The sequence below is a fragment of the Neofelis nebulosa genome, chromosome 9, assembly GCF_028018385.1.
Source record: "Neofelis nebulosa isolate mNeoNeb1 chromosome 9, mNeoNeb1.pri, whole genome shotgun sequence".
NCBI lineage: Eukaryota > Metazoa > Chordata > Mammalia > Carnivora > Felidae > Neofelis > Neofelis nebulosa.
The window spans coordinates 126477272-126530583 of record NC_080790.1 but is presented as its reverse complement, the minus strand read 5'-3'; the positions used below and the strand labels follow the sequence as shown (position 1 = coordinate 126530583).

At 42.5% G+C, this 53312-nt stretch overlaps 3 protein-coding genes across 3 annotated transcripts; 2 read left to right on the top strand and 1 right to left on the bottom strand.

Annotated features, from left to right (window-relative positions):
* Positions 1 to 5222: 5222 nt before the first annotated feature.
* Positions 5223 to 6235, bottom strand: SPINT4 (serine peptidase inhibitor, Kunitz type 4). The gene is made up of 2 exons (XM_058686412.1): positions 6121 to 6235; positions 5223 to 5404 (listed from the first exon to the last, which is right to left on the bottom strand). Exons 1-2 carry the CDS (start codon positions 6233 to 6235, stop codon positions 5223 to 5225), a joined length of 297 nt encoding a protein of 98 aa, XP_058542395.1.
* Positions 6236 to 32741: 26506 nt separating this feature from the next.
* On the top strand, positions 32742 to 34387 carry WFDC10B (WAP four-disulfide core domain 10B). The gene is made up of 2 exons (XM_058685782.1): positions 32742 to 33160; positions 34093 to 34387. Exons 1-2 carry the CDS (start codon positions 33070 to 33072, stop codon positions 34224 to 34226), a joined length of 225 nt encoding a protein of 74 aa, XP_058541765.1. The 5' UTR covers positions 32742 to 33069; the 3' UTR covers positions 34227 to 34387.
* A 7634-nt stretch (positions 34388 to 42021) lies between these two features.
* WFDC11 (WAP four-disulfide core domain 11) lies at positions 42022 to 51977 on the top strand. Its single transcript, XM_058685781.1, has 4 exons — positions 42022 to 43004; positions 48669 to 48815; positions 49772 to 49914; positions 50418 to 51977. Exons 1-4 carry the CDS (start codon positions 42695 to 42697, stop codon positions 50445 to 50447), a joined length of 630 nt encoding a protein of 209 aa, XP_058541764.1. The 5' UTR covers positions 42022 to 42694; the 3' UTR covers positions 50448 to 51977.
* The last annotated feature ends 1335 nt before the right edge of the window (positions 51978 to 53312 follow it).

Below are 53312 nucleotides of genomic sequence, written 5' to 3'. Positions count from 1 at the left end.
TTGGCTCAGGTCATGATCTCACAGTTCATGGGTTCAAGCCTCACATTGCGCTCTGTGCTGACAGCTCGAGTCTGGAGCCTGCTTCAGAGTCTGTGTCTCCCTCTCTCTCTGCCCCTCCCCTGCTTGTGCCTCTCTCTCTCAAAAATAAATAAACAGTTTAAAAAAAGATTAAAAAAACCTCCTTATTAATATTTCTGTTTTGTTTATACATTATTTTCTTGATTTTCTCCATGTTATTTCTTTGAGCATTTTTAAGACAGTTGTTTTAAAATATTTGTCTAGCAGATCTGCCATCAGATCTTTTTCGGGGGGGCGGAGGCAGTTTCTGTTTGTTTGTTTGTTTGTTTATTTATTTACTTAAAGTTTACTTATTTTGAGATGGGGAGGGGCAGAGAGAGAGAGGGAGAGAGAAGAGTCCCAGTCAGTGCAGAGCCTGGCGTGGGACTCAATCCCAGGAAGTATGAGGTTATGACCCGAGCTGAAATCTAGAGTCGGACGATTAACTGACTGAGCCACCCAGGTGCCCCTGATTTATTTATTTTGACTTGAATGGGCCATACTTTTGTGTTTCTTTGCATGCTTTGTGATTTCTTTTTGGTGGAGACTGGACATTTGAACCTAATAATGTGGTTAACTCTGGAAATCAGATTCTCTTGCTTTCCCAGGGTATGTTGTTTTATTTTGCTCTTGTTTTTGTGAGGTTTTATTTGCTTTTTGGATTGGTTAGGTTGTCTCTGTGCTGAGGAACAGTCTTAAATGTACACTTAAGGTGTTCTCATATCTTTTCCTAGGTGTGTATGGTCACTTTCTAATTTTCCCTATACATACAGTTGTTTTGAATGTCCTAGTCTTTAATGTCTGGCTCCCAAAAGGAAAAAGAGGACAATAAAGGGAGGGAAAAAAGGCACTGGCCCTTTAAACACCTGGAAGTCACTTTAGCATGAGAGGGAGGGGCTTGCAACAATGAGGGGAGGTGCTTCTTTGTGTGCACTCTGATCAGAGGCAGCAATCAGTGATCAGAGCATGGATCCCTGACATTTGGAAGAGGGGATCTTTTTTTGCCTCCCCTGGCTGCTGTAAGCTGTGTTTAAGTTGCTCCAGGAACATGTGCACAGCTGCCTGCCATAAGGCAGGATGAGGGTGGAGAATGTGTAGCTACTAGTATGCTAAGAACTGAAATTGATTAAAATTAATTGCAATTACCATCTAAGCCTTCCTGTGGAAGTTGCAAACCTCAGTAGACTCCAGTTCTGAATATAGTTCCATCAGACATATTTTGTAAGTGCCATTGCTGTCTAGGCAGGGAGACAGATTCCTAGCGTTTCCTGTTCGGCCATATCGCTCTACCTTAATTTTCATATTTTAAAATTTCTTTATTCTTTTCTGGTATTTCAGAGGGCTCCTTGACCTAATCTTCTACCATCACTAATTCGTACTTTGGCTGTATCCTTTATTTTTATCTCGAGTTACTGTGTCATTTAGGTCACCTTTTCTATTTTCCAAATCCTATTATTTTTTATTGGTTCTTCTTTGATAATATATGTTCCTGCTTTAACCTACCCATTTCAACTCTTACTTAGTTGAGAATATTAATTATGTCTATTTCATTTATCCCTTCAATTAATTCTGGGTTCTTTAATATTGGTTATTTGGCTTGTTGTTTCTCTTTGTTTACATGTTTGTGACAAATTTTGTTTGTGATCATTTGTGGAAATATGAGCCGGTTTTGCTTTTATTGTGTGTGTTAACCTTAAAACTAAAAACTACCAATTATTTTACCAGCAAAATATGGGTTTATTGGGGGGAACAAAAGAGAATTGTAATCTGGACAAACAAGCTGTGGCCAAACTGTAGGCAAGTTTGGGGAACAAAGGAGAGGTACGCTTTTTTAATGAGAAAAGGAGTAGGTTTGGAGGGCTGTTATAAACTAAAAGTGCATTGGAGTATAGTGGGAGTTCAAAGTATGGTGGCTTCTCATTGGCTGAGCTCTTGCCCAAAGGGATGAGGGAAGTATTTCTTCCTGAGGCAGGAATAGTAGAGTAGTATCCACATGCAAGGTCAAGTCTGTCTCTTCCTGCTTGGTCTACAATTGACTAGGAGAGGTAGAGCTCCCCCTGCTGACACCTCCCAACTCCATTTTAGTGAGGCTTCCTGTTATAATTTTCATATGTATGTGGTGGATGGGTGGTTGGTGGGGTAACTTGCACTTCTCTTGGTTGATTCAAAGTAGGTGGTGGAGAATTCCAGTCAAAACTCCACAATAATACAATCTGGTCTTACACTCATTTGCTACTTCCTAAATAACACTTTCCCTCTGTCTCCCTCCCTGCTTAGGGAACATTTCTATGTTTCTGCCCTAGATGTGTTTTCTATGGCAATTTTTTTTTTCTCTTTGGTTTAGCCGTTATCCCTCAGTGTGTATAGGAAGAAGGATAAACAATAAACTCTGTGTCTGCCTCGTCCAATTGCACCTGTTTTTATATACTTCTTACTATAGCCGTGCTCTGGAACCGCCACTTTGTTATATCCGTTGCACTTGTGGTATCTTGTGGATGTGGATGGTGATAGATCCAGATTTTTGTGGTGGGGAGAATAATTTAACTCAAAAGCTTTCATCCAACTCCTTCTTTTACCATTGGTGCCCAGCAATCTGTCTTGGGCATCTATTTCTTTTCTCACCAAGATAACACTGCCCTCTTTCCTCAAAAAATTCTTAGTCTTGGGGCACCTGACTGCATACCCAGTGGCTCAGTTACTTAAGCAACCAACTCTTGTTTTAGGCTCAGGTCATGAACATGCAGTTTGTAGATCTGGGCCCCATGCCAGGCTCCACACTGACAATGCGGGGTTTGCTTGGGATTCTCTCTCTCTTGGTCTATCTCTCTGTCTCTCTCTCAAAACAAATAAATAAACTTAAAAAATTCTTAGTCTTGACTTGAGTTATTCATATCCATATACCTTCTTTTTACTTGTCCAGCATTTCCAGGATTTGGTTAGCAGAAGAAGCAAACAGGCTGGGGGAATATGTTATTTTGTCTGAAAGACTGTCTATTTCTGGGACACCCAGCTTCGTGACTTGCAAAAGGAAAATCTCAGAACTTCCACTTATGTGAACCAGTCAGGTTAGCCTAGTTCCTATTATTTCAGAGTGCACAGCATGTCTCCAACAGCTTATTTGGCTTAAGAATAATTTGTAATTCCCAGGTCTTCACCAAAATTGAAACATGCCAGAATTTGGGCTTCACCTGTTCAGAGTAAACTCTCTTTGGATGAAGGCCTAATTTTGAAGTAATCAGAGCTCTTGCAGAAAATGGTCTCAATTTGGGGGATTAATTTTCTTATTTTTAAGACTGAGAAAAGACCAGGCTTGCATGTCTGGTTACAGGATCTCACTGGTTTATAATGTCTCTGATGTTGGCCCTAGCTACTAATAGTCCAGGATGCATTCTCAGGTAAGGGATTGGACTTGGTCAATAAGATGGACAGGGAAGGTATGCAGGACAGGGATGTTTGGATAAATTCAGAGATAAGATGGTCAAGCTGAGTGTCCTACAGCTGGGAAGATCATGGCCATGTCGAACCTTGTAGCATTATATTCAGACACTTGGCAGCTAGTGTCTGGGTGATTATTTTCTTGGTAGTAAAACACAGTCATTGATTGAAATTGAGTTATTTTGCCAGAATGACTAAGAACAGCCAAGTGAAATTTCAATGACTGAGATACTAAACAGTGTCTAAATAACTACTTATTGATAGGGATTAAGTCAGGAGGCTAGTTAAGCTAACTGCGTCTCCTGACTTGGTGTGCATGAATCAGGAAGTGTCACAAAGAAACATTTGTCATGAGTGCAAGGACATATATTTCATGTGAATGTGAGGCTCAGGGCTCATTCTGCTCATTTTGGTTTCATGGGCAAAAAGGAGCACAAGTTAGGTACTTTGGTTCTACTAACTAGTTCAACCTGAGAAGGGAGGTGATATAAACCTCTACAGATCTGGTTTGTCACACCTGAAACATTGTGTGCATGTATAAGAAATGGTTCAATGGGGAGAGGGCAGCTAAGGGTGGAACCAGCTGACATTCAACTCTGGATAAGGTGGGGGAGAGACATTTCAGAGAGCAGGGAAAACTGACACAAAGTTGCTTTCATTTAATGGTCATACAGTTATTTCTCAAGAAAGATAAAACTAAAGTCAGGAAAATAGCAAACAGATGGAAGTTTCCAGGATTATGGAAATATTACAAAGATCTTAAAATTGGTTTGAATTTTCTTACAGCTATGTTTCAGAATGATGTATCAACTCTTGACTTTTTTTTAACTTGGTTTCCCTGTTTAAGCAAAAACAAACAAACAAACAAACAAACAACAAAAACAACAAAAATCTGTGTTATAGGTTTTGAAAAGTCTCTCTCGATTAATTTAAGTCATTTTTATCCCAGGGGAAGTCCTGAGGATGCCATATCTTTCAATGTCCCCCCTGTTCCATTGATTGATCTCTTACTCTTTCATTCCCTTAAAACTTAGTCATTGTCTACTATGTGCCAGGCATTGCAAAAATTCACTAGGAATATTAAATAAATAAAACAAAATTTCCGTTTTTGAGTTACACCCAAGGTTACTTTCCAACTCACTCTCCTAGAAATCAGCCATACCATAGCCTTGTTAGCCTCCATAGACCTTCTTCTAGTTCCAATGACTAGGGAATGGTCAAATTTGGGCTGAGAGCTTAGTTGTATAAAACAGGATATTGCTATGGAGAGATCACAGGTCTGGGATCACAAAGATTGGGTTTGGGTGAACCTGTGCATATAAAATGGTCAAGCTGTAGGTGACCATCAAATCTGGTTAGAAAACTTGGTATGAAATTTAATGTGAACTTGGGCCAGTTAGTTACCTCTACTGGAGTTGGTTTCTTAATCTGCCACTTTAATAATACAAATCTACCTTCGGGTGATTTTAATTTTAAATTGTATCAATACATGTAAATTGCTTAGGGCAGCGCCTGGCACACGGTAATTATCTGATAACTGGTGACTACTATTTTTCCTCTGGACTTTTGATTTCCTAACTGAAAAATGACAAATGATCCTGAGATCCAACCCAACTATTAAACTTTTTGGTTAGGACAATCCTCCCTCTTCCCATCCCAACCAGGGATCCTAGGATCTCAGAGCCTCTCCTTTTCCTCTCCCCCAAGGACCAAGGGCAAGATGGGACTCCTTACTTTATTCTATATTCTTCAACACAGGCTACGTCACATTCTAATTTAAGCTTGTAGTTGTTAAGGTTGCCATTACAGCCAGTGAAGATAAAACTTTCACATCTTTTGGAGGTTTGGTTGTAGAAAAATCTAAAGTGAATTTCAAAACAGCTGCCAGGATTCATATCCATTTTGCAGGGATCTGCATGAGAGGTTCCCATTGAGTTAGGGGGAATTAGTTAGGACTCAGCAGGAGATCTTGCCTTCCAGGGCCCTTAAAAATTCCTCATGTTAGTTTGGAAATGGGTGGTAAGTGATTGAGTGACTTGACCAAGAGCCCACATTTGCTAAGTGGCTGGGCCAGAGTTTGGGGTGTCTGACTTGCAGGATAGACTCTGCCACCTTCCCATGCTCCAGAAGCACCAAGCCTGTACTCATGATCTGTGGAAGAAAGCTTCATTATCTTTCACATCTACATTGTGAGCTTATTAAAACAGGGGCCATGTGTTCAAGTGTTCTCTATGCACTGGGAGCCAAGATATTGAAAATGCCTGTTTTCTCAGTATCCAACCCCCCTTTATTCTCATCTCAACATGTACTCTTGAATGGTCTGAGATCTTTGAAATTTGTCATAAAACCCCTAATTCAAAATACTTTTGGTCCTTTGGACACCCTTCAAAAGACGGCCCTATCTGGAAGGGTGTTATTTGCATCATAGTTTTTTTTTTTTTTTCTCACCAGACATCCACAGGACCCCTAGATTAAGCAATTCCCAGAGTCAAAGGACTAAGAATCTATGGGTAATAACACAAAAGGAGAACCTTCATGGACCAGCTGTATATCACATTTTCTTTTTTTACCACTTTCTCCCTCATTCATAATTGGTCTTTGGATTTATTTTCCGCTTCAGGCTCATACCTTTGAGGTCTCCACATATCATTTCAGCAAGTCTAGCAACACCACCCATTAATGGGGTAGTCAGCAAGAAGAAGATGAAGAGACCTAGAAGAAATCCCAACTCAGCAGGCTTCATGATGCAGCAGACAGCAAGTAGGAGAGTCTTAGTGTCAACTGATGTTATATTTTGGCCTTGATACTTGAGAGGGCTGAACCCGCTTACCCCAAGGGCCAGGACTGGGCATTACTAGGTTGAACAGTGAATGCTTGGGTACCCAGCCATGAAGCTGAAGGCCCCAAGCTGATTAGACCCCTGATAGTGAGTCCCATGTTCATCTAGAAACTATAGAAACTAAAGCTTCAGAGCTGCTAACATAAGTTTAATCATGGAGAATAGAATAATTAGGGCAGAAATTTAAAAAGGCTTGCTTCCTTTCTTCTCTTCAGCCTTCCACAATAAGGAAGAGACTGATCCTGGTGAAACCGGAAGAATGTAATAAAAACAATAATAGTAATGATAGTAACCAACCTCTATGGTACTTCCTATATGCTAGGCTCTATCTATCTATCTATCTATCTATCTATCTATCTATCTACACAAAATCATTAAATTTCAAAAGAATCACAGGCACCCTGTGAGTTTCATGCAATTATTACCATCATAGATGAAGAAATTGAGGCCGAGGTTAAGTTATATGTGTAAGGTCACCCATCGATTATGTAAGTGGAATCAAAATTTGAACTCACTATACCTAGGAATATGGGACAAATTTATTTTTTCTTAGTTTTGTTTTCTTGTAAGACTTTTGAAATTTTGACTTTCACATCTATACTCTTCTTTATCCATTTCAAATTAAGTTTCATGAGTGGTGTAAGATAGGGGTCCAGTTTCATTGTTTTGTACATGAACATGTAGTTTTCCCAGCATCATTTATTAAAGTGACTATCCTTTTCCCATTGTGTATTCTTGGTTCCCTGGTGAAATATTGGCTAACCATATATGCGTGGGTTTATTTTTGGGCTTTTGGTTCTGTTTCATTGGTCTATGGGTCTGTTTCTTTTTAAATGTTTATTTTATTTTTGAGAGAGAGAGCAAGCAGGGGAGGGGCAGAGAGAGAGGGAGACAGAGGATCCGAAGTGGGTTCTGCGCTGACAGCAGAGAGCCTGATGTGGAGCCTGAACTTATGAACTGGGAGATCATGACCTGAGCTTACGTCAAACGCTTAACTGACTAAGCCAGGTACCCTGTGGGTCTGTTTTTTTTTTTTTTTTTTTTTTTTTATTTATTTATTTATTTTTGGGACAGAGAGAGACAGAGCATGAACGGGGGAGGGGCAGAGAGAGAGGGAGACACAGAATCAGAAACAGGCTCCAGGCTCCGAGCCATCAGCCCAGAGCCTGACGCGGGGCTCGAACTCACGGACCGCGAGATTGTGACCTGGCTGAAGTCGGACGCTTAACCGACTGCGCCCCCCAGGCGCCCCCCTGTGGGTCTGTTTTTATGCAAATACAATAATGTTTTGATTACTGTAGCTTAAAAAAATTTTTTTAAATGTTTATTTATTTTTGTGAGAGAGAGAGAGAGAGACAGAGCGTGAGCAGGGGAGGGGCAGAGAGACCGGGAGACACAGAATACGAGGCATGCTACAGGCTCTGAGCTCTCAGCACAGAGCCCTACAGGGGGCCGAAACCCATGAACCCGAGATCATGACCTGAGACAAAGTTGGACACTTAACTGACTGAGCCACTCAGGAACCCCTGGTTACTATAGCTTTTTAAAAAAAGTTAATTTATTTATTTTGAGAGAGAGAGAGAGAGAGCGAGCGAGTGAGCAAGCAGTGGAGAAGCAGAGATAGAATTCCAAGCAGGTTCCATGCTGTCAGTGCACAGAGCCCAACGTGGGGCTTGATCTCACGGACTGTGAGATCATGACCTGAGCTGAAATCAACAGACACTTAACCAACTGAGCCACCCAGGCACCCTGGATTATTGTAGCTTTTATTTTTTTATTTATTTATTTATTTATTTATTTTTTTAATATTTTTTTAACGTTTATTTATTTTTGAGACAGAGAGAGGCAGAGCATGAACGGGGGAGGGTCAGAGAGAGAGGGAGACACAGAATCGGAAGCAGGCTCCAGGCTCTGGGCCATCATCAGCCCAGAGCCCGACGCGGGGCTTGAACTCACGGACCGTGAGATCCTGACCTGAGCTGAAGTCGGACGCTTAACCGACTGAGCCACCCAGGCGCCCCTATTGTAGCTTTTAAATGTAGTTTGAAGTCAGGAAATGTGGTGCCTCCAGCTTTGTTTATCTTTCTCAAGTTACTTTGGCTATTTGGGGTCTTTTGTGGTCCATACAAATTTTAGGATTGTTTTTTCTATTATGCCTTTGGAATTTTGATAGGGATTGCATGGAATCTATAAATCCCTTTGGTTAATATAAGGGAAAAATACACTCCTCCTGTGTGTCCTTTACTCTCCTGACTGTACAATAACACTGCCTCACTTCTGAGACCAGGTGTGAGTGTGTGTGTGTGTGTGTGTGTGTGTGTGTGTGTGTGTGTGTTTCCACACATCAAGCAATTCTGTAACACCAGCTGGGTGCCCTACAATTTAACTAAATTCTCACACTGTTTACCTGGAAATATCATCAGATCCCACAGATAAGGGCTCAGTCTGACAAGACCGCACCCCTCTACTCACATCAGATACCAATGGCAAGTCCAGGTTGTTAAGGGTACTTCTGACCAACCAGTTATAAATTGGACATTCCCATGATCCCCTCCTTGGGTTTGAGCAATTTGCTAGAGCAGTTCTCAAAATTCAGGGAAAATAGTTTACTTATCGTGTTACTGATTTGTTATAAAAGGCTACAACAGGTTTTGTGGAGCGTGAAACCTGTATAATTTTGGGACCTTATTTTAGAAAAATAATGCAATGGGGGCGCCTGGGTGGTTCAGTCAGTTGAGCTTCCAACTTTGGCTCAGGTCATGATCTCGCGATTCATGAGTTCGAGCCCTGTGTTGGCTCTGTGCTGACAGCTCAGAGCTTGGAGCCTGCTTCTGATTCTGTGTCTTCCTCTCTCTGTCTGCCCCTCCCCTGCTTGTGCTCTGTCTCTCTCTGTCTCTCAAAAAATAAAATAAAATGTTAAAAAAATGAAAAAAAAGAAAGATAATGCAATGGAACAATACAAAACTACAGATAAAAAATTAGGTAGGTAAGTGAGAATATGCATTTGGAACGAAAAAAGAAATTACAAAAAAATCACATGTTTCCAAAAGCTTATAAATATATCAAACATCATGAATCCTAGAAAAATAACATTTCATTACCATTATTTAAAACATCTTTATAATACCCTTTTCCTATATTTTGTGGCTGATTATTCTTTGATCACCTTTTATTATGACAGTGATTTTGTAATATCTTATTTCTATAGGGAGAACAGAAAGAGAATTAAGTCTTTTCTCTAGCATGGTTGATCAAAAATTTAAAGTTATAGTCCTGGAGAGCTAATACACAGCATAGTGGTTATAGTCAACAATACTGTATTATAATCTTCAAAGTTGCTAAGAGACTAGATTGTAATCATTCTCACCACAAAAAAAAAATAACAATTATGTGACTTGATAGAGGTGTTAGCTAATGCTACAGTGGTAATTATATTGTAATATATAAATTTATCAAATCAACAGGTTGTATACCTTAAATGTACACAATGTCACATCTCAATTATATCTCGATAAAAAAATTAGTTACTGATTATTTGGGAAAAATCCTTTCCAGATTGATAACACTGGCAAAGCCACATCTGTAACTTTCTTCATAGTTTCTGGTTCAGGTGGTGCTACATGCCTGGGGCAAGCCCTTGGAGAATTCTAGCTCTTTGATCTGGATCTAATGGACTCTCATTGCAGCCTAATAGCCACTGATCCCGCTCCACCAAGTCCTCACCACCCTCACTGTGCCTGTCTTGGGTTCGTGATATGGCCATGAAACCTTGAACTCTGGCTCCGAGCACGTTGTAGTGCAACATCTTATTGCTACTTCTCCCTGAGGTCAAACGTGGGAGCATTTTGGCCGATGGGTGCAACCAGGGGCAGATTGTCAGTGAAGGTTGTCCAGACATGAACACAGAAGTAACTTAAGATCGCTATTAGGATATACCCTCCAGCCCACCACCCTTCCATCCCCCATCTTGGGTTGGGACAGTGATGGCTGTTTCTGGGCTTGGACGGTGTTGTTCTTTCCTTTCCTCATCCTGAGAGAAGCAAGTGACGGATCTGGAGCTTAAACTACATGAGTTTCATGGTAAATTAGTCTTTTCTGCCAAACTCAAAATCTGTTTGCAAGTCAGATTTCGTTGGGGAGAATGACCTCAAATTTATTGCTTCTCAATGCCTTCCTAAAAGTGGACTAAGAAAGACAATATTGTGGAGGTCTGTGGGGGAAAAAGAGGATAATTAGTGCATTTTTTCTTCTGGGTTCTTGAAACACATCCATGGATTATACCATGTAGGGCCTCCAAAGAGCTGTTGTCATTGAATTGTGTATTGTTGGCTTATGCTTACAAACCCTTAAAGAAGTAGCCCCAGAAAACTTCCTGGAATCTAACATGACATCATCATGGAGAGTGTTGTCCATCTTACTGCACAGTCTTTCCTCTTTGAGAACATGTGGAAGAGCTTGTCTCTTTTGCTGTTTACTACCATGATTATTTCCACTGTTCCTGAGTATCTTTTTGGGCTAAACTTATGCTTACTCTAAAAGTTGTAACTGATTGTGCTGCCCTTGTTGTGCTGTTATTACGAAAGCTTAGAGCTAATTTTATAATATTTATTTTATTTATTTTTTATTTGAGAGAGAGAGAGAGTGAGTGAGAGAGAGCGAGCATGGGTTAAGGAGAGGAGCAAAGGTAGAGAATCTTAAGCAGGCTTTATTCTCAGTGTGGAGCCCAACACAGGGCTCCATCCCACGACCCTGGGATCATGACCTGAGCTGAAATCAAGAGTTGGATGCTCAACCAACTGAACTACCTAGGTGCCCTAGTTATGATATTTCATAGCAAGTGTCTGTGATCCTTGTAGCATGTATTTGCTGTGCTAATCTTCTGCATACTTTTACCATACTTTATTATTTTTATATCTTCTTTCCTCTGTCTTACTTAGATAGGCTAAATTTATTTATTTATTTATTTATTTATTTGAATACTATGTATTATGAATCCTGGTAAGCTGCCTTAAATCCTTCAAAACAAGGTTGAATGTCAATAAATAAAACCATAAATTGATTTGAACCCAGGTCTTCACATTAACCTAAATTATTTTTTCTAGGACATCATGCTGCTTTGAAGGTGGATAGGAGGGGATGGGACTCTGGGGACATAAGATTCCCCTTTGTTCATTAGCTACATCCTGTCCTGCCCCAAGGGCTGAGAGGTAGTAAAGTGGGGAAGATGGGAACTAAATGCAAGAGGAACCACCAAAAATCTACGTCCCAACCTAAAAGGATAATCTTATCTCAGATGAAATTTCTTCCGTGTTGTCCTGATAAAATCAAGTAGGAGGTTCATCTGAACCCTTCTGGGTGCTTTACTCACTGCTCCAGATGATTAGACTGAATGGCATAGTAGAGCAGGACTGAGACCCCTGGAGGGGCTACATTCTTGCCCTAGCCTTTACCATGAAGGAGTGTTAGAATATTGCGAGGCTAGACCCTAGGTCAGGAATTCCTAATGCACTAGGGAGGTATTCTTTCCTGTAATCAGAACCCACAGTTTCGCTCTCAGTTTAGGAAGGAATGCCTAATGACAAAAGGCTGATGGAATGTAGGATCTATCTCTGACTTCTCTGAGTGGATGGTTTTCTGGAAAGCGGCCCAAGGGAGTAAGTAACTAGGTACTTTGTGTATGAAAAGTTTAATAAAACTGACTCCAACTGATGGTGAGAGTGGACATACCAGTAGTGCAGGCAAATCCCCTTGAGTCAGGAAGTGTGTGCCTGGCAGGGGCACCACCACGAAGCTAATGCTATCAGAGCTTCATGGAATCCCAACTGCTTCCTGGGCCACTGCTCCTGATACTTCAGAGTTCCCGGGTTAAGTCTTGAAAGCTTGGCTATGAGAGAAGAGGTGGGACTCTAAAACTTGGTTGCATGAGTACATGCTGCCGGTGAAGGAGTTCTGCATACTTGAGTATGGACACTATGTTACAAGGGGTCTGAAAGCAAGAGAAGTGTACCGCATGCTTCTGCATCAGTACAGCCCATTAAACCCATGGGGACAAAGCAAGACCCAAGATACTGTGCTTTGACTCTACCAATGCCACTTTCCTTTTATGTGGCCTCGAACATATCCTCCCTTTCTCTATCAGTTATTCTAACTTTAATTTTTTTTAATGTTTGCTTATTTTTGAGAGAGAGGGAGACAGAGCATGAATAGGGGAGGGGCAGAGAGAGTGGGAGATACAGAATCTGAAGCAGGCTCCAGGCTCTGAGCAGTTAGCACAGAGCCCAATGTGGGGCTCAAACCCACAAACCCTGAGATCATGACCTGAGCCGAAGCCGGACGCTTAACCGACTGAGCCACCCAGGTGCCCCTAACTTTAAAATGCAGAGATTAGACCAAATAATTGCACAGATCCTTCTGGTTCTAAGGTTGTAGGAAGAAGGAATGTGAATTGTGTCTGTCCAACCAGGAGTTTGAGGGTAAAAAAGGAAATAGATCTGAGGTGGTAGGTAATAAAAGCAATATATGGTTAAGCAACAGGTGAAGAGAAGTATTTCAGCTGCTTGGCACCGCCATGATGGAGCTGTGGGCCCAGACATGGTAGAACCTGGCCATGAAAAGCTTGATGCCTGTTTGTTGGTTCCATGGACAAAAATGGGGGTGCAAATCTGATATTAGGTGGAGCTATGAAACCCCTTGCAGTCAAGGAGTCTGGGGCCAGCCTCTGGGGTTGGGTTATTATGGCCCTGATTTCCTTCCCAGACCCTGGTACATGCCTCTCCTTTTCTTTGACAAATCCCAGGGCCCAGGAGTCATGGAGTTGGCTGATAGCAAGTATACAGTGTCTGACCCAAAGTTAGCAATTTAATAAGTCCTAGTTGTTGGGATCTTACTTGTTTTGTTGTGTACTTTTTCTCCTTGAGTCTTTTAGAGCAGGGACCTTTGGGGCTCCAAGTACTCCTCCATCAAAAGAACACCCTCACTCTTTCCTTTCCTTCCTTCCTTGTGCTGAGCCCGAGGCAACTGGGCATTTTTCTGAAGTATTTCAGATCATACTTGGAGCTTGACACCCAAGTTGCCAGAAGTTCGCAGGGAGACTGCAGTGGCTATAGCTATAGCTTTCCTACCGAAAAGGCACGTGAGAGAACTTGTGCATTCTCAAAGTAGGAACCTCACAAAGCACATGAGTTCAGAGGTCGTGCTGTTAGGTTTTAAGAGCCATAGATGAATAAGCCAAAAGGTGGGAGTTTGGTGGGGGATTTACATGAGTGATGGCTTAGAAATAAGGATTTTCTTTGATTTCCAAGTGAACAGAGGTAGCTAGTGCCAATTGTTTGCAAAATTTGGGACGAATGAGGACTACAATTCCAAGTCTCTCTTCATATCTCTTCCTATTAAGGCTGCTTGAGTTGTTGTGTTGCTGTCCTTGTAACTCTTGGGACTTCCAAACCTAGGAGCTCATCCTCATATCCTCCCTTTACTGTTTGTCCCACCATCTCACCCCTTGTGCCCACCACATGTTATGTGCCTATGGTAAGTGAGGGAATTACAAGCAGATACCCCTGGACTCAGGGAGTTTTTAGCATTTGAACTCCAGAAAAACAAACTTGATCTGTTGGGAACAAATCTAGTTCTCAGGAGCATTCGTAGATATGTTCCAAGGATCTTACTGTATCTTGCCACTGTACCCATATTGTATACACTCCGTATGTACACTCAGTATGTATTTCTACCTTAGGACTGTGCCCCTGGGCTTCTAACCTTTTTCTGTTGTATTCATATGGAAACTGTTATGCCAAGTCACTAGGAGCAGAGCACTCAAGGCTAACTGGGAAAAGATCTAAAGTCATAACTCGACAGGAATAATTTTGTCCTAATGTCACTGTGACTTCTTTCCGCTCTGTTGGTCAATGCCGATGCAAGATATTTTATTTATTAGCCTAATACTACTTCCTTAAACAGCCCTTCCCACCACTGCTTCAAAAGATTCCCTGGATTTGTCTAATGGAAAGTTTCTGCCCTGAACTCCCTTCTTGGGTGTCCAACTTCCAGGACCAGCTTCTCTGATTGATTGCTGCATTAAAGTTTTCTTAAGCAACTCAGCCACACACATACACTACTATATTTATCATTTGTATCTTGAATCAATACACAGTTTTCCTAAGGCCTTCAAGTTCCTTTATACCTCTATTATGTAGCATTCTTGTGCTGCAGTCAAACTCCCATTTAAGATCCTTCACTGAAATAATTCCTTGTACTTATCCAGACACTCACTTAGTTCTGGTTGAATTGAAAAAGTTTGTTCCAATAAGGATGTGTAGATGGGACACAAAACGACTTAGTAAAAGTTCCCATCAGGAGAGTCCCAGATTCCAACAAAGGCGAAATCTCTGATCCCTATTTTTGGCTTCACCACCTTCCCTTTACTCTTCCTTTTGCTCTTTTGGACTACAATTTTTTTTTTCACTTATTCACCATCTCTACAGAGAATACCTCATTAGGGCTTTGCTTCTTTCACATTACTTAAATGGTGGAGGTACAGACAGTCTTATTCCTTATTCCTTATTCCTTATTCCTTATTCCTTATTCCTTATTCCTTATTCCTTATTCCTTATCCTCCTGCTTCTATCTTCCTAGCTCCCCTCCATCCTGTCCATTGCTTCCAGTATAATGTTCACACTCTTTATACTATCATAGTTTTCTAAAGGTTTCAGAGTCATTCAGAAGGGACTTTTCTCTATTTTTTTTTTTTTAATTTTTTTTCAATGTTTTTTATTTATTTTTGGGACAGAGAGAGACAGAGCATGAACGGGGGAGGGGCAGAGAGAGAGGGAGACACAGAATCAGAAACAGGCTCCAGGCTCGGAGCCATCGGCCCAGAGCCTGACGCGGGGCTCGAACTCACGGACCGCGAGATCGTGACCTGGCTGAAGTCGGACGCTCAACCGACTGCGCCACCCAGGCGCCCCGACTTTTCTCTATTTTGAAATGCAAAGTGTGAATACACTGGATGCATATGCATTTATAGTAATTAAGTTAACCTCTTTCTTGTTAACCTTATCAAATCCATTATTATTATTATTTTAAAAAATTTAATGTTTATTTATTTTTGAGAAAGAGAGACACAGAGCACAAGCAGGGGAGGGGCGGAGAGAGAGACACAGAATCCGAAGCAGACTCCAGGCTCTGAGCTGTCAGCACAGAGCCCAATGTGGGGCTCAAATCCACAAACCGTGGGATCATGACCTGAGCCGAAGTCAGGCTCTTAACCGACTGAGCCACCCAGGTGCCCCTCAAATCCATTATTATAGATCTACCCTCTTCCAATGGCCTCCAGGTGGACAGACTGTACTCCCTCTGTATTTTCTAGGTCTTTGACTTTGGACTTGATCCTTTTGTTTGCTGTAGTCAAAGAATAATATCAGGCTTGAAATATGCTTGCAGGTTGGATTTCCTCTTTTGAGCTCTGCATTTTGCCACAAGAAGAGTGTTTCTTGAGAAACAATTGGTCCAAGAAGAAGGAGAGACACAAGGATCAAAAGTTGACTCTACCCTTGGCCTGGATCTAAGCTCAGTCAAATCCAGTTTAGACTAGTTAGACATCTGTTTTCCTGCTTATGTGTGAGAGAGAAACTTTTGTTGTTGCTGTCACTGAGATTTACTGGTGGGGGATTGTTATGGAACAATGCTGACTAAAACACCCATGCAAAAAATTCTAATGTAAATACTACCTGCTCACATAATATAAAATAGTAGAAGAACATGGGAGATGGAAAATAACTAAAATAAACACACACATACTATATTAATGACATTTATATTTATAAACATCCATAGTATAGCAAGGAAGAGAAAATTATGGTCCTCTTTTCTGATCAGAAAGTCATGGCTGATATTTTTTACTTCTTCCTCACACTATTCATCCACATTCCCTTGCTTTCAGCCAGCAATGCATCAGCTGATTAATGTTGTTGTTTTTCTCACCTGGTAGAATGTTCCAAATCCTCATTTCTTTTTTATTTTTTATTTTTTATTTTTTTTATTTTTGGGACAGAGAGAGACAGACAGAGCATGAACGGGGGAGGGGCAGAGAGAGAGGGAGACACAGAATCGGAAACAGGCTCCAGGCTCCGAGCCATCAGCCCAGAGCCTGACGCGGGGCTCGAACTCACGGACCGCGAGATCGTGACCTGGCTGAAGTCGGACGCTTAACCGACTGCGCCACCCAGGCGCCCCAATCCTCATTTCTTTAAAAACAATTTTTTTAATGTTTTTATTTATTTTTGAGACAATGCAACAGACAGAGTGCAAGCAGCAGAGGGGCAGACAGAGGGAGACACAGACAGAATCCAAAGTGGGTTCCAGGCTCCAAGCTGTCAGCCCAGAGCTCGATGCGGGTCTTGAACTCAACAACCGTGAGATCATGACCTAAGCCAAAGTCAGACGCTTAACCGACTGAGCCCCTTAGGCACCCCCCAAATCCTCATTTCTGAAGTGTGTGAGCTCTTCATGGCTCTGTCTGTATTGGTTGCTCTTATCTTCTACTATGCCAGACCTAGAAAGTTCCTGTGTTCTAGCTCTAATTCCTGCCCCACTGTTGAGTAGCAGTCTTATTTCTCCTTTGTAATGGTGACTGATCACTACAGCCAACAGGGCAACTTATTTTGATTTGTTCAGTGAAATAAGAAGCACAAAGTGGCCACTTGGCAGTCTTATTCCATAAACCAGGTACAGTTTTTTGACATTTGGTAGAGGAATTCTGCCCTGGGATACTAAAAACCAAAAAAAACCACACAAAAACAAAAACAAAAACAAAAAACCCAAACTAGTAGAACACAATTGCCATTGTTGGGGACATTCTTGGAGCCTTAGAAGAAAGATCTGTGGTAAGACAGAAGGGGAACTGGGAATCTTGGGTTGATGAGCCTTTGGAAGATTTCTAATCTAGCCTTTCTTAAGGCATGTCCATACCCATCCCCCTCAGTCCGAGGGGCATTTTCAGTTCCAGACTGCAGCATTCCCTGATGAGGTGAAGCACTTTATGCTAACTTCTTCTATAACTGCCCCTGGCAACACACACTCAAGGTATCCACAGCTTGTAGCCTTCTTGCTGAAGTTTTTCCTAGATGTCCCAAGCCTGGATACTTCTGTTATTTCCTTGGCTCACAAAAAGCCTGAGGCTTCCTAGCTTTTTCAGACTCTGGATGGGAAGACATCTCCCATCACCTCTCATCATCTAGACAATAGTCTCTATGCCTTTCAACCTCAGAGGACACACCTCAATCCCTTCTAAGCACTCTTATATGCTCTGCTTGGACAGCAGCAGGGTAGGGGATCTCCTCTTCCTGAAGTTCATCTGCACCCAGCTTGGGGCTGGAATGTCAGTGTCTCTTCGGGCAGAAGATTCAACTCACCTGTGAATGGTTGATTCCTCTAAAGCCTCTCATTAGGCAGGGTGGAGGGGAGCACAGCATTCCTTAGTTCTATGACACCTCTTCCAAAAGCATGTTCACGATCCCTCTCTATATTAAAGATCTAACCTTCTCTTGGATGGCTAGAGGTTAAGGGTGGCCATTGGACCCACTGTGGCCACTTGTGAATACTTTCATCTTCAGGCATTTCACACTTCTCTTTAGAATGGGTGGGCACTCGTCGATAATTGTCTGTAGCTACAAAGTCTCAGCTAAAATCTATGAGACAAAGGACGAAGTTCTATTTCACAGCCTGTCATAAGTACATTTGTTTCACACCAGGGATCTATCATAATCTACATAACTAGTCTCCTATTGTTGAAAATTAAAGTTGATTCAAATATTTTATATTTATAAGTAATATTGATGACTATCTGTCCACACCACTTTTAGTAACAGGTTTCACTTGGTTTGATGGCTGTGGGCCTTCCAGTCCAACACTCATCTAATCCTCCAAAAGCATGGGCCCATTCCTGTATCACTCCCAATTCCTTCAGTTGGAAAATCCGCAGTGTGGGTGGCTATGAGATAGAAGACCTTCATTTTCCCAATGCCTTCACTGCCTGTCCCTACCTCAGGTTCTTTTCATATTACACTGTTATACTATAGCAGAGTAAAAAGTTCAAATACATGCTTCGACAGCACATATCCTCCAATTTTATTTCCTTACAAATAATTGGAACTAAATGCTAATACATTAAATGTAAAATAAAAACTCCTATAATAGTAAACCCTTGTAAAATTCTCTGACATCATGATCTTTATTTTCCCGTTATTATTTAGACATTAGCTCCATATAACTCAAAGCAATGTTTCCAATAGAACTTTCCGCCATGTTGGAAATGTTCTGTTTGCATTGTTCAATACAGTAGCTACAAGCGAAGGACGGTTATTGAGCACTTGAAATGTGATTAGTGAGACTAGGGAGCTGATGGAATATTTCATTTTACTGAGTTGTAATTAATATAAATATATATATATATATATTTTTTTTTTTTTTAAATTTTTAAATTCATTTTTGAGAGAGAGAGAGAGGGAGGGAGAGAGGCAGAGAGAGAGGAAAACACAGAATCTAATGCAGGTTCGAGGCTCTGAGCTGTCAGCACAAAGCCCAATGTGGGGCTTGAACTCGTGAACTTCAAGGTCATGACCTGAGCCAAAGTTGGATGCTCAACCGACTGAGCCACCGAGGCACCCCAATATAAATTCACCTTTAAATCGCCTCCTGTGATCAGTGTTCTTGTAAGGGACAGAACAAACTCAGGTGATTCAAACAGTGGTAGCTATAGTTTGAACCGGCCACTCTTAGTGTGAGAAGTCACCTTGAACCACATCAGGTCAGCTCATGGCAGTGAAGGAGCCTGTAGAGTTTTTGAACAATGTTTCCAGCTCAGGGTCAGGGGTCACCAGAGATCAGCTGGATTAGAAAGGGGGAAACAGAAGAGAAGAGTGCAACATGGAATTGTGATAAATTTATCTTGGAATAAGTTCATTTGGATGGGATGTGGTTGCGGGAATGGTATCGTGGGACTAGGTGACCACAAATTTCCAAGTTGGCACATTCCCATGGGATTTGCAGGGGAAGAAACATCTTCCCTAGTTGCTGGAGGCTTGGTAGAGGAATCAAGATCATTGTTGAATTATCCGGTTCTTCATCACGTGGTTTAATTATATTATCTCTCAGGGATGGAGTACTTTCCACAACTATGCTTGATTCCGTCTTAGATGTTTCCAAGGTCAGAGACATGCCGCTTATCTTCTCTGGGAGCTAATTTATTTGGAACCTAGAGAAATTTTTTAAAAACATAGAGTTTCAGATGGAAGATACACTTTGATTCTTTTATAAAACAAGAACTTTGGATAAAAGAAGGATTGAGAAGACGTGAACAATGATGGTAACCTTCTCCTCAGACTCTCTATCAGGTGCTGTGGTACATTCTTTACCTGCATCATCTCATTTGGTCTCATGACACTCCTGAAGGTAGGTATTATTCAGCTCCATTTATAAATGAAGAGACTGAGGCCCCAAGGAGTTGGAAATGCCCAGCTCCCCCAGGCCAGCAGGGACAAAGCTGGACTGAGTCCCAGAGCAGCTAGGACCTAAAGCACTTACGTTCCTATATACTAGTTCCACCACTGACCCGTTGGTTAATGCTGTGCATGTGACTTTATGATCCTCAGTTTCCTTGCCTGTAAACTGGGTATAATGGCTGCTATGGGGACCAAAGGAAGTGAAGCATGGCTAACACATTAGCTCACATTTAAAAGTTGGAAGCCCTTGGCAACGCCCACCAGAGCCCAGATTATATGGAAGACACTGGCAAGGTATGCTGGGGCTGTTCTACCCACTTTATCACCATAGGCAGCTGAACACAGCACTTTCTGGGAATAAGATGAGCATTTTTCTCAGGTCCTCCCTGGCACTGCTATCTCCTTCCTCACTTGAGCTTCCCAGCCAACACCAGCTCCTCCAGAGCAGTAGTGGCCAGTGGAGGGGAACAGTTCTCCAGAGGACAGGCTGCAGGATTGGGGAGAGCAAACATTCTGACATGGGGATCTAACAGATACCACAGTTAATGCAATGCATCAAACGGCACAGTCTTAGCTGAGCCTACCAGAAGATGACAGGATGGGGATGTCTCTTTCTTTCTTTCTTTCTTTCTTTCTTTCTTTCTTTCTTTCTTTCTTTCTTTCTTTCTTTCTTTCTTTCTTTCTTTCTTTCTTTCTTTCTTTCTTTATTTTTGGGACAGAGAGAGACAGAGCATGAACGGGGGAGGGGCAGAGAGAGAGGGAGACACAGAATCGGAAACAGGCTCCAGGCTCCGAGCCATCAGCCCAGAGCCTGACGCGGGGCTCGAACTCACGGACCGCGAGATCGTGACCTGGCTGAAGTCGGACGCTTAACCGACTGCGCCACCCAGGCGCCCCGGGGATGTCTATTTCTATAGAAGACACACTCAGGTCTATGGCAGTGTTTTTCTGCTTGTCGAAGATGAAGTCTTGTCTCTCTGGGCAATGCTTAAGATGAGGCTTGCTACGGCTCATATACCTGTAGCCACACATCCCTGAAACTGCGATAAAAATACTCTATATAGTTGCACCAGCCACCTTCTGTTACCTCTCACCTGGATAGAACCCCTGGGTTCTTATTACAGGCTCAGTATCTTCCCACTGTGCAGGCCGTGGATTATGTGACAATGTGGATGCACTGAAGGAGAGCCAGGGTGTGGTCAGAGTGCCTGATCACCTACAAGGTGCAGAGGAGTTAGCATGGCTGACTCACCAGGGTCTGAGCAAGGTGGTATTCATGCACGTAAATTCCTCCACTGGACTCCACTTCTCACCATTTATCAAACTCCTTTGTACAGGGTTAATGAAAGGACTGCATAAGCTGAAATAACCCTTGGAAACTCTGGTGACTTCCGAAGGACTGTTAGAAGACCCTAAGGTCCTCCTCTTTTTCTAGTCTAAAACAAAATCCACCAAATTATAAATTGTAGCTTTGTTTTGGTGGTGGAGTTACAGAGGACTCTATTTTGCTCAGCTTTCTTGTAACATTGTAAAATAATAAAGATGATCCCCCTTTTTTTAAGAGGCAAAATCTGAAACCCATAAAGAGTGGGTTGCTGGCAGCTTCTAACCTTTGCAGGCCCTTTGCAATGATCAAGTTCTTCCATTCCACGTGGCTTCATGTAATCCTCGAAAAACCTGACACATGGATGTTCTCCTCATCTCTCACACGAGGAAGCTGATGGTCTCAGAGGTGTGAGGAAACTAAGCCACACAGAGTGTGAAGGGCTCAGCTTGACTTCCTGCCTAGGACATCATTAACACTCAGGCTGGCAGAACCTGATCCTTGGCAATGGCTCAGATGTGAGGGCCCTGTGTTCCCCTGGGGCCATGACTCTGCCTCCTTATGTTGCTCTGTGAGGTAGAACTCACCCTGGACCACATCCCGCTCCAGGGAATGAGAGCATAAACGGTGGCGGTGTGTGTGCGGGGAGTAATGGAGAAGGGTGAAACTGGGATGACAAAAGGCTATTCTGACATTGCAGGAATATTGGAGAGGTTAGAGGAGGAAAACTGGAAAAGGCTATGCTGGGAATCTCAGGCCAAACCCCCATACTTACAAAATGCTCTGAGAAACATGCCTCAGTTACCAGCCATGATGTTTCTTATGTTCCTGTGTTTGGTTCTGTAGAAGAAAAATATTTTCAAATATTCTCTGGTTAAGTTTTGTTCTTAGAAATGTAGGTATTTAGGGGTGCCTTGGTGGCTCAGCCAGTTACATGTCTGACTCTTGGTTTTAGCTCAGGTCATGATCTCCTGGTTCCTGAGTTCGAACCCTGGGTTGGGCTCCATGCTGGCAGTGGACTCAGCTTGGGATTCTCTCTCTCCTTTTCTCTCTGCTTCTCTCTCTCTCTCTCAAAATAAATAAATGAACTTTAAAAAAATTAAAAAAAGAAATATAGTTATTTAATTTTTCCATTACTTCCATCATTAAAACTAGACCATAAAGCTAAATTTTCCTGCCATAGAGAAAGCAGAACCTCAAAGAACCAAGTGACAACAAAAAGTCTTACTTATGCTTCTGCATTCCACTTTAGAGCCTGGAAACATGTGAAGTTTCACTGCAAAGGCCCACCTCTTAAGAAAGAAGTGGTTGCCTAATTGCAAAATTTACTGAGTAATTAATCTGTCGTGAGTAACGTTTTTAGAGCTTGCATGGGTTATCTAATTTAATCTCAGTCTTATTCCAGTCTTAAAGATGAGGAAGCTGATGCCCGGAGAGAGGTTGATTAAGTTGTCTGAGATCACTCAGCTAAGAGGTGATAGAGCCAGGATTTGGGTCTGGGTATCTGGCTCTGGGCCCCTACTTCATCACTCTGTTCCTTGTGTCCTATGTTGGGTATTGTGCTCAGGGCAGGGAATACAGCAGTAAACAAGACAGTTTAGAAGGTCACTGGTTGAGTCTCTTGCCTTGTGGGTCTTTATAGCAATCTTGTAAGGCTGAATTAAAGAGTCCTTATCTTATGCATGAGAAAAACAAAGACAAACAGGAAAGGCAAACATGTCTTGCTCAAGGTCATAGAAAGACATAGTTGGAAGATAGAATTAGAAAACCAGATGTCTCATAGCTCCTTAATGCCCTTTCTCTGCTCTGGAAGCACTTCCATTCAGCAGACTTGGGGCCAGCGTTAATGCCTCAGCAAATAACCAAAGTTTTGCTCAGGCTGGAGGATGTGCAGTGCCCAGGAACACTGGGAGCCAAAGGTTGGTGTTGGATGAAAGAGGGAAAGCAAAACCAGAAAAAAACAGATTGACTTTGAGATTTGGGTGAGACTTGAAGATATAATGTCCCAGGCTTCTGGATAAAAGTGGATTCTGGGACAAGCAGGGTCTGCGGATGGGTGTTTGGGTGAGTTCAGAGAGACATATTCAGAGATTCACAGATGTGGTGATGAGGAGACAAGTTTGGGAGTGGAGGAAGGCTCTTTTTGCCAGGACATTTAAGGAAATTATTGTTGGTAAAGAGAAGGTGAATGTTCAAAAAATAGTTCCACTGTAGGGGCTGGTAAGAGACTCTTCTGTTGAATTCCCAAATGGCAGCTGGATCAGAACTGGGAATGAGAATCCCCTTACCTGTCATGCTTTATATTTATGTTTAGAGTACAGACTATCCCACAGAAGGCAGAACAGCACTGAAATCCTTTATGGCAATCTTCCTGCAATGTACAGAAATGAGTACAGTTTTCAGGGTCTGATTTGCAGGGTGGCGGTTCCAAGATACTCCCTGGAACACAGAACAGGAAAGAGAAGGGCTTAAAGTAGGCTGGAGTAACATTCAGAACTCCAAAAGCCTAAGGAACTTCCAGGCAATCAGCCACCCTGATCTTTCTCCTGTGGTTATAGGGAAGTGGAATCAGATTTTGTCTGTAGCTCCTGCCTTTCTCTGAGTTCTCAGCAGGGAAAACCAAGAACTCTGGGTATCTGATTGAAGACAGAGGTAGGCAGAACCCTACACCCACTGGTGATTCACCTCCTTGCAGACCAGATATCTTATAGACCCTGGCTGGGTCCGGTTCAAGGGAATGAACAGTGTGTGGTGAGCAAGAGAGGGGTGTGTAGGTGCATTTGCACTGACTCATTGCATAGTCCCAAACAAGTTGTACGAACTTTCATTAACAGCATAGTTTATCTCAGGGTTGACCTAACATGTATTATTTGTGTGCAGGAAGAATGAGTGGGAAGGAAGATTTTGGGAAAGGGCGAAGACCACACAGTAAACTGAAGATACTGGCATCAGAATGCTAGAACCCAAATCACAAATGAGTTCTGAGGGTGACTTATTTCATGGAGTTGAGGGTGGGCATTTCAGAATGGGGTGCAAAGATTGGCTTTTCTTTCCTCCCAGGTCTCTTCTGACAAGGAAGCCAGAGAACCAGGATGCCCCCACTTTGTACTATTAGAAAAGAATAAGAATCTTCATGCTAACATCCCATTTCTCCCATCTCTTAGTTCTTGGGTCAAAGTCCAGACCACCTACACCAGGAGATCCTACTGCAGGGCTCCAATTCACAATCTTCTTTCTGTTCTTGAACTCCATGGCATTAAGAATAGACACCATAGGGGTGCCTGGGTGGCGCAGTCGGTTAAGCGTCCGACTTCAGCCAGGTCACGATCTCGCGGTCCGTGAGTTCGAGCCCCGCGTCAGGCTCTGGGCTGATGTCTCGGAGCCTGGAGCCTGTTTCCGATTCTGTGTCTCCCTCTCTCTCTGCCCCTCCCCCGTTCATGCTCTGTCTCTCTCTGTCCCAAAAATAAATTAAAAACGTTGGAAAAAAAAAATTAAAAAAAAAAAAAAAAGAATAGACACCATAAACCCCTTTATTGAAGCCAGGCCAGGCCTTAATTTTTGTACCTTGTGACTTGCCCTTTCTCGGGGCAAATGTCATAGGTGGAGCATTCTATAAACCCCTGTTGACAAATACTTTGCAAGTATTTGCAATTAGAAAGGGATCCATAGGATATCATACCGACCTGGAAGGAACAAATGATGATGAAGTTGGGGGCTATAATTGTAACAGCAAATGGCACCAGAGAAAAAAGCCAAGGCCCAAGCTATTGACAACTTGGCAGAGACCAGTATGAAGCTCACCCTGGGTCTCCAAGTCATCCCATGGCTCATTAGTTCAGTGCAAGAAATTGGAACTGGCCCCCACTTTGGGGGAGCTTGGGGAATCAATGGAACAGTGTGGGGAAGGAGTCTGTGAGCCAGGGATCTCAGAGAGGCAGATCTTCTCAAGTTTTGCCTCCTTTTCTTACTAGTCTTTCAGGACCCCTCTTTGTATTTCCTTTCCAATTTTAGTCCTTGAGGGGCCCCTGGGTGTCTCAGTCTGTTAAGCGTCCAACTTTAGCTCAGGTCATGGTCTTGTGGCCTGTGAGTTCAAGCCCTGCGTGGGGCTCTGTGCTGACAGCCCAGAGCCTGGAATCTACTTTGCATTCTGTGTCTCCCTCTCTCTCTGCCCCTCCCCAGCTCGTGCTCTGTCTCTCTCACTCTCACAAATAAATAAACATAAGAAAATTAAAAAAATTTTAGTCCTTTATTCTCCAATTAACTCTACCCAGTCTTACAAATCTGCGTGCCCTCTCTGAAACCCCTAAAACAGGATCTTCCCTCCCTGTACACCTGAGATAGCACTCACATCCCTCTTCTGAGCCTCAGTATTCTGAGCATGCTCTCCGCATAGAAGGGTGCAGGTATGATGGATAATAGTTCATTTCCCATTTGGCATGGGTCAAAGTCAACATAACATGGTCAGCACTCTTGTTAGGTTGAGCTGGGCAATGGTGGCTGCTGAGATGGACTCTGTACTTTGCCATTGATGACAGTCAGTGGCAATTGTGCAGGTCCCTCTGAATATTTAAAATGTGGAATAGGGGTACCTGGGTGGCTCAGTTGTTGAGTGTCTGACTCTTGATTTTGGCTCAGGTCATGATCTCACCGTTCATGAGTTTGAGCCCTGTGTTGGGCTCTGTGCTGTCAAGAGCAGAGCCTGCTTGGGATTCTCTCTCTCTGTCTGTCTGTCTCTCTCTTTCTCTCTCTCCCTCTCTCTCTCTGCCCTTCTCCCACCTGTGCTCAAAGAAATAAACTTTAAAAAATGTGGAATAAAATGTAAGGCTTTCTCTCCTTCCCTCCCAAAACATTCTCCAAGGCAGAGATTATGTAGGTGACAGCTCGAGTTCTACCAATGTAATTTTCCTCTCTGTTTTAATGCTTGAAAAGTTGGCGCATGCATCCGTGAAGGAACTTAGGCAGCAAGAATAACCTGGATGATGAGGCTGATAACATTTGCGGTAGTTAATTCTTATTGAGCATTTACCATGGTCCAGTAAGAGTGCACTCTGTGTGCATGCATTATCTCAGTTTCTCCTCCCAACTGTCCCAAGATCATTATATCAATTGCAAAGATAAAATCCGAGTCCCAGATACTTTTGTCCAAGACCACTCAGTAAGCACACAGCAGGGATTCAAACCTGGATCTTACTGACAATAAAACTTGGACCTTTGAACATGATACTATATTTTTTTCACAATGTGTATCCTCAGCCCTCAGATCCTCTCATCTCTACAAATGCTGCTTCCCTCCCTGGAGCCCAGACCCAACACGTACTCATAAAATGTTGCTTGGGACTCCCAGGCACCCGCTGAGGTGCTAAGTGAATCAACAGCAGAAGTTGAAGAAACAGCACAGGCTTCATGCTGCTGGCAGGATGGGTTGGTAAGTCCTGGCTGAGGACTGCTGGGTTTGACCAGGCACAGCTTAAATGAGAAGAGAGGAAGAGAGGGCAAATTAGAGGCATGGTCATTCATTGTGTATTCCAGTGACACATCCAAGTGCCTCCCAACCACACCCACCCCAGGGACAGGCAGTGTTTTCAAATTCACACCCATTTTATCCCCTAATCTTGGACTTGTTATGTCTCTCATCCATCTTGTTGCTGTCCTTTCGCAAAATTTTAACAATTCTTCCCATGTAGAGTTCTGGCATGTCTTTGTTATATTTATTCCTAGAGACTTGGACTTTTAAAATAAAATTGTAAGCAGTATGGCAACTTTTTGGTTATTTGTTTCTGTTTGTTGCTAATGTAGAGAAATGACTTTCATGTATTGATCTGTTACTAGCTATCTTGCTAAATCCTCCCCCTGTTCATCTTAATTTCTTGGTGTGTTCCTTGCAGTGTTCTGGGTGGTCATCGTCTGCAAATGATGACAATTGTATTTTTCTCTTTAAACTTTATGCCATTCTTGGGGTGCCTGTGCAGCTCAGTCGGTTAGGCGACGGACTTCAGCTCAGGTCATGATCTCGCAGCTCGTGAGTTCGAGCCCCGCATCAGGCTCTGTGCTGACAGCTCGGAGCCTGGAGCCTGCTCCGGATTCTGTGTCTCCCTCTGTCTCTGCCCCTAACTCACTCACATTCTGTCTCTGTCTCTCTCAAAAATAAATAAACATTAAAAAATTAAAAAAAAATAAACTTTATGCCATTCTTAATGTCTTCTTGTGCAGACTAGGGCCTCTATACATTATTGTATAGAAGTGAGGATGTGCATATTCTTGTCTGACACCTGATTTAAAACGAAAGCTTTTTGGGGCATCTGGGTGGCTCTGTCAGTTGAGTGTCCAACTCTTGATTTTGGCTAAGGTCATGATCCCAGGGTTGTGGGATCGAGCCCTGTGTGGGGCTCCATGCTGTGCATGGAGCCTGCTTAAGATTCTCTCTCTCTCTCTCTCTCTCTCTCTGCCCCACTCCCCTGCTCCCCCACTTATGCACTTACTCTCTCTCTCTCTAAAATAAGTAAGTAAGTAAGTAAAAATAAAAGCTTCTTGAATTTCCCCTTTTAGGGTAGTATCTGTTTTAGGTTTCTCATAAACATCTTTATCAGGTCCAGAAAGTTCTCTTTCATTCCTGACAAGAAAATTTTCCTTAATTTATGTGAAGTTATATTTTTGCTTTTTTTTCTGTTAATGTGTTGAATTACATTTCAGATTTTTTTTTTAATTTTTTTTCAACTTTTTAAAATTTATTTTTGGGACAGAGAGAGACATAGCATGAACGGGGGAGGGGCAGAGAGAGAGGGAGACACAGAATCGGAAACAGGCTCCAGGCTCCGAGCCATCAGCCCAGAGCCTGACGCGGGGCTCGAACTCACGAACCGCGAGATCGTGACCTGGCTGAAGTCGGACGCTTAACCGACTGCGCCACCCAGGCGCCCCCACAGATTTTCTAACATTAAACCGTTCTTGCATTTCTCCAGTCATTTAATGTGATCATTTTATATTATCATTTTTCATATCATTTGGTTCAGTTTCCAATTTTAAAAAAAAAATTTTTTTAACGTTTTATTTATTTTTGAGACAGAGAGAGACAGAGCATGAACGGGGGAGGGGCAGAGAGAGAGGGAGACACAGAATCGGAAGCAGGCTCCAGGCTCCGAGCCATCGGCCCAGAGCCTGACGCGGGGCTCGAACTCACGGACCGTGAGATCGTGACCTGAGCTGAAGTCGGCCGCTTAACCGACTGAGCCACCCAGGCGCCCCCAGTTTCCAATTTTAAAGGGATTTTATATCTATATTCACAAGAGAACTGTGCCTGTAACTTTCCTTTCTCATACTGTCCTTGCTTAGTTTTGTAGTAAGTTTGCACTAACCTCATACAATGTGCTGAAGAGCAGACTTTATCAAATATGTGGGAAATTTTGTGTAAGATAAAGATAATTAGTTACCCGAATCTTTAATTTCCTTTTTTTTCCTCGCACAAATATACTCACTTGCACTTTGTTGTTTTCACTTAACAATATATCCTGAAAATTACCTTAAGGCAGCTCATAGCAATTTCTCCTTTTTTACAGCTGTGTTCTACACCACCGTGTACACACAAACTTAGTCATTTGGCCAATCTCCTTTAAATGGGCATTTATGTATTTTCCAAGATTTTGCTATTACAAATATGCTTCAGTGAACAACCATATGCATATTTTCTGTATTGTTGAAGGTGTAACATCAGGGTAAGTGTTTGTAGGTATTTTTGTTGCCTAAAAGGGTAAATTTATACGTACTTTTGTTAGATATCACTAAATTCTACTCCGTAAAGTTTATGCTGTTTTGTACTGCCACCAACCATGTGAGCATGGGTGTTTCCCGTAACAGACTGTATGGTCGTGTTTTTGAATTTTTGCCAAAATAAGTGAGGAGTGTTATCTCTGTGGTTGTTGTGGTTCATTCACATTGTAGTATGTATCAGTACTTTATTCATTTTATATCTGAATAATATTCCATTGCATGTATATGCCACAACTTGCTTATCCATTCATCTGTTGATGGACATTTGGGTTGTTTCCATCCTTTGGTGATTGCAAATAGTGCACTGCAAATGTTTGTGTACAAGTAATTTTTTTAGCACCTATTTTCACTTCTTTTTAGTATATATAGATATACATATATACATATATATGTATATATACATATTCTTTTGGGTATAATAGCTAGCAGTGGAATTGATGGGTTATATGTTTAACTTTTGAGGACATTTCAGGCTGCTTCTACAGTTGTTGAACTATTTAACATACATTTTTTTTTTATCACTAATGCATAGGAGTTCCAATTTCTCCACATCTTTGCCAACTCTTATTCTCTTCCTTCTTCTTCTTCTTCTTCTTCTTCTTCTTCTTCTTCTTCTTCTTCTTCTTCTTCTTCTTCTTCTTCTTCTTCTTCTTCTTCTTCCTCTCCTCCTCCTCCTCCTTCTCCTCCTCCTTTGTTTATAGTCATCCCTGAGAGTGTGAAGTGGTATTTACTTGTGGTTTTGACTTGCATTCCCCTAATAACTAATGATGTTGAGCATCTTTTCATGTGCTTGCTGACCATTTCTGTTTCTTCCTTGGAGAAATGTCTATTCAAGTCCTTTGCAACTTTCTCACTGGGTTGTTTATCTTCTTTGAATTGGAAGAGTTATTTTTATATTCCAGATATTAGACTTTTATCAAACATATTTTTCAAATATATTTTACCACTTTATGTGTTGTCTTTTCACCTTTTTGATAGTCATTTGGTGCACAAGTGTTCTTAACTTTGATGAAGTCCAACTCACCTATTTTGTTGATGTTGTTGCTATGCTTTTGATGCCATTTCTTGCCTAATACGAGGTCATGATGATTTACCTCTACACTTTCATCTTAGAATTTTATAGCTCTTATATTTAAATCATTGATCAACCTTGAATTAATTTTTGTATATGGTGTGATATAGGGGTCCAGTTTCATTCTTTTGCATTTAGATATCTTTTGCAAATGGTCTCAATACCATTTGTTGATGTGACTATTCTTGGTCTTGATGCCCTTGTTAAAAATCATTGGCCATAGATGTGTGGGTTTATTTCTGGACTCTCGATTCTATTTGTTTTTGTTTTTAATGTTTATTATTTTTGAGAGAGAGACAGAGTGTGAGCAAGGGAGGGGCAGAGAGAAAGGGAGACACAGAATCTGAAGCAAGTTCCTGGTTCTGAGCTGTCAACACAGAGCCTGATGTGGGGCTCGGACTCACGGACCAAAAGATCATGACCTGAGCCGAAGTTGAACGCTCAACCACTGAGCCACCCAGGCACCCCTCAATTTTATTTGTTAATCTATATGTCTGTCCTCATGCAAGTACCACACTCTTGATTATTGTAGCTTTGTAGTAAGTTTTGAAATTGAGAAATGTGAGTTCTCCAATTTGTACTACTTTATCAATATGTTTTTGTGTATATGGCATGCCCCTTGAAATTCCATGTGAATTTGAGGTTTGGCTTCCTCATTTCTGCAAAAAAAAAAAAAAAAAAAGCCATTGGAATTTTATGTGGGATTCCATTGCATCACCATTTTAACACCCTGGATCTTCCAATCCACACATATGGGATGTCTTTTAATTTATTTAGGTCTTCCTTAATCTCTTTCAGCAATGTTTTGTATTTTTTGGTGCGCAAGTTTTTCACCTTCATGGTTACATTTATTCCTAGATATTTTATCATTTTGTATCTTATTATAAATTGAATTGTTTTCTTAATTTTGCTTTTGGATTGCTAACTGTTGATGTATAGAAACACAGTTGATTTTTGTGTGTTATTTTTATACTTTGCAACTTTGGTGAATTTGTTTATTAGCTCTACTAATTTTTTGTGTGGATTCTTGGGGAATTTCTCTACATGGGATTATGTCATTTGCAAAAAGACAGAATTTTATTTCTTTCTTTCCAATTTAGATGGCTTTTTCTTGCTTAATCGCTTTGGCTAAAACTTCCAGTGCAATGTCAACCAGCAATAATGACAGTTGCATTTTTGTCTTATTCCTGATCTTGGGCGGAAAGCTTTCACTCTTTCCCCACTGAATATGATGATAGTGGTGTATTTTTCATAGATATCTTTAATCATATTGAGGAAGTTCTTTCTGTTGCTAGTTTCATGAATGTGGTGCATTTGTAAAATGTCTCTTCTGTTTCAGTTGAGAGTATCATGTAATTTTCCCCCCCTTCTTTATATTAATGCGTTTGATTATATATCACTGAAACTATAGATGAAAGTTTCATAGTTTTTAAAAATAAGCTATATCTGTGTACTGAAGGAGACTGTATTTGGAGTTTAGAATATCAAAACAAGGTTCAAATCTTCACTGCTATCCAGCTTCTTCCCAGCTTCCCAGCCTATTGGGAGCCCAGTGTCCACAGGTTTCCCCTTTTTCTCCTCTTAGGGGAAAGTCAACTTCTTCATTTCTGAGAGCATATAATATTTCTCCACAATATTTACACTCAATAACCACCTTCTCCTGGAGAACCTGCCCTGGGCTCTTGGCTGACAGATCTCCTCTTCTGTCTGAGCTCTAAGATACTTACTGTGTGCTCCTATTCTTCCCATGTCCTCTTCTAGTCTCTCTGTATATAACATTTTTTATTATATTAATTACTTATAATTAATATATATTAATAAATCTGGAAAATGTGTGTTAATATATATTTTAAGCTTTATTAAGATATAATTGATCTATTTCAAAATTTTTTCAAGCAGGAAAAAATACATGTGTGTAATATATGAAATTAGATATGTAATATATTTTTTTCCAGCCTTATTAAGATATAATTGATATAACATTGTATAAGTTTAAGGTGTACAATGTGTGGATTTGATATGCTTATATATTGTAAAATGATCTACCACTCCATCACATCACTTACTTATCATTTCTTATTTGTAGTGAGAACACATAAGATCTACTCTCTTAGCAACTTTCAAGTAGGTAATATGTTCTTGTTTTCTATAATCACTATGCTGTATGTTAGATCCCCAGATCTATTCATCTTATAACTAGAAGTTTATACCCTTTGCCAACATTTACCCATTCTCCAGCCAATGGGAGAAGGTGAGAAGAGGACATCCCATCCCACAGAAATAAACTGTTAGTGGTGATCTTTCCAGCATCTGTGACAGGCCAGAAGGCGGCTACTTCTGAGTGCACTGAGGGTGGGCTGGAAGCCCTCCAAGTGCCTCTCAGATCACCCCCAGCCCTGGCAGAGGGTTTTTTTCCTCTGAGCTCTGTTGTTATTCTGAGTGGCAGGCTTTTCATTCTCCAGCCAATCTCCAGCCAATCATTCTACTCTCTGTTTCTAACAGTTCAGCATTTTTAGATTCCATATAGAGGTGTTATCATACAATATTTATCTTTTTCTGTCTGACATTTTACTTAACACAATGCCTCAAGTTTTATCCACGTTGTCAAAAATGGCAGGATTTCCTTCCTTCTCAGGGCTAAATACTGTATATATATTATATATAACATATTGTATATTACATAAATATATAATATATAATAATATATTTATATATAATATAATATATAATATATATATACCACATCTTCTTCATCTATTCAACCATTGATGGACTGAGGTTGTTTTTATATCTTCCTGCAAAAATAATGTTTTCTTCTTTTCTGTAAATCATTTTATAATTAGAATATAGAAATATTATTTCTTTCAGGGAAAAAAATTTTGTGTGCAAAAGAGGGGTTTAGACGTGTGAAAGGAGAGTTGTCTGCAGAAGCCCTAGTGCCACAGAGAAAAGGCCATGGTAAAGGCAGGCAAAGGAGAGGAAATGTTTTTGGCCAGTGGAAGGCAGGGAGGAGCCTGGGATAACCACCCAGCTCTCCAGGGAAGCCTGTGCCAGACTGAGAGCTCTCCTCTCTGCCAGAGTCATGCCAACCCAGGCTCTCCTGCCCATGCTTCTCCTCTCTGTGCTGCTGCTACAGGCCCAGGGAGGGCACCGTAAACTGAACAGGATGCAGGGTAGGTGATAGACTAAGGGGGTGGGGAGGGAAGGGGGCAAGAGGTGCTGTGTCGCTTCTGGGGAGGACCTGGAAACTGGAACCTTTCAGCACATCCTGCTCTGACTACAGCACTATGAAGATTCTGGGTCGTCCAAAGTCAAGGCCCTCTGGCTCCTTTACCCCGCACTGGGAACAATAATGGAGGTAGGGGCGGAACCTATGTCTTTTGACTCTCCATTCCAAATACTAGGACACAAATGGTACATAGTGTAGTGAAAGGTACATCAGGGCTGAAAATCACTTGGGGACACCCAACCACTGTTCTTGGATTTCTGCACGTATGTGATCTCTAAAGATCCGGAGATATTGATGGGAGTGGGTACAGAATGAAAGGGCCCTGGGAAAATAAGCTTTGGGGTGTCCAGGGTCAAGTTGAAGTTCCCATCAGAGGACCAGGATGGTGGCAGCAGAAGGGAAATAGCGCAAGTGGTATTTTCTGGGAAAGGGCAGGGGTCCTGGACACAGTGACAGGCACAGGAGAGAGGGGGGAAGGTGACAGGTCATCTTCCTCTCTGGACCCTGCAAATCCTGGGGAGTGAGAGGGTCTGCGGGGTGTCTCAGACTTTGCTGAGTTCTCAGAGTGTAGATTCTATGGGGGTGACTTCACCAAGACCATGACTAACATGGGAGACAGGTTCCTGTCTGCAGAGAAAGGAGAGGGCCCAGGGAGGCCAGGCATTGAGATCTGTTGGGGCAGAAGGTGTGTGGGTGGGGGGATATAGGATTTAAGATACTACAATCACCAGGTTTGGGTAAAGGGAAGAAATTGCGTTCCCTGAAAAGTTCAAGAGCATCATGAGTAGGACTTGGGTTTTAGGGTTTTTGGGAGAGGATTTAAGCTTGAGAGGAGTGCTCTTGAGGTTCCACTGACTCTGATTCTGCTCTTTTTAGGTCTAAAGGCCTGTGAGAAGAAGCCCAGCGTGTATCTTTGCAGCAATCACTGTTCATATTTTCTAAAGTGTCCAAAAGCAAATACTGTATGTTGTTCAACCTTCTGTGGGAACGTTTGCATGAGCCTCCAGTGAGTGGGTGAGGGTGCTGGACTTTGCATTCTGCTCCCCCAAACTTCTATTCAGACCAAAGCACAAGGACCTCAGGTCCTGGGCACCAGGATGTCAACGGGAGTACACCTTTACCCTGTCTGAACTGTTTGTTCCTGTCAAATAAACCAGAACAAATGTCCACAGACCTGCCTATCTTACTCCCAGGGCTTATAGTCATTGAGGACCCAGTGCAGACCCCAGAGCGCTCCCTTCTCTGGGTCCAGGGCTCTGATCTCTCCCCCCTTGTGATGTTTCTTTATTTTCTCTCCCACCAGGGCCCTGAGGCCCAGCCTCATTGTTGATCTGCTCATTGAACCAGTGACGCCAGGGAAGAAACTGCTCATGTGTGGTACCTCCCAATGCTAACCAGAACACTCCTCAGCCTGGAGTCAGAAGGGCCAAGTTAAACATGAGGTGGGGTGGGGCTACACTCTGGGGCACAAAGTAGGAGGTCCCCAAGGAGGCTTCTTCTTAAATTTAATCCACCTCCATTCTGTTCTACCCATTCTCCTTGTGAGGTTCAAATTACCATATGTTTACAATATAGAAAACCAATCGCAGGGAGTTAAGTGACATGCTTGAGGCCAAAAGACAGTGAGAGGTCATGTTGTGGCTAGAGGATGATGTTCATCTGGACTCCCTGTTTGGTCACTGCTCCTCCATTATTGTGAGAACACGGGTGTGGAAGTGAGTGCCTACACTATCGTCTCCCACCCCATCCTCCATCAATATGGCCCCTTTTGTGATGGGGCATGGAATGGGGTCCCAGGACCTGAGACTCCAGTGTCTTCCATCAAATGAATAGTCCCCACCTTTCCCCAATCCTCCTCCTTATGGTCTCATTCTCTCTCTCTCTTTTAACCCAGAAAGAAGCCAGGTGGTGGGGAACAGGGGGTTCACGGTGATACTACTAAGGATTAATTGGCCACTAAGGGGTCAGTAAGAGTGTTGCCCATGGTCTCATGGTGAATCAGTGGAATTCTGTGCAAGCAGAGCTCCTCTGAGGTTGTCCTGGGACTAAATCCAGGGACTAGGTCACATGTGCCCAAAGGGGACTTGGAGTCAAGTGTGAAGAACTCAGGCAGGTAGGCAGGGCTTGCTGGAGGCAGGTGTGCAGTGTTAAACTCCAGGGCAGTGCTTCCTGTGGGCATCAGTGAGGATTTCCCACAGAAGAAACCAGCATCCCTCAGGCCAGAGTCTATGGCCCACCTCAGAAGCATCCCAGGGCTCCTGGTATTGGAGGAGCTTCTCCACCTATCCTGGGAGCTGGGACTGTAGGAAAGAGATCATGATCCATTAGCAGCACAGACATCATCAGATGTAGGTGGATGGTAAGGGCATGCCCTGCCGCAGATCTTAGCGGGTGCTTCCTCAGACAACCTGACTCTGCAAGCATCTTCCCAGTGCTTGGCCATGCCCCCGAACACCCTGGGAGAGACTATTAAGAGAGGCAAAGCTACCTGCCAGGGCCCACGTAGAGAATGACCTCCACGTCCATGACCAGTGTTCCCCACTATGTGGGTTCACCATGCTGCCAGCTGACCTATTCCTTGCCACCAGTGTGAGCACCCCAGACCATGAATTCTACTGGAAGGATCTGGTTTTCTCCATTGTGATAACTCGTGTCTTGGCCTGTTCCCCAGAGATCTCTGGACACTCTACATTGCCTCACTGGACCGAGAGGCCACACCTAGACTGCTTTGGCTGGGAGGAGTGCTTGCCTGGCCAGCACTGCAAGTTCTGTGGTATGGGACAACTGTGTGCCCCTGTGGTAGATCAAGCGGAGGAGTGGGGACCCCTGCAAGACCCTGAATCTCATGGAGGCAGAGGAGGAAGCGAATGTAAATTGTGCCATGGCTTGGGTCTCCAGAAAGCCAAGTCCCAGCTGAGGAGAATCGTTGATCAGGCTGGTCTGTCTGTGAGAAACAATGGCCTTGCAGTTGCCCTGGCTTCTGCACCGTTCTCTTCTCATGCCCCAGACATGCTTTAGCAAATTTTGTCTTCGCAAGTTCTCATCACGGTAATAAGAAGTAGCTTTCTCATATGCAGGGACTCAGCCACATGCCTTCACTATCTTAGTCAGGACTAAGTCATCTCCTTGGCCCTGTGACATGATAGAGGTTGAAGAGACTTTGATTACTTGATATCCCACAGGACATCATGCTGGTCGCAGGTCACTTACATTGTGCTAACTGACCATGGGGAAATAGTAGGTAGCCTACATGCTTTATCACGTGCATGCTGGAGGATAAGACTTTCTATCTGGTGTATTTTCAGAGATCCACTGGTCTAGGTCATATGGAGACATTCTCTTGAGACAGGAGACAACTTCCGGCACCTTGTATTGTTCACCATGAAGCAAGAGAAAATGCATGGTGGGCCTCTGGATTTTGGAGATGACAAATGTCACTTTTGGGCATTCTCTATTTCCTTGGGAAATATAAGGCTGCTAGTTTTTCAAATTTTTTTATTTTTTCAGAATTTTTTTCTTATTTATTTATTTATTTATTTATTTGTTTGTTTGTTTGTTTTTAACGTTTTATTTATTTTTGAGACAGGGAGAGACAGAGCATGCACAGGGGAGGGTCAGAGAGAGGGAGACACAGAATCTGAAACAGGCTCCAGGCTCTGAGCTGTCAGCACAGAGCCCAACGCGGGGCTCGAAGTCACGGACCGCGGGATCATGACCTGAGCCGAAGTCGGCCGCTTAACCAACTGAGCCACCCAGGCGCCCCCAGAGTTTTTTTCTTTTTTAAGTCCAAGTTAGTCAACATATAGTATAATAGTAATTTCAAGAATAGAACTTAGTGATTCATCACTTACATTTAACACCCAGTGCTCATCCCAACCAATGCCTCCTTAATGCCCATTGTCCGTTTAGCCCATCCCCCCACCCAACACCCCGCCAACAACCTTCAGTTTGTTCTCTGTATTTAAAAGTCTCTTATGGGGGCGCCTGGGTGGTGCAGTTGGTTGAGCGTCCGACTTTAGCCAGGTCACGATCTCACGGTCCGTGAGTTCGAGCCCCGCGTCAGGCTCTGGGCTGATGGCTCAGAGCCTGGAGCCTGTTTCCGATTCTGTGTCTCCCTCTCTCTCTGTCCCTCCCCCATTCATGCTCTGTCTCTCTCTGTCCCAAAAATAAATAAACGTTGAAAAAAAAAAAGTCTCTTATGGTTTGTCTCTCTGTTTTTGTCTTATTTTTGCTTCCCTTCCCCTGTGTTCATCTGTTTTGTTTCTGAAATTCCACATATGAGTGAAATCATATGATACTGGTCTTTCTCTGACTGACTTATTTTGCTTAGCATAATACACTCTAGTTCTATCCACATCGTTACAAATGGCAAGATTTCATTCTTTTTGATGGGCGAGCAATATTCCATTTATATGTATGTTACATCTTCTTTATCCATTCACCAGTCGGTGGGCATTTGGGCTCTTTCCATACTTTGGCTGTTGTCGATAGTGCTGCTATAAACATTGGGGTGCAGGTGCCCCTTCGAAACAGCATTTTTGTATCCTTTGGATAAATACCTAGTAGTTCAATTGCTGGGTCATGGGGTAATTCTATTTTTAATTTTTTGAGGAACCTCCATACTGTTTTCCAGAGTGGCCGCACCAGTTTGCATTCCCACCAACAGTGCAAGAGGATTCCCCTTTCTCCACATCCTTGCCAACATCTGTTGTTGCCTGAGTTGTTAATGTTTGCCATTCTGACTGGTGTGAGGTGGTATCTCATTGTGGTTTTGATTTGTATTTCCCTGATGAAGAGTGATGTTGAGCATCTTTTTGTGTGTCTGTTAGCCATCTGGAAGTCTTCTTTGGAAAAGTGTCTATTCATGCCTTTTAAGGCTGCTAGTTTTGAACAAGACCCAGGTTAAGAAAAGATTCTGCAGCATGATCAGGGTATGTTGAAAGTTGCCTGCCAGTTGGGTCTTAGCACCTAGCCTATGCATTTTACTAAATGTGTCTCTGGTGGATTAAGATGCTGGATAGAACATTTACATACTCAATTAGGAGAATCACAGAACACATACTTGGAGTATTGAGGTGAAGCCTTGTCCTCTTCTGTTGACAAGTGCTTTCCATTTGAGAAGCATCTCTTTACTTGCTAGTGGACCCCAGTAAAAAAACTGAATGCCTGACCATGGGACATTGAGTCACTTTGAAACTGGAATTATCCATCACAAATTGGGAGCTATCTGACCTATGAAGCCTTAAAATGGGATGTGTATAGAGGCAGTTCATTGTCAAATAGAAATGGTATAAATGAGACTGGGCTTGATCAGATAATTTCTTCTGGAAATGAGTAACCTGTGTAATCAGGTATTTGGGCTCCAAAGACCCACTGATATCTCCTCTTGCTTCATTCTTGCCTGCTGCCACTAAGTCTCCGACAGGGGCTCCCCTTTCCACACATGCATTCCCTAAGAAGTGGTGTCTTTTAATATCTGCCTATTTGGGTCCCTTGTGCTTTCAAATCCCTTCCTTATGGTTTCTTAGGAACCAGAGAGACCTGATCTACCAGATATCAGCCTTGTGTTCTAGGCTAAGCCCCCTGCTCATATCTCATTTCCATACCATCTGTGTATGTCTTTGCCATTAACCTAAAATATAAAACTGTCAGTTATTTTTTACCAGCAAGAATAGGTTAACTTGGGAATAGCAGAGAATTGCAAATCAGGGCTAACAAGCTTCAACAGAAGAATAGGCAAGTCCAGAGAAGAAAGGAGAGGAAGGTTCTTTTATAGAGGAAAGTGGGAATTAACAGGGAGTTCCAACTAGAATGGCTTTTCATTGGTTGTGATAGTCTCTTATTGGGTGGGCTATTGCCAGGGGAGGAGGAAAACCTTTCATCTTGCTGTGACAACAAAGCTAAGGTACTATCCACTTTCTGGGAACATTTCCTGTTGGGTCAGCAATTGATAACAAGTAGTGTGGTAGGAGCACTCCCCCTGGTGGCCTCCCAACTCCATTTCAGTGAGGTTTCCCTTTATTAATTTTCACATTGCATCTATGTGGATGCCAACACTACTAATCCAAATCTGCTGGATATGAGTGTTTTATTTCTCTGCTCACAGATTGTTTGAAATTTGTAGCATTCTCTATTTCCTCATTAGGCTGTGGCTATGGGTTATAGATTGATTTATTTGCTTTCCTTGTTGAGCTGTATTTTTTTTGTTTTGTTTTGTTTTTAGGAAAAAGATCTTATAACACCTGATGGGATGAACTCTATTCTTCCCATTCTTACATGTGAGTAAATGAAGTTTCAGAGAAATGAGACGACTTACCTAAAGTCTTTCAGTCAGCAAGTGGTGGAGGTGAGTTTCAAATCTGTCTGATGACAGGTCTGTGAGTATGACACTATACAACTGTGAACTTCCAATCAATAATACATTGGCTCCTCTGAATGACATTCTGGATCATCTATGGTTCAGGGTCAGGATGAGGGAAAATGGGTTGACCCATATTCTGTTGGTGCAAGTATAACCCAAACATTGTGAAGGGAGAATTGGCAACATTTATGCACAGATTAAATTGTGTGTATTTTCATTTCTTCTCACATTGGCTTTCCCAAGGAATAAAGAAATGCTCAAGGATTTAGTTATAAGAATGTAACTAATAATAGTGAAATGATTGCTTACAATAGGGAAAAACTGGAACAACCAAGATGTCAATAACTGGTGATTAATTGGCAGACCAATGCCTTAATCAATGAAGTTGTAGAAAATATTTAAGACTATGGGAAAATATTCATTATAAATGTTAAATTTTAAAATAGTCACAGGATTTTCCACTATAATTTTTCTACTTTTATTATGATAAAATACACATAAATCTAACCATTTTTCTTTTTTCTTTTTTTAAAATTTACATCCAAATTAGCATATAGGGCAACAATGATTTCAGGAGTAGATTCCTTAGTGCCCCTTACCCATTTAGCCCATCCCCCTCCCACAACCCATCCAGTAACCCTCTGTTCGTTCTCCATATTTAAGAGTCTGTTATGTTTGTCCCCCTCACTGTTTTTACATTATTTTTACTTCCCTTCCCTTGTGTTCATCTGTTCTGTGTCTTAACGTCCTCATATGAGTGAAGTCATATGATACTTGTCTTTCTCTGACTAATTTCACTTAGCATAATACCCTCCAGTTCCATCTACGTAGTTGCAAATGGCAAGATTTCATTCTTTTTGATTGGCGAGTAATACTCCATCGTATACATATACCACATCTTCTTTATCCATTCATCAGTTGATGGACATTTTGGCTCTTTCCATACTTTGGCTATTGTTGATAGCGCTGCTATAAACATTGGGGTGCATGTGCCCCTTCGAAACAGCACACCTGTATCCCTTGGATAAATACCTAGTAGTGCTATTGCTGGGTTGTAGGGTAGTTATATTTTTAACTTTTTGAGGAACCTCCATACTATTTTCCAGAGTGGCTGCACCAGCTTGCATTCCCACCAACAATGCAAAAGAGATCCTCTTTCTCTGCATCCTCGCCAACATCTGTTATTGCCTGAGTTGTTAATGTTAGCCATTCTGACAGGTGTGAGGTGGTATCTCATTGTGGTTTTGATTTGTATTTCCCTGGTGAGGAGTGAAGTTGAGCATTTTTTCATGTGTCGGTTGGCCATCTGGATGTCTTCTTGGAGAAGTGTCTATTCATGTCTTTTGCCCATTTTTTTCACTGGATTATTTGTTTTTTGGGTGTTGAGTTTGAGAATTTCTTTAAAGATTTTGAATACTAACCCTTTATCGGATATGTCATTTGCAAATATTTTTTCCCATTCCGTTGGTTGCCTTTTAGTTTTGCTGCTTGTTTCCTTTGCTGTGCAGAAGTTTTTTATTTTGATGAGGTCTCAGTAGTTCATTTTTGCTTTTGTTTCCCTTGCCTCTGGAGACGTGTTGAGTAAGAAGTTGCTGCGGCCAAGATCAAAGAGGTTTTTGCCTGCTTTCTCCTCGAGGATTTTGATGGATTCCTGTCTTACATTTAGGTCTTTCATCCATTTTGAATTTATTTTTGTGTATGCTGTAAGAAAAGTGGTCCAGGTTCATTTTTCTGCATGTTGCCGCCCAGTTTTCCCAGCACCACTTGCTGAAGAGACTGTCTTTATTCCATTGGATATTCTTTCCTGCTTTGTCAAAGATTAGTTGGCCATACATTTGTGGGTCCATTTCTGGGTTCTCTATTCTGTTCCATTGATCTGAGTGTCTGTTTTTGTGCCAGTACCATACTGTCTTGATGATTACAGCTTTGTGATACAGCTTGAAGTCCGGGATTGTGATGCCTACTGCTTTGGTTTTCTTTTTCAAGATTGCTTTGGCTATTCGGGGTCTTTTCTGGTTCCATACAAATTTTAGGATTGTTTGTTCCAGCCCTGTGAAGAATGCTGGTGTTATTTTGAAAGGTATTGCATTGAATATGTAGATTGCTTTGGTTAGTATTGACATTTTAACAATATTTGTTCTTCCTATCCAGGAGCATGGAATCTTTTTCCATTTTTTTGGTCTTCTTCAATTTCTTTTTTTTTTTTTTTAAATTTTTTTTTCAACGTTTTTTATTTATTTTTGGGACAGAGAGAGACAGAGCATGAACGGGGGAGGGGCAGAGAGAGAGGGAGACACAGAATCCGAAACAGGCTCCAGGCTCTGAGCCATCAGCCCAGAGCCTGACGCGGGGCTCGAACTCACGGACCGCGAGATCGTGACCTGGCTGAAGTCGGCCGCTTAACCGACTGCGCCACCCAGGCGCCCCTTCTTCAATTTCTTTTATAAGCTTTCTATAGTTTTCAGTGTAGAAAAAATTAAAGAAAAATATTTTTAATAGAAATTGAAAATAAAAATAAAATTTTTCCCCTTTCTGTATTCAAGAAAAAGAAATGAAACGACAAAGGGGAAAAAAAAGTGAATAGATGGACCTGCGAGCAGACTGAAATATGATTGAAATTACTTCGTTTTCCCCTAGAAGTCAAACAATGAAGCACTTTATTGTCTGTAAACTAAGCAGGTGGAGAGATTTGTGTTCCTGAAGAGCGAGGTTGGCCCAGTGGGTGGGGCTTAGTGTAATGGCTCCGTTCTCCACTAGATGGCGCTGCTCAGCTTACTGGTGTGAATTGTGGCGCCTGTAGGTGTGTACACGCATGCGCGGGAGCAGTGAAAATGGCGTCACCCAGCTACCCAGTCTCTAGTGTTGTAACTCTGTTCTGCCGGACCCCCAATTGCGCACCGGTCCTTTGTCTCCAGCTTCCATCCACTCCCCGCTTTTACACAGTCCTGACCAAGTCCCAGGCAGCACCTCTCTCCTGAGTTTTCTCTCAGATGTGGCCGTGTTTCCCGACCCCTTACTTCTGAAGGGCTGCGGCTTTGACCCATCCTGCCCCTCTGCGAAAGGGTCTCACCGAGCAGTGGCCGGGTGCTGGCCACACCCAGGAATGTTCGCGGGATCATGCTGCTGCCGAAGCCCAGAGACCGCGGCCGGCCGGGTGCCAGCCCCCCCCAGAAAGAGTTCACGCGATCGTGTAGCAGCAGCGCTTCAGGGATTATGGAAAAACACAACACGCGTCTGTCACCAGGCTTCACCCCCAGCGACCTTGTTCCAGCACCAGCGAATGTGGTTGTTCTCCCGGGTCCACTGGGGCACACAGCCTCTACCAGATGTCCTCCAGAGAGGGAAACCGCCTCTCCCCTGTGGCCCGAAGACCCCCGGACTTCGCTCTGCTCCTGGGGATTCACCCTTCTCACCAGAGCACCGCCAGGTATCGAGCTGCAGAGTTTCAGACTCTGCGCCCCGCCCCCCCCTCCCCCGTTTATAGTCTTAATGGAATTTAAACTCTCTCCTTTCTCTTTTCTTCCTTTTTAGTTCAGTCCCTGCAGCTGTTTCCACTCTTCCACTTTCTCTCCAGCTGCTTTTGGGGGGGGGTGCTTTCCCACATTCTCCCCCCCCCATCTCCGTCCTCTCTCCACAAGCAAAAAACAGCTCCCTGCCCTCAGCGGCTTCTCTCTCCCCAGTTCATCTCTCTGCGCCGCGTACCTGCTGAGTTCTGTGGTTCAGGGTGTGCAGATTGTTGTGTTAATCCTCAATTCAGTTTTCTAGGTGTGCAGAATGGTTTAGTGTTGATCTGGTTGTATTTCATGGATGCGAGACACACAAAAAACCTTCCATGGTGTTCCCAGGTTTTTTATATATGGCTTTAATTATGTTGAGGTGGTGTTCTATTCCTAGTTTGTTTTTACTATGAAAGGCTGTTGAGATTTGTTGAGTGATTTTTCTGCATCAATTGAGATGATCATGTGTTTTTTTTCCCTCCCATTCTTTTAATGTGGTATATTATGTCGATCATTTTTCATATATTAAAGTATTCTTGCATTTCAGGAATAAATTTAACTTGATCGTGAGTGATGTATAATCCTTTTAGTACACTGCTTAATTCAGTCTGATATTATTTTGTTGAGGTCCAGAACTTCTCTTTGGTGGAGGTTTTTGCTGAGATTTTTGATTCAGGTTTTCAAATTAGTTATAGGTAAGGGACCTGGGTGGCTCAGTCGGTTGAGCATCTGACTTCGGCTCAGGTCATGATCTTGAGGTTCGTGAATTTGAGCCCTGTATTGGGCTCCGTGCTGACAGCTCAGAGCCTGGAGCCTGCTTTGGATTCTGTGTCTCCCTCTCTCTCTGCCCCTCCCTCACTCATGCTCAGTCTCTCTCTCTCAAGAGAAACTGGGGACTTGACCATCTGGCATACATGGCTCTAGACTCACTTCCTTTTAAATCTTGTACCTGGCACTTACTAGCTGTGTGGCCTTGGGCAAGTTGCTTAACTCTTCTGTGCCTCAGTTTCTGTATCTGTAAAATAAGAATAATAGTAGTACTAAACTCATAGTGTCATTGAAAGTATGTATTAATTAATACATGTTACATATCTGACACATAGTAAATTTGCTCTTAAACTGAATGATTCTCAACACTTCATTGGGCGAGTGTTTCATTTGTTTATTTAACAAACAAACATAGACTCTATGCCAGACTTTGGCTCTAAGTGCTTAACACATAATCACTCCTGGAGCCTTCACAACAACCTTATTGGTTGGAAAGTGCTATTATTATCCCCATTAGCAAATGAGGAAATTAGGGTGCAGAGAAGATTAGTGACTTGCCCAAGTAAGTGGAAGCTAGGATTTGGATCCAGATAAAGTGTGTGTGTGTGTGTGTGTGTGTGTACAAATGTATGTATTTATGAGAGTGGGCACAAGTGAGCGAGGGAGAGAGAGAGAGAGAGAGAGAGAGAGAAGTGGAGCTCACCCAAAGAGGGGCTTAAGTCTGTGTTTTAAATTTCTATGTTATGTGGACTTTTGCAAGCTCTCTTGGCAGACCTCTCTCTTCTCATCAGCACAAAAGTCAGAAATTAATATCAAAGATGGATGGGGCTTTATAAAAATCTTCACATAGATGCTACAGAAAATTAGATACATAGATCCTCTCCCACCTCCACAATCACCCAGCCTTCCAGAAATGTGTGTGTTGGTGGAGTGCAGGAGGCTCCTGCAATTCCACAGTGATCTGCTTCTGTCTATGCTACCTGCAGCAAAAAGAAAGGAAAAAAGAAAGTACCACTTGAATAGGAATCCAGTCATAATGTTCTAAATGTACCCAACTTATGGCTTGGGGCAGAACTCCCAGATCTGTCACAGCCAGAACGATAATTACATTCTGAGTGTTTGAAATCTATTCTGCTCATCGTTGCCCTGTGCAGGGGCTCTGGCATTCCCAGAGACCAGGAGGAAGAGCCACCAGTCAAATAGCTACCAGCTTCCAACTCGAACATCTTCAGAGGTAGGTAGAGGTCAGAGTCTTGGGGCTAGAATTGGGAACTTGCAAACACTTTTGTTTGTGGTTTGGTTGGATGAGTTCCCTGTCTAAATCATGCCTCCAGATCACGCCAACCCTATCCCTATATGGAAGAAATTATTGTCCTTTTTGTTCAAATGGAGAAACTAAGAGAGAGAAAGATGACGTGGATAGACACTGTGTCCCTTCATGCATGATACCCTGACAAGGATACTATGTATTGATTATGTAATATTCCCACTGAGCATGTATAACCTGAGTCTAATCATAAGAAATTTCAGACAAAGCCCAAAATGAGGAATGTTCAACTAAAAGAAAAGTTTGGCTCTGTTATTCAAAAATTTCAGTGTTGTATAAGACAAAGGACATTACTGGGTGAATCTGTAAAATGGAATACTGATAGTAGCTTAGATAAGTGTATAAAAGTATATTTTGTCAATGTTAAATTTAATGAAATTGATAATTGTACTATGATCACTCACCAGAACTAATTCCAAATAGGTCAAATAGTTAAAAAAAAAAAAAAGACCACAATAAACTCAATGAGATCAATGTTTACTCTTCTGGAGAAGAAAAGAGAGTCTGAGCTTAATAATCACAATAGCGGCCATTTATTTTGTGCATTCCATGTGCCAGACCCTATGCGTGGTACTTTCTATACTCAACATTTGCAATGTGGATTATAATATCACCTCCATGTTACAGGTAGGGAAACTGAGGCTCTGAGAAGTTAGGTGGTAGGCCAATTTCAAAATTTCAATTAGGCTCAATGCGTTGGGGTCAGGTTTCAAGCCCAGGTCTCTCTGATTCCAATGCGCATGTTTTGTTCTCTGTCTTATATGATATTGACAGTCTTCAGTGTGGTAACAAGTGGGAGGGAATTTCCCTTTTATGGTGAGACAAGATGAGCATCCTATTTGCAGAATAAACCAATTTTAATGGAGAAGAAAACTGGCAACAACTATGTAGGGTTCGTAATAGGCAGTACCCTTTACTCAGGACTTCTGGAGCTAGACATTTGTGCTCTGAAGCTAATACGGGATTTAACTGAATTTTAGTTGCAATATTCCTACTGACACTTTTTCCTAATGCAGAGAAATTTTCAGATATTACAAATTTTCAGATACCTTATGATCAATGGGGAAGTATGAATGCTATATGTAACTAGAATATTGGGAAAATATTCACAGAGAGTGTTATTGATAGTATGGTGAAAAGCTTGTCCTTTGTCTCGTTTAAATTTATTTATAAAAGCTACTTTTTTTCCTTACCTCCCTGTGAGACCTTGGGTGTAGAACTTGACTTTTCTAGACTTTAGAATATATAAAAGGAGTCTGAGCCCATGCAATAGTCAAAATACTAAAATTGAATTGAAATTGTGGCTTCCCCCACACCAAGAAACCTGCAACTGGGGAAGAGAGTGGACAGTTTCCTCTTCTCCTGCAGCTGGCTAAGTGCCATTTTGGAGGTGAGAGGAGGAGAGGGGGTCAGGATGGTTCTTTCTGGCAGGGAGGATTGTACCTTTGTGCTCTGTGCTTTCCGGGCTTAGTATTGCTTAAAGTTTACTCCATTGTGGGTGGTTCTCAAAGAACTCAAAGAACTCAAAGTTCTCAAAGAACTCAAGGGTTCTTTGAGTTTTCCCCCCACCCCAACTGATGCAAGTTTCTCACCTGTGGTTCTCTTGATATGGCGGAATCTACCTCCTTTCTGATACCTTTCCCAGGTCCTAGGCATCTGGCTACTCACTTTCTACTTCTTTATGCTGAGGTCCCCTGGCCTTCCCAGGCAGCCCGCCTGACATGAAGCTAGTGCAAACCTACACTGGCTTTCTTCCATATGTTGCCTTATCAAATGCCATAGCACAAGCTGTAGTCTCTTGCTTGTGGCCATAGGTCATTTCAGCCAGTGTCCTACCCTTTGTTTCTCTGTTGTGACTCAGACACCTGCTACTATGTCTCCACAAAACCTTGGGGGTGCATAAAAAGCTCTATGGGAGGTATTCTCAAAGCCTTTCTGGTGACTCGGAATTAAAAGAGCACAGCAGTTGGGGCACCTGGGTGACTCCCTCAGTTAAGTGTCTGACTCTTGATTTCAGATCAGGTCATGATCTCACGGTTCTTGATTTTGAGCCCTGCATTGGGCTCTGTGCTGACAGTGCGAGGCCTGCTTAAGATTCTCTCTCCTTCCCTTTCTCTCTCTGCCCCCTCATCTCTCTCTCTCTTTCTCTCAAGGTAAATAAACTTTAAAAAAGAAAATAAAAGAGCACAGCATTCTTTAAAAATGAGAGAGAAAAATGGCCCAAAAGTGGTTGGTGACTCTTAAAACTCTGACTTTTTTTTTTTTTTTTTTAATTTTTTTTTTCAACGTTTTTTATTTATTTTGGGGACAGAGAGAGACAGAGCATGAACGGGGGAGGGGCAGAGAGAGAGGGAGACACAGAATCGGAAACAGGCTCCAGGCTCTGAGCCATCAGCCCAGAGCCCGACGCGGGGCTCGAACTCACGGACCGCGAGATCGTGACCTGGCTGAAGTCGGACGCTTAACCGACTGCGCCACCCAGGCGCCCCAAAACTCTGACTTTTTTAAAGGTAGAAAATGACTAGGAATTTGACATATTTTTTTGCAGGTGATTTTTGAGCACATCTTCTTGAAAGTACAAGTTGATTGGTCTCACATGCTCACTTTAGGGTCTCTCTGAAGGTCTTGGCCAAAACTTTAATTTTAATACCAAGTTATACATTTTTAAATAAAAAGTCAAGATATATAAATAAATAATATCTACATATATATCATATATATCATATATCATATATATATAAATAAAAAGTCAAGCCAGATAGCCTGATTTCATCTTTATGTGCACATATAAAAGAATAACATACACCAATATAGTGGGGTTACTAGAAATATTTCATTGTCTTCTTTGTATTTTTTTATGTTTTAAGAATTTTGTAAGCTGGATCTAAATTATCTTTTTTTTTTTAATTTTTTTTTTCAACATTTTTTATTTATTTTTGGGACAGAGAGAGACAGAGCATGAATGGGGGAGGGGCAGAGAGAGAGGGAGACACAGAATCGGAAACAGGCTCCAGGCTCCGAGCCATCAGCCCAGAGCCCCACGCGGGGCTCGAACTCACAGACCGCGAGATCGTGACCTGGCTGAAGTCGGACGCTTAACCGACTGCGCCACCCAGGCGCCTCATGGATCTAAATTATCTTCTAATCAGGGGAAGGCAGCACATTTTTAAAAACACATTTTCTTTTTTGTTTTGTTTTGTTTTGTTTTGTTTTGGGAGAACTTTATTTTTTAATATATGAAATTTACTGTCAAATTGGTTTCCATACAACACCCAGTGCTCATCCCAAAAGTAAAAACACATTTTCAAAATAATTTTTTTTTTTTGCAAAAGGAAGGCATGAAGTGTGAGATGGAGAGAAACCTTTTAGCAAAGCCAATGTTCAGTGTGCCTTTTGCCGAGTGGGTAGAGGCAAGGAGGAATGAGTAGACAAAGAATAAAGAAATTCTATGAGCACGTCTTCTTGCTTCACAACTCTGTTTATACTTCTTGGTCTCCAGCAGCAACTGAAAAGGGGAAAAACATCCTGACAGTATATATTCAGACACATACGGTCAGCATCATGAAGCTCTGGATGCCTCAACTCATGACTTTCCTCTGTATGGTGCTACCGTCTGTGCTGGGAGTGATAAAAGAAAAACACAACTGTAGGTGACTAGGCTGGGCTGGGGAGTCAAAGGGGTGGGGGGTACTCTGCTTGTTCCTGGATAAGTGAAGGGGTATTGTGTCTGGCACATCTGACTCAGGACTCAGGACCTTCCCTGGAACACCTAGTGGAGATTCAGAGACTTTCTTACGCACAGAGTCCAAGAAGTGTCCAAGTTGAGGTCCTTTGATGCTTCCTCTCCAACCTTGAAAGTGGCAATGGGTACCTGTCACCTTTTATGTACATTCCATATGTTATAAGGATATAATATTTTCCCATGTCAGGCTACCATAACTTTTTGTACTTCCAGAAGCTCTGTGTCTTAGCTTGTGTGTACTTTGATGAGTCCCATATGGGGATTTCTTAATATATACACTTAGTTTCAGTGGCAGGATCTTTCTGAATATGAAAAGATAGAGAAGAGACATGAGATGGGGCCCTAGTGGGGCAAAGTTGGGGGCCATGTGATGAGAAAATGGAATCAGTCGAGGGTACCAAGAAAATTGAGTGAGAGAGAGAATTTGGTGAGAAGCTGTTCTTAAAGGTGGAGTCAGCAAGGAAGAGAAGAAAAAGAGAAAGAATCTGTTCCTTACTCTCCCTGGTCTGGCTTCCCACACTAGGAATTAAGTATGGTAATAAGGCTAGAGGCTACCTTGGGCCCCTCCTATTACAGAAATGTAGATTTTATAGGATGACACATAAACATGGGGAGTATGAGGAGTCCTGTCTCCAGGATGCTTGATGAGGGCCCAGAGGTCTGTGGGAGCAGAGAAGGCAGAGATCTGTGAAGACACAATGAGGAAGCTCAGCAGGGGGATTTTCTCATAAGGCAGATGGATAGTCAGGTGGGGCTTGGTGGGGCTTTGATTCTAGGAGGGGCTGTTAAGCTCATGAAGGACTTCTCTTCCCACCTTGGGAAGCCCCTGTGAGCCTCTTCCCATCTCATCTCAATTACAGGGGCTGAAATGTTACTTGAGGAGTGCTGGGGACAGCCAAATGTCCTTGAATGCACAAAGAAGTGTTCTGGAACCTTTAAATGTATAAACAAAAATCACACATGCTGCTGGACCTATTGTGGAAACATCTGCTGGAAAAATAAAGTGAGTTGGGAGGTGTGTTTGGGCATGGATCTTCTCTGATTCTCAGATGCTGTTATTCATAAACAGAAGACCGAAGCACCCTAAATCCTAGGCACAAAAATAGTGGAAGACAATGTACCCTAAACCTGGACAGCAGTTCACTGGCAAATAAACCAAGATACCAGACTGGGGCATATTGGTCATTATATAATCAATGCCTATGTTGTTCTCATTATATTGCTCAATGGTTTGCTCTTTTCCTGATTTTTGTCCAAATTTCTAACCATTGCCTCTAGAGTCAGACCTTTCTATGAGCCCTTTTGGCTCAGCCAGGCCCCAAATTTCTATGTTTCTCTGTTCAATGAACCAAACCCACCTCCCCACCTCAGAAGTGGACTTTTTCTTGTTACAAAAAGTACTCCTGTCCCAGGGTCTGCCATAGATGGGTAATATTAAGCTTGGGAATGAATGCTTGTTCCTCAGAGTTCCCTAACCTCTGAGTATATAACCTTTCTGTCTTACAGGAAATCTTTGAAAGACGTCTAAAACCCTAATCTCCCAGCTGGACACCAGTCTGTTCTCACTGAGGGCTGGGCAGGAGCAAATCCTTGACAAATAAACTCATTTATCAACAGTGGCTTTTAGCTTTTTCAACTCCATTTCACTACTTTTTTTTTTAACTTTATTTTTTATTTTTAAAAATTTTCATCCAAATTAGTTAGCATATAGTGAAGCAATGATTTCAGGAGTAGATTCCTTAATGCCCCTTACCCATTTAGCCCACCGCCCCAACAGATCTCAATGCCTGGCCTCCCTGGGCCCTCTCCATTGTCTGCAGCCAGGAACCTGTATCCCTTGTAAGTCATGGCTTGGGTGAAGCTACCCCCCATAGAATCTACACTCTGAGAACTCAGCAAAGTCTGAGACATCCCGCAGACCCTCTCACTCCCCAGGATTTGCAGGGTCCAGAGAAGAAGATGACCTGTCACTTGTCCCCCTCTCTTCTGTGCCTGTCACTGTGTCCAGGACCCCTGCCCCTTCCCAGAAAATACCACTTGCACTATTTCCCTTCCGCTGCCACCATCCTGGTCCCTCTGATGAGAACTTCGACTTGACACCCCAAAACTTACTTTCCCAGGGCCCTTTCTTTCTGTACCCATTCCCATCAATATTACTGGATGTTTACAGGTCACGGAAGTACAGAAATCCAAGAATAGTTGTTTGGTTTCCCCAAGTGATTCTCAGCCCTGATGTACCTTTCACTACTGAGTGTACTGTTTAGTGTCTGGGTACTTGGGATGGAGAGTCAAAAGACATAGTTTCCCCCTCCACTCCCATCAGTGTTCCTGGTGCTGCGTAAAGGGGCCAGAGGGCTATCGTTTGGGAAGACCCAGAATCTTCATAGTGCTGTGGTCAGAGTGATGAGGGACCATAAGGCAGGCTGAGGGCCAAGCACAAGCTAGCATCACCCCCCACCCCCAGGTGGGATATGAGATATTCCTCAGACACTCCTAACTGCACAAGTACAAAGGAAAGGACAGAAAACAAATGACTAACTGATAGAGATCACAGTCATACAGGACATGGGTCTCCATCAGTTTACAAATATCTTAGTAAATTAAAATTTAAATAAATTTTAAAAATTTAGCAAATTTATCAATAGCCTAGTCTCTAGAAACCTATAGACTCAGTTTCCTGGAGTCCCTAATATCACCCTTCCCTCCATAGTGATGTGGGGAAGGATTAAAGGCAAGAAGGAAATGGCAGGTAAAATTAAATTTCTTTATAACCTGCAGCCCATCGACAAGTACTTGAGGCAAATATAGAGTAGTACACTTCTCCAGGAACATTTGTCCTAGAGGGCCCTACCGCCTTAATGCTTTGCTAGAGGGCAAAACAACCTTAGCTTGACAATAGCTAGGCTTCCAGTAATCTGTGAGTCTTTAGCTTATGAAAGTCTCTTTGGAAACTTCCCTTTTGACTTTACCTCCCCCAAGTCCATGGTTCTACACAACCCCAGTGAAGCTCTTCCTGCCCACTGGTCCCGTTCCCGTGCTTTAATAAAATCACCTTTTTGCACCAAAGACATCTTCAAGAATTCTTTCTTGGCTGTCGGCTCCAGACCCCACGAACCCCACCATCACCCCAAAACCTCATCAAGAGCAGAATGTGCTGAAAGGGTCCAATTCCCAGGTCTCCCTCAGAAGGGACACAGCCCCTCCTGGCTCCCTTCCCTCCCCACCCCCTTAGTCCATCACCTATTCTGCATCCTGTTCAGTTTATGGTGCCCTCCCTGGGCCTGTAGCAGCAGCACAGAGAGGAGAAGGATGGGCAGCAGAGCCTGGGTTGGCATGACTCTGGCCAGAGAGGAGAGTTCTCAGTCTGCCACAGGCTTCTCTGGAGAGCTGGGTGGTTATCCTGGGCCCTTCCTGCTTCCACTGGCCGCTCAAGGGGCCTTTTCCCCCATCCCCTATGCCTGTACCTGACCATGGCCTGTTCTCTGGGACTTGGGCTTCTGCAGACAAGTCCTCCTCTCACGTGACTAAACCCCTCCCTTGCAAACAATTATTTTCTACTTTAATTATAGTGCCTTAGAGCTCAGAGTTATCCAAAGCACAAAGACTCAGGGGCTCAGGGCTGGGCTTTGTTTTGACCCTTAGGGATAAGAAGGACTTGGAACTGGAACTGGATTGAGTGAGGGTGGTTATTCCTTCATGACAAAAGAGGTAGAGAAGAACAAAAGGTTAGGGACCCTCAAAGGAAGGATCAGGGAAGGAAAGCATTTTCCTCTTGGATATCCAGGATATTACAGGGGAGGAAAGCAATTTTTCCTCTACCCTTCTTGGTTCTTGTTTGAAACCACCCCTGCAGTAAAAGACAGATTAGCAGGAGAAAAACAAACTGAATTTTCCTAACATGTATACCTCCAATATACATGGGAGAGACCAGGAAAACTGAGTAACTTCCCCAAGTGGCCCAAATGATCTCCTCAAAACCTGCTTCAGCTGAAGACAAAAGATGTGGAAAGGAAGGGGAAGACCAGTTATGGGAAGTCACCAGGAAAGGCACTAAGAACAAAGGTATGGTTGTTATGCAGATTTCTGCTACAGGCTCCATTGATAAAGAGTTTCTAGGGGTTGAAAGTCACCTTCTTTTCCACTTAACAGAGAGGAAGACACGTTTACAAATGGAGACTTTCCTCATATGTGTAAATGTTTCTTATGAGGGGGAGCAAACTTTGCCAACCCAGGATCTGCCTCTATGGCATATTGATTATTTTACGCTGGTTATTTTTAAGAAATAGCAGACACAGGTGAAACTCTGAAAACTGAATAGAAGTTACCATTTTGTAACAGATTGTTTAATGTAATCCCGGGCCATTGAGAGATGGAAGGGAGAGAAGATGTGTTGCTTCAATT

Bases quoted from the DNA above. Each gene is read 5' to 3' on its own strand.
- WFDC11 (XM_058685781.1), top strand. From the start codon at position 42,695: ATGCTGCTGCCGAAGCCCAGAGACCGCGGCCGGCCGGGTGCCAGCCCC. The intron at 43,005-48,668 runs GTATCGAGCTGC...CTTGGTCTCCAG, and splicing joins TCTCACCAGAGCACCGCCAG to CAGCAACTGAAAAGGGGAAA. The intron at 49,915-50,417 runs GTGAGTTGGGAG...TCTGTCTTACAG, and splicing joins ACATCTGCTGGAAAAATAAA to GAAATCTTTGAAAGACGTCT.
- SPINT4 (XM_058686412.1), bottom strand. From the start codon at position 6,235: ATGAAGCCTGCTGAGTTGGGATTTCTTCTAGGTCTCTTCATCTTCTTC. The intron at 5,405-6,120 runs GTATGAGCCTGA...CCTCTCATGCAG, and splicing joins GATATGTGGAGACCTCAAAG to ATCCCTGCAAAATGGATATG.
- WFDC10B (XM_058685782.1), top strand. From the start codon at position 33,070: ATGCCAACCCAGGCTCTCCTGCCCATGCTTCTCCTCTCTGTGCTGCTG. The intron at 33,161-34,092 runs GTAGGTGATAGA...TGCTCTTTTTAG, and splicing joins TAAACTGAACAGGATGCAGG to GTCTAAAGGCCTGTGAGAAG.